This window comes from Lagenorhynchus albirostris, chromosome 9, assembly GCF_949774975.1.
Source record: "Lagenorhynchus albirostris chromosome 9, mLagAlb1.1, whole genome shotgun sequence".
NCBI lineage: Eukaryota > Metazoa > Chordata > Mammalia > Artiodactyla > Delphinidae > Lagenorhynchus > Lagenorhynchus albirostris.
The window spans coordinates 9,341,403-9,412,637 of NC_083103.1; the positions used below are offsets into that span (position 1 = coordinate 9,341,403).

At 48.7% G+C, this 71,235-nt stretch overlaps 2 protein-coding genes across 7 annotated transcripts; both read right to left on the minus strand.

Moving 5' to 3' along the window:
• Positions 1-459: 459 nt before the first annotated feature.
• Positions 460-27,725, minus strand: INCENP (inner centromere protein). Of its 6 annotated transcripts, XM_060158970.1 has the most exons (20): positions 27,623-27,723; positions 26,232-26,440; positions 24,366-24,516; positions 23,859-23,972; positions 22,619-23,045; positions 22,249-22,366; positions 18,036-18,087; positions 17,142-17,199; positions 16,948-17,065; positions 15,827-15,878; positions 15,263-15,380; positions 15,062-15,193; positions 7,977-8,086; positions 7,787-7,907; positions 7,290-7,412; positions 5,863-5,993; positions 4,166-4,244; positions 3,880-3,987; positions 2,484-2,634; positions 460-991 (listed from the first exon to the last, which is right to left on the minus strand). In XM_060158970.1, exons 2-20 carry the CDS (start codon positions 26,233-26,235, stop codon positions 777-779), a joined length of 2,382 nt encoding a protein of 793 aa, XP_060014953.1. In that variant the 5' UTR covers positions 26,236-26,440; positions 27,623-27,723; the 3' UTR covers positions 460-776. The 6 variants fall into 6 exon arrangements, with proteins under 6 accessions (XP_060014953.1, XP_060014949.1, XP_060014947.1 ...); XM_060158966.1 differs by having other exon boundaries at positions 22,249-23,042; XM_060158964.1 differs by having other exon boundaries at positions 22,249-23,045.
• A 27,021-nt stretch (positions 27,726-54,746) lies between these two features.
• LOC132526122 (spindle and kinetochore-associated protein 2-like) lies at positions 54,747-55,357 on the minus strand. The gene is given in 1 exon segment (XM_060159976.1): positions 54,747-55,357. A coding segment is annotated over 1 exon segment (393 nt). The 3' UTR covers positions 54,747-54,964.
• Positions 55,358-71,235: the final 15,878 nt, after the last annotated feature.

The window sequence follows — 71,235 nt, forward strand, 5'->3', positions numbered from 1 at the left end:
CGGCCCCTTCCTAACCCAGATCTCCTGCTTCAGCAGCACGTCCACGTTCTCAAGTCCTTTCACCATCCGTGCAGCAAGGGTGGGTGGAGCCTGAGGCGTGGAGGGGCTGAGGGCCTCTCTTAAGCGGCAGAGCTGTGTCAAGAGCCCAGTTCCCCTGACCTCAACTCCAGGTCTTACCCACTGAATGAGCCCCCCTCTACAGGCAGGGCGCTCCCCAGAAAAACAGGAAGTAGCGTCACCTGCCCCAACATGAAAGTAACTGAAGTGTTTCTCAGGGTTGTCCTGTGGGTTGTCCACCCACTCTGTCGGCATCTCTGGGGGTGGGACCCAGGTGGCCTTGGCGCACATCCCAGGAGAAAAAGCAGGTCCTATTCCTCCAGCCCATCCAGCGGCCCGAGACGGGGCCAGGGTCCGGGGCTTTCTGCAGAGGAGCGCAGTCTTCATGATACTCACAGCAGGCATGAAGGAACAGACTTTATTAATCTAGCTCTCAAACACTAGAGGCTAAAATTCAGTTGAACTCTAACAATCTATTTACAGAGTGCTGTCAGCAGACCAGGCAAGGCTGGCCCTGGGTCTTCCCCGAACACCCAACAAGCTTAGCCTCCCAACAGGCCCGAGCCGCCTTCCCCCTGTAGCCCACAGAGGACGTCTATATACACTTGACCGAACCCTCAGCGACAGGATACGAGGCAGGACGGCACCAGACCAACAGAAACACAGACATACAGACACAGATGAAGGCTGAGGCTGCCCAGCAGGCCCGAGGGCCTGGCTCAGTGCTTCTTCAGGCTGTAGGCCAGGCTGCCAGGGACCCTGGTGCCCTGCAGGGGCGGCGAGTTCCACACGGCGGAGCTGGTGCGCTTATGGTAGCGGGGCTTGCTCTTCTTGAAGATGTCCTCCAAGTCCAGTGGCAGAATGGTTCCGAAGAGATCCAGAAGGTTCGGGGGGTGGTAGTACTGGTGGATGATGGCCTGGCTAAGCTGGGTGCCTGCAGGAGGACACCAAGGGCTGGGTCACTACCCTGGGGCTCCCCCTGCCCCCCACAAAGAGCCCTCGGCGCCCTCTCCACCTCAGCATTCCTTCACCTCCTGTCAAATCAGCTCCTCTCAGGGCCCTCCTCCAGCCGCCCCCCCCAACCAAACACGGATAACCTCTCACTGCGCGCTCCTACAGCTGCTCTCCAGCGACTCATGTGAGCCAGGCGCGCGGCTGAGGTCACTGCATGACCCCCTCATCCCCACAGCCACCTCGGAGGCAGGCCCTCTACCCGCCCCGGTTTACAAGGGTGAGATCTGCCCAGAGGCACACAGCTAGAGACTGGCAGAGCCGGGATTTGAAGACAAGTCCAGCTGCAGAACCAAAGCATCTGATGCCATCCTCGACAGCCTTGGTTGGCTACTCATCTCATCAGCACCACAGCCCCACGATGCCTGGTGCAGGCTGACACTGCCGGTGGCTCAGAGCCCGGCCAGCGAGGCTGAGGAGGACCCCCGGGGGGTTGGGAAGCAGAATGTGTGCCCAGCACTTGCCCTGCACCAGGCCTTCCTACGCTAACTCACTTCATCCTCGATAGCCCTTCTCAGCTGGGTGCTCTAAGCACCCCCATTCCACAGATGGGAAAACGGAGTGAGAGTTTAAGTAGGCTGGTAAAGGTCAAGGGCTCCCCGGCCACGCTGACCCCTGCCCGCTGCCACCTCCGGAATGACTGGACGTTAAGGAGACGAAGTCGGATTCCAGTTACTGTGGGGTTCAGATGAGGTGAAACTCACAAAGCAAGCTCTCTTCCGTACAGCGCCGATCCCCTCCAGGGTTCTGGCCCTTCCTCCGGGGAGTGAGACTGCAGCCCGCCCCGCCCCCAGCTCGGCCAACTCTGTAAGGCAGCCGCTGCATGCGCTGGCCCTGCTCACTCCCCGCAGGCCTTGCACCCAGGCCTGAGGTGGCACCTTCACACTTACCCACACTCCTGTTTAGAGGCCTGTAAGCTCAGCGTCCCATCCTGCTGGGCCTCAAGTACCCCCATCCCCGTCTCCAACTCCTCCCCCAGCTGGCTGGAAGCCCTTGCTCCAGCTCTGTGCGCTGCTGAAACCCCGCTACTCTTAGCTCTATTCCCACCCCCAGGCAGCATATTTGGGTCCCTGTGGCCTGCTGGGTGGGACTCCAAAGGGGCAGCCAGATAGAGTCTGAGGTGGAACACCCAGCACCACGCCTGCCAGCAGCCAGCCGAAATCTAATGTATCTGTTGAGAATGGAACCGCCCAACGTCCAGGTCTGGTCCTCAGATGAGCCCGCTGGCCACAGGGTGCCCACCCTTCCCCAGGCGCGTCCCGAGGCCCGATGCAGACTTGTCGGCCAACGACTCAAGCTGCCAGCCCATGGGTACAACGGGCTCCTGACCCCCGCAGCCGCTGAGCCACCCCCTCCAGGGCTCGAAGTCACAAGTGGGGACCCGGCTCCCCTGGGGAGCTCCGGGCCCTGCACACCTCTGGCCCAGTTGGGGATGGGCTTCCGGGGATGGGCCTCGTCATCGGTGGAGTCATCGCTGTTCAGATCCATCCCGTAGTTATCCGGGTTGATCTTGGGGGGCGCCCTGTGTCCCTGTGGGGTCATCTGATACGAGGTACAAGCTGGAGACTGGAAAAGATGAACAAGGCCTTCAGCTGCCTGCCCTGCAGGCTGGTGCCTCCCACCACTGAGGAGCATGGGGCTCTGGCCACCTCCCCTCATTTCACGGGAAAAAAGAGAAAGGTTCAGGGGTCGCTTTTTAATTTAAAAAAAAAAAAAATCACACCATATACATGACTCCATGTCTTCCTTTTTCATGTGAAAGTATGTTGTAAACATCCTTCTAGGTTAGTGTGTCAGTGTGTGTCCTGTGACCCGCAGCAGGGCAGTTCACTGGGAACCCCAGGATTTGTAATTTAACCATGTGGTTCAGCTAACTTCCAAGTTTTCAACATCTTAAACGGTGTTGCAATGAAAACCTTATATTACATTTTGTTTGTAACAGCATTAATAGCCTAAATGCTTGTCATTAGGGACTGGTTAAAGACCTTCTGGTACCACTAACTGGAACACAGCGGTCAAAAGTAAGAGATTTACAAGCGGTGAAACAGACAAACGTCTAGGATACATTAAATGACAGGAAAAAAATGAGAAAAAATCAAACTGCTAAATGGTATGTGTTGTGGACTAAATGTATTCCCCCCCAGTTCCCATGTTAAATCCTAACCCACGATGTGATGGTATTTGGAGGTGGGGCCTTCGGGAGGTACTCAGGTCATGAGGGCAGAGCCCTCATGAACGGGATTAGTTCCCTTAGAAAAGAGAGCTCCCTCTCCCCTTTGGCCGTGTGAGGACACAGCGAGAAGACGGCCGTCTGTGAACCAGAGGAGGGCTCTCATCAGACACTGGATCTGCCAGCGCCTTGACCCCTGGACTTCCCAGCGTGTCTGTCGTTTAAGCCACCCAGTCTAGGGTAATTTGTTGTAGCAGCACGAACAGACTACGACAGTATGGGTAGTCTGTGCCCATTTAAAACTATGCATATGTGTGTGTGAGAGAAAGTGTGTGTATAAAATGTATTTATACGTAAAGTATAGAAAGATAGACACCAGACTTAGACTTTCCCTCTGGGGGTACATTTCTTTTGCTTTATATTCTTTTATAAAGTTTAGTTTCTTTTTTTTTTTTTTTACAACAAATTCTACTTTCAGAATAAGGAAGAAGATATATTTCAAATATAGTAAAAAAACAACTGGGCCAACTGTATGCTTCCACTTTCTTATGGTCCTAATACATACAGCCTGTGCCTCCGGCTACCGGGAAGAGAATAATGAGAGCCAGGGGGCCCTCTCCACCCTGATGCCCGGGCCTCACCTGCACGTCCACGGTCACGTTCAGGCTTTTGCTGGCCGCCGCGGCCTCCCTGGCTTTCTTCTCCTGCTCCTCCTGCAGCCGCTGCTCAGCCAGGCGCTGCTGTTCTTCCTGGGACCCCGGTGGAGGGCGGGATGTCACAGACCGCGTGTGCATTCTCCCCTCCCCCCAACCAACGCCGCGCAGCGAGGCAGGCAGGGCGGCTCCTGCACCAGGGCCCTGGACCAGGCCTCCCAGCCCAAAGCTCAGGGCAGACCCCGTGGGAGCCACAGGCCCGGCTCCCCTTTACCTTTTTCTTCTTCTCCTCCAGCTCCCTCTGCAGCCGCTCCTTCTGTAGCCGCAGGGCCTTCTCCCTCTCCTGCAGCTCCCTGAGGACCGAGCAAGAGCCTGTCAGGGTAGGAAGCCGAGGCCCGGCCCCGTTCCACCCTTGTCAGGGAAGCCAGGGCCCTGGCACACGCCGCAGAGGAGGGAATGGCAGGACGGGCACGCCAGCGAAGAGCCAGCAGCTGTGCTGGCGCCCAAGGGGCTAGGAGCGCTCAGCTGAGGGTCCAGGAGCACTCAGCCCCGAGGCCCGCCAGCTGGGCCCCGCGCCTCCACACCACTCAGACCTCCGTGCCTCAGTCTTGCCTGCTGTGCAATGGGGAACAGAACACCTTTCCTCCAGAGCTGCCACGAGAACAAAATGAGGGCATCTGAGCTACCGCCACTCGTCCTGACCCACAGGCCAACACCCGGCCCCAAGCCTGACACGAAGCAGGGAGGGGCCGTTCACGGCTCAGAGCCACCTGCACTTACTCGCTCATGACCCTGAACAAGTCACGGAACCTCTCTGGACCTGTGTCCCCCTCCGGGAAGTAGAGCAGCTGGTACCCATGCTGCAGGTGTCTTCAGGTGAGGATTAAACAAGGAAAGGTGTGGAAAGCGTGTGGCTCGGTACCCGCCCAAGCTGCCAAACGTTATGACCGTCGCCACCCCCTGAAGCCCCTGGCGCTGCCCGACACACATCCAATTCTAAAGCTACATCAGCTGCCGCCCTCTGTCCCCCTCCCAGACTCCTGTCTCTGATTCTGCCCACAGGACCAGGGACCCCTTTGTGCCAAAAAACACGATGGCCCTGACGCAGTCAGCCCTCCGGTTGTGACCCACCTCCTTCTCCACTGGGCCTGTAGCCACCCACAAAGACACGGAAAAAAGTGCTGCCTGGTGTTTCCCAGTGGGTGGAAGCAGGAGAGAGGCCAGGCCTGGGCCTGGGCCCACCCGAGTCTACACGCACACGGGGGAGTCTGCATCTGCACACAGGCGTAGGATCCCACATGTCTCCTGGCCAGTGGTGACGGAGGCTTACCCTCCTCGGCATCCCCAGGACTCAGCACAACCTGGCACAGGGACTGGCCTTGGATAAACGCTTGTGGAACTAAACGTGGAATTCTCGCCTATCGCAGAGACCACTGCCTCTGCGAGGGCTCATCTGCCACGGTCCCCAGTTGCGGGGAGGCGGGACAGTCTGGAAATGTTGGTGGGGGGGCAGCCCGAGTCATCACCAGCCCTGAGGAGCACGCGCAGTGGGCACAAGCCAGGGGTGCCGAAGGCCCTGCAATGAATCACAGCACGTGGTGGCCTGACTCTGCCACCAAAGGCCCTCAGTGGCTGCTGAGAAATGCTGGTCGTCCTGCGGCCCCACCGCCCCCTTATGTCAGCTGAGAAAAGAATGAACCAAAGGGCTCAGCTCATCCGGTTGGAAGCAGAACAGAGACACAATCCCGAGCGACCCTGCCCATTACTCCTTGAATCTTCAGCAGCCAACACACCACGTCTGGAGCCAGGAAGAAAGCCTGTCCTTCTTTTCCAAACTCCCGAGTGAAGGCGGGAGCTGCCTCTGGGTGACGGCTACATCTGTGTGTCAGCCACACGCGCACAGGAGGACGGCTGATGTGACAGCGAGGCGCCACAGAGTCACCTGGGCGCCGGGCCTCCGCGACGCCTCACCTCTCGGCCTGCAGCCGCTCCAGCTCGTGCTGCTCCGCCAGCCTCTTGGCCTCGGCCGCCTTCCGCAGCCGCTCCTGCTCTTCCTCCCTCCTCCTCTGCAGCAGCTCCTGGTGGCGCCTCTCCTCCTCCTCCTGTGACCAGAGAGCAAGGTCAGGGTTCGCAGGCCAGCCCGGGCTGGAGAGGCAAGAGCGGGTCTGGGAGGGAGGAAGGGGGGGTGGGGGGAGGAGCAGCTGGCCGGAGGGCCTGTCCTTCCCAGAAGCTCCTCTCGCATCAAGAACAGCAGGGGCCGACTTCCCTGGTGGCGCAGTGGTTGAGAATCCATCTGCCAATGCAGGGGACACGGGTTCGAGCCCTGGTCCGGGAAGATCCCACATGCGCGGAGCAACTAAAGCCTGTGCAGCACAACTACTGAGCCTGCGAGCCACAACTACTGAGCCCACAGCCACAACTACTGAGGCTGTGTGCCACAACTGCTGAAGCCCATGCACCTAGACCCCGTGCTCCGCAACAAGAGAAGCCACCGCAATGAGAAGCCCGTGCACTGCAATGAAGAGTAGCCCCCGCTCGCCGCAACTAGAGAAAGCCCGCGTGCAGCAACGAAGACCCAACGCAGCCAAAAATTTAGAGAAATAAATATAAATAAATAAATTAAAAAAAATAACAGCAGGGGCTGAGCTCAGGGACACCCCATACGAGGCTCCACCCACAAGGACCACGGCAACCGGCCTGAGGCGCGTCTTGCGACAACTTCTTTTGCTGCAGCGGCAGATTTAGTAGTTAAGGGTACAGACTGGACGAAGCCAAACTCGTGAGCTGGGTGACATGAGGCGAGTCACAGAAGGCTTCCGGCCTCGGTTTTACCCTCATTGATAAAATGGGGACAACAGTCACGCCCACGCCTCCTAAGACTTTGAGTTTATACACATGACGCACTTAGAACAGTGCCTGGCACAATGTAAATACTCCATAAATCTTAGCCATTAGTCTTATGACCCCCTAATGCCAGATCTGTGTTCCCTAGAGTCGGAAGACCGACAGTTCCCAGGAAGAGGTGGGCCCGTCATCTTAGAGGCAGAACGTTTAATCCTCGCAACAACCCTATCGAGTAGATATCACTGCTACCTGAAGGAACCAAAGCACAGAGAGGTCAAATAACCCACCCAGGGTCACACAGCTAATAGATGGCAGAACTGAGATTGGAAGTCTGGCTCCAGAGTCCGCGCACTTAACCCTCAAACTGCTGCCTCTACAAAAAACACAGGGCGGGTCCCCGTCCCCGTCCCCACCTCCATGGCCTTCGTGAAACCTCCTTGTGAGCTCAAGGCAGCAAGGCCCACCAAGATCAACCCGACGCAGGGGCTGAGCCCAGCGGCCCAGGGGCGCGGAGGCAGTGCCGGCCTCCTGCCGCGTGAGCCCGGCGTGCGTACCTGCTGCAGCCACCTGAGCCTCCGCGCCTCGTCCTCCTGCCTCCTGCGCGCCTCCACCTCCCCCATCTTCTTGGCCGCCGCCTTCTTCTTGGCCTTCTCCTCGGCCAGCCGCTCCTCCTTGGCCTGCGGAGCCCACCCACAGACGCCCATTGGAGCAGCCCCCCGCCACTCAGCCGTACAGGGTGGGGCCCAGTACGCAGCAGGGCAGATACTCCATGTGTCTGGGGCCCCGGCTAGCTCCCCACAGCCCGGGGGAGGGGGTACCCGGGACTCAGACCTGCCAGGAGCACAGGGCTGTGCTCGGTCCCGGGCAGACCTTCCACCCTCCACGTGGCTCAGAACAGACCCCACGGACGGCCATGGGAGGGATACAGGGCATCAAACCCGCAACTTCCCGACGGGTCCAGTCCTAACCCTCGGGCCACCCAGTGTGACGGGCCTGGGTCCCGCCAGGGCACAGCCCGCGGAAGCTGCTACCCACAGCCCGAGGCCTGCACCTTCTCCGTCTTCTCGTCGATCTGAGCAAACTTCTGCTCGATCTGCTTCTTCTTCTCCTCCTTCATCTGCTCCACCCGTTCCCGGGCCTGCAGCACCTTACGGAGGCGCTCCTCACGCTTCCTGCGGGCACAGGGTGGTCACGGGGGCCCAGCAAGGCCGGGGGAGCCGGAGAGGGGGGCGGGCACTTACAGCTTCACCTCCTCCAGCCGGCGCCGCTTGTCCTCCTCCACCTTCTGCCTGCGGAGCTGCTCGGCCTCCTCCTTCCGCCGCAGGTTCTCCAGGCGCTGCCGCTCCTTCGCCTGGGGGGGTGGCGGTGGGGGAGTGAGGGCAGCCCCGCGCTGGGCCAGGACGACCCCAAAGGCCTCCCAAGGGCCTGAGTCACGAGTGCCCTCACCTGAGCCCTGCCAAGGTGTGGGCAACACAAAAGTAAGGCTCAAGACTGGATGATTCAGATTGATCTGCTGAACCAACTAGTACTTTTCTGGTTTTTTTTTTTTTTTTTTTTTTTTGCAGTACGCGGGCCTCTCACTGTTGTGGCCTCTCCCGTTGCGGAGCACAGGCTCCGGACGCGCAGGCTCAGCGGCCATGGCTCACGGGCCCAGCCGCTCCGCGGCATGTGGGATCTTCCCGGACCAGGGCACGAACCCGCGTTCCCTGCATCGGCAGGCGGACTCTCAACCACTGCGCCACCAGGGAAGCCCCCAACTAGTACTTTTAAAAAGTTGTTTTTGAAATTATTATATAGCCACATCACAAGAAGTTTGGAAAATAAAGGAAAAAAATGCCATCCCTAATCTACTTCACCAGCCTATAGTAACCTCTGTTAGCGGAGGTTATAACTATATAAAAAGTTATATTTGATAAAAGAGTTAAGAATGAGGGACTTCCCTGGTGGTGCAGTGGCTGAGAATCTGCCTGCCAATGCAGGGGACACGGGTTCAAGCCCTGGTCCGGGAAGATCCCACACGCCGCAGAGCGGCTGGGCCCGTTCGCCACAACTACCGAGCCTGCCCTCTAGAGCCTGCGAGCCACAACTACTGACCCCGCATGCCTAAAGCCTGTGCTCTGCAACAAGAGGAGCCATCGCAATGAGAAGCCCACGCACCGCAAGGAAGAGTAGCCCCTGCTCGCCACAAGTAGAAAATGCCCGCATGCAACGACAAAGATCCAACGCAGCCAAAAGTAATAATAAGAAGAAAAAAAGAACCAGATTGGGAAGGGACAGAAAGGCAGCTTTGAAAGTTATGGTTAATGTTCTATTTAAGGGGATGGATGGGTACACATGTGTTAATTTTTTATTATTATGCTTTATAACTTTTACGAGTGTATACACACACACACACACACACACACACACACAGTGTATCGACTCTTTCCTAACAGCTGAAAAAAAAAGAAAATACTGTCAAATGCTAACAGAGGTTACTATATAGGCTGGTGACACTGATTAGGGATGGCATTTTTTCCCCTTCATTTTCCAAACTTCTTGTAATACGGCTACATACAAATTTCAAAAACAACTTTTTAAAAGTCCTAGTTGCTTCAGCAGATCGATGCTGGTACCCTCCTCCTCCACAGGCCCAGAAAGCCCCAGGGGCATGGCCATAGCAGTAGGCAACCAGCAGGACAGGTGGGGCCTCCAAGCCCTCCCTGGCCAAGGACGAGACTGGTGCTTTACCAGTAACGGTCAGGGGATAAGGGTAGAGGCTGGGACCTGGACTAGAGGCCGGGACCTGGACTAGAGGCCCACCCCTCACCCCAGCCTGGCTCCCATTAGACACCACCTCTGGGCTAAGCCACCCATCGGCCTTACTGTCCATTTCTCCTTGGCCACTGACCTTGACTACAGATTTCCCACCTAGAAATCTGGCCCCGAGGTAATACCATCCTAAAGACGGAGAGAAGGGCTCCGGTTCTGGGTGAGATGGAGTAGACACTCCCATCTGTCTCTCCCACTACATGTGGTGTATAACCTAACAGAATGCACGGAGCAGTTATTTGAGGCCTCTGCAAGGTAAACAGCCGCAGGCAGACTGGGGAAGGAGACCAAGCTTTGAAGCGTCACCGAACCAGCAATGAGCTGAATGCTTTTTTTTTCCCTCCAGCACTAACTCAGTGAAGCCTGAGACCCCAAAGAGATCACCGAGGTGCTGACAGAACTCCGGGAAGAGCCCTCTGGTTCTGACTCAAAACGCTATGGTTTTTTCCCTCTTCTCTACCTTCTCTCATGCTCTGGCCCACAAGCAATCCTGTGGCAACGGGGACAGCAGCAGTTACTGGAACCTGCAGAGTCAAAACTCAAGGAGGAGAACCTTCCATGCCACACTACGGAGCTGTGATCCCAAAATGCTGGGAAACACTGTTGCCTTTCTTTCTGTCTCCCAGCCGGAGGCCCTCCACGTGGTTAGGGGAGCACACAGCAGAGCAGAAGAACTAAGGCCCCAGCTTCCTGGCTGGGGGGCAGAAAGGGGGAGCCCCAGAGAAGAGGAAAGTACTGGATAGATTGAGAAAGTAATACCATAAGGTTTTTATGAACTCCCGGGCGCAACACCAAACTGGAGATGTTTGGATTTGACCCGAACTATCACACCTGAAACTTTAAGAACTAAACCCACAGGCCACCTGCCAGATCCCAGACGGACCGCTGACTGGCACACCCACGACAGATCCAAAGAGCACGGTAAAGGCTTTGAAATCTGAATGGACGTTGGAACCACAGGCCACAGAAAGCAGGTTGGAACCACAGCCAGAACCAGTGGGTTACTGCCAAAGCAAACTATCAACAGTCTCCATAAGATTTAAACAAGACCCAGAGTCTCCTAACATCATATTCAAAATGTGCAGGTTGCAATCCAGAATTACTAAGCATACAACGACCAGGAAAATCTCAACTCCCACGGGAAAAGGCAATCAACAGACACCAATGCCAAGATGTCCGGTTGGAATTCTCTGACAAAAATGCCCCAACAAATAATCACAGCACTCTTAAGACAACTGGAAAAACAGAAAATCTCAGCAACTAGAAGATCTAAAGAAGAAGCAAATGGCGATTTGGAACTAAAAATACAATAACTGAAAAAAAAAAATTCAGTGGACAGATCCAAGAGCAGAATGGAGAAAACATGAAGATAAATCAAAATTTAGCCAATCTAAACACAGAGAGAAAATATACGGAAGAAAAATTAACAGAGCCTGAGGGAACTGTGAGATGACAACAAAAGTTCTATGAGGACTTCCCTGGTGGCCTAGTGGTTAGGATTCTGGGCTTTCACTGCGGTGGCCTGGGTTTAATCCCTGGTTGGGGAAGATCCCGCAAGCCATGTGGTGTGGAAAAAAAAAAAAAAAGTCTATGAAATACTCAAAAAAACCCCAAAACCTTGAAGAAATAATGGCTGAAGATGTCCAGCTTTGCTGAAAGATATAAATCTACAGATTCAAGAAGGTCATCAAAACCCAAACAGGATAAACCCAAGGAAACCCATGTCCAGCCACAAAAGAATCAAACTGCTAAAAACTTAATATTAAAACAAAGGAAAAAAAAATCTGAAAAGCAGGCACCAGAAGAAAAAAGACACATTATCTATCAGGGAGCAATGATTTGAATGACTGGGGATTTCTCATCAGAAAGTTTGGAGGCCAGACGGAAGGAGCACATTTTAAGATTGCTAAAAGGAAAGAACTGTTAATCCGGAACTCTACCTATATTCAGTGAAAATATCCTTCAGAAATGAAGGGAAATAAACTTTCTCAAATAAAGGAAAACTAAAGAATTTGTTGCCAGCAGACTTCTCAAAGAATTGCTAAAGGAAGTTTTTCAGACAGAAGAGAAATAATACCAGAAAGAAAGGTGAAGCTTCAAGAATGAAGAACAGAAATGACAAATATCTGGGTAAATATCAAGACTTCTTTTCCTCTTGAGTTTCTTTAAAATGTTTGACAGTTGAAAGCAAAAATTATTCTGCTGGAGTCATCGATGTATGGAGATGGAATATGTAAGACAAGGATCACACACAGTGGGAAGTCAAGGCATCTATAGGTGGTAAGGTTTCTACATTCCAATTCAACTGATAAGATACTGATGCTTGGGCTTCCCTGGTGGCACAGTGGTTGAGAGTCCACCTGCCGATGCAGGGGACACGGGTTCGTGCCCCGGTCCGGGAAGATCCCACATGCCGCGGAGCAGCTAGGCCCGTGAGCCATGGCCGCTGAACCTGCGCGTCTGGAGCCTGTGCTCCGCAATGGGAGAGGCCACAACAGTGAGAGGCCCGCGTGATGCAAAAAAAAAAAAAAAAAAAAAAGATACTGATGCTAAAGTAATTGTGAAAGTTAAGTATGTAATACCTGAAAACAACCATTAAAAACCCTAAAAATGATATAGTCCTAATCGCAAGAGACAAATTAAAATGGAATACTAAAAAACATCAAAGGACCCCAAAAAAGGCAAGAAAGGGGAGACAGAAGAAAAAAACAAAGGCAACAGCCAATAATAATGAAACAGTAGACATAAATTGAAACATACCACTAAATATATCAAATAAGACACTGTTAGATTTTAAAAAGAAACAAAACCACCACCCTGACTCAACTATATGCTGTCTACAGGAAACTGAATTCAAATGTAATGACTGAGTTCAGAAGCGTTATGCTGAGTAAGCCAATCTCAAGGTCACCTGTCATATGATTACACTCATGTGACATTCTCAAAAAGACAAAACTACAGTGATGAAGAACACGCGGTAGGGGTGGGGGAGGGAGTCTTGTGGGGTGATGGAACCGCTCTGCATCCCAACTGCTGTAGTGGTTACATAAACCTATGCTTTCACAAAGGATAGATTTCACTGAATGATAATTTTTAACATAAATTTTACTGTAAAATGTTTTTTAATATATAATTTTTTTTTTTAAAGATGGAAAGAGAAATGGAGAGAGATGATCATGAGTCATAGAAGCCAAGCTGGGGTAGGAAGCCAGGCTGGAGGAGGATGCTGGCCTTTGGGAGGACCCCTCAGGGAGGGAGCAGGTGGCCTTGTGCTCTCCAACCACACGGACCCAGGGAAACCCAGCAAGAGGCCACACCGCCCGCTGGCCTATGAGGAAAGCACCTGGGAAACAAAGGCCACGTGGCACCCAGAGCGGTCGCCACCCTCTCGTCCTGCCCCCAGATTCCTACTCTCAGCAGGGCTCAGCAAAACAGGCTTTTGTCCTGAAGCTTGACTATTAGGATTTCCCAGCCCAGGTCAGAGAATTTATCCTGTTGCACTGTGAATTTTATAGAAGAAAACAAGAGTTTCTTAGGTCGTAGAATCCGTGCTTCCTCTCTGCCCCAAACTTGGAAGGTGGGCTGCTCCCCAGGGGCCACCATCAAGCCCAAAGCGGAGGGTGGGAGGGATCCAAAAGCTTGTGCAGCCCCTTCTGCCTCCAGGGGTCTCCAATGAGCAGCCTCTCTGCCACCCATCAAACAACCACTTCATGCCGATCCCCGTGCTGGGTGCTTGACACACACTACTGCTCCCTGGTTCATCCAACCTCCCTGAATGAACCTGTCTCCACACTTTGTAGCCAAGGAAATTTAGGCCCAAAGGTTAGGAAACCAGTCCAATGCCACAGCGACCTATCTAGGTAGGTCCCCTGGCCTCCTGAGGACTGTCCCACCCGCGCAGATGTCGCATGCAGGGACCTGGGCTCCCCAAAGCAGGAAAGGGCAGCTTCCTGAACCTCTTGGTCATTCCTGCAAGGCCCCGATCAGTCTGGGTGGGGCACAGGTAGTTCCTTGTAGGAGGAAAAAGTCCAAGGCTGGTTCACTGCTGTGGGCCCAGGTGCCTAGTAGGGCCCTGGCACAAAGACAGGTACATAAGAACCACACAGCCTGCTTGCTGGCATGTTGGATGACGCCAGGGCCCTGTCCACCCAGATGGGACCAGCCTTCTTGCAGGAGAGGCCAGTTCAGGACCTGCCTGTCCAGCTGCTGGGCAGCCTCTTGATCTGTCAAGCTCCACGGCAGTGCTCCTGGGGCCCTAAGACCCCTGGCTGGAGGCAGAAGCCCTCCAGGTAGGTGGCCTTCAAAGTGCCAGTGGACACTAAAGGACTCGGGGGATGCAACCTTGCAGCTGCTCGGGAGACCCTGGGAGCTGGGACTGCGGGCCGAGCAGGTCCCAGGCCCCCATGGCTCCTTGCACGCAGCCGGTGGTCCAGCTCAGCTCTGGGGTATCTGAGAAGAGAACAGCTTCTGTGGCCTTCTTTCTGGAGGATGGCACTGACAGTTCCACCGTTACCCAGCAGACCCAGATCTCCTTTCCCCACTGCCCCACCCCTCAAGGCAGCAGCTTAGGTCTGCGATCCTGTAAATCTCGGTGGCCTGGGGTCAGAGATGCCTTGTCTATTCTCTTTGCAGCCCCAGACCCTGAGGGCAAGCCCGGCACCGGGGAGGTGGGAGGGACGTGGCTGGGGGGGAACACTGCAAGATGTGGCCCTGGTGACCCATCGCAGGTCACACCCCCTCTGCTTCCTCCTGCCTGGGGACCACACCCCCTCTCATCCTCCTGGGCAGGCTCTGCAGAGGGAGGACATCGGCTCCAGAACTGCAGGGCCGGCGGGCCAGCCAGCCAGCAGCTCTAGCTCACCTCCCACCTCCCGGCCCCCTTAACGCTCCCACTGATGATGTTAGTGCTTCTACAAGTGCTGTCAGTTTTGCAGGGACAGGGCTACGGCGGGTAAGTGCTGGGTGGAGCTAGGTTACAGGACAGGGAAAGGCTTTACTTACAACAAAGCTGCTCTGTGGAGAGGAGACAAGGAAAAAGCAAGAGTTAATGTCAGGTGGAGGGCATTCTGGAAAGCAGGCCGCCCTCCTGAAGACGCCAGTGAGTCTGCTTGGGGCCTGCGCCCTCTCCCAGCGCCACCACTCCTCTCACGTCACCCAGGCCTCATCCCCAAGTCAGCGTCCACGTGAGTCCCTCACCTTAACTACTCAGGCCACCGGGAGGGAACGGGGGCGGTGCCTGGGGATGGATGGCCACGGTGGTGGCCAGCCAGGCCAATTCTGCCACTTCCCAGCCCCGGATCCCAGACCCGGGAGGTCACCCTGAGCCGGCCGAGCCTCTAGGCTGCAGTGCAGAGCCCAAGGAGTCAGGACAGTCCTCAGATGTCGAGGTAGCCCAGGGCCACAGAGGCTCAAGCTGGTTCTTGACCAGTGCCAGGTCACACCCGCCTCGGCCCAGGCCCCTGCTGCTCCCAGCAGCCTGGGGACATGCTGCAGCCTTCAGCCAGGCCGCCCTCACCTTGGGGTCCACGCGCAGGGGAGTGTTGCGCTTCATAAAGGATTTCACGCTGCTGTGAGGGGTCGAGGTCGGGGTCATGAGCGTCTGGTTCCTCTGCACGGTGTGCAGGAAGGTCCGGAGGGGCCGCACCACCTGCAGAGGGACCAGGGTCAGAGCCCGTGGGCGGGGCAGGGGGCGGAGGGAGGGCAGACGCACACTCACCTTGCTGGCGGGACAGGGCGGGGAAGGGGTCTTGCTCCTGGGGGGCTGCAGCTCTTCATCCTCCAGCTGCTGCTCTTCATCCAGCTCACTCACGGCCTGCTTATAGCTGCGCTTCCTCCTGCCGGCGTGCGGGCGCAGCAGTGTCACAGGGCCCGCCCTCGTGTCCCCCCCAGCGCCCCCTGTCACGCCCCAGAAAAGGTCCCCCTTGCAAATGGAACTGGGCCCAGCCCCCGGGACTCCAGATTGAAAGGCACTGCAGAGGTGGGGTCTCCCTGACCAACCCTCTGCCGCCCAGTCAGAGGAAGGGGAGTGACCAGTCCAAGGTCACACAGCCAGGACACAGGAGGATGGGGGTCTGGGATCCCGTGGCCCACCCCCAGGCCAGGCTCCTCCCACAGCCTGAAGCCACCTCTGTTATTAAGTGAGAGCGCCAGTCCCCACCCCTGCTGAGAGGACACGGAGGTCCCTGACCACACGCCCACCCTTCCCGAGGGAGGACTCAAGGTTCGTGCCCCTCTGGGCCCCTCAAAATGGTCGCCTGCACACGCCTCCCCGCATGCGAACCTGACACTCTGAGGCGGCTCCTTGGGGCCATCTGCTTGGTCAGTCTTGGCCTCTGTGGAGAAAGCGGTTTCAGGGGGGCGATCGGGAGAGCACGGAGGGGTCAGGGGAACGCGCCCACCAGCAGTGGCCGTGGCAGGGGCGAGGCTCTCTTCCTGGCAGACCCCAGGGTAGCCAGGAGCAGAAGCATCAGGCTTAGCACTGCCCGGCCGTGACCCCTCTGTGGACGCGCAGAGCTGGCCCGCGGCCCGCGGCCCGCAGATCCCTCGCCCCCAGGCCTGGCCTCTGGGGCTAGAACAGCAGGACAGTCCCATCGAGGTGGCCCTCACCACATCCCACCCACCTCTAACACTGAGAGGCGGGGGCAGAAACCTACACAAGCTGCAAGCTCTAACAGGCCCCTTGAGCGGCTTCGAAATCCCCCTCCTCCCGGCCCTTGCAGCTGGGGCGGCACGGGGGCGGGGCCTCCTGAGCAGGGTCAACACGTGGGGTGCGGGTCTGTACGTTTCAATTCGCCGCCAGGAGGAAGTGCCGATCTCTCCCCCGGCTCTCCAACACTCTTTACTCCAAAGGGTCCCGGCAGCCCCTGGGGCCTATGGGGCTGGCATGGCCATTGTGCTAACCCCGTCCAGCAGCTGGGGGAGCCGTGTGCAAGCTCTCACGGCTACGGTGCTCCTCCCACCAGGGAGATGCAGGCCAGGCCCCAGAGCCCACAGCTCTCACGCCCTTTAGCCAGGAGACCCACAGAGGAGAGAAGTGAGCCAGCGACAGAGACAGAACACGAGGCCAGGTGTTCACACCCCAGGACACAGTTCCTCCTGTCCCCCCCGGAGTGAGGCTCCAGGCCTTGACCTGGCACGTTCACAGTTAACGCCCCAATTCAGGTCCCACCCCCAGCTTCCTGCACCAACCAGCCATGGCCACCCAGTGGCACTCAGCAGTGGCTCCAGCCAAAAGGTGGGAGATGAAACGTGCAGACTCGAAGGAGATCGCTGCACCCTGGGTCTCACTTTCCCTCGGCCTATCAGCCCAGAAAACCGGGCTTGCCTCTCCTCCAAGAGAAAGTCAGGCCGAGGCTACCACGGCCTGCGTGGCCCTGACGGTCTGTAGGTCAGAAGACTCACCCGGCCGCCCTTCAGAGGGCGTTCCCTGGCCGCCGGCTGCAGGCTGCGAGCCGGGCGTGCTAAGGGCGATCTTGGTGGTACTGCGGAGCTGCAAGGCGCTGCCACTGTTCTTGGGGACCTAAGGGAAGAGCCATGGCTTTAGGGGTCTGCACATGGGACTCACAGGCCCCCCCTCCCTGGCCTGCCCATCTCACCTCCGGCTCAGCTGCCTCCTCTGGCTCAGCTTCCTTGCTGGGCTCCTCCGCCGTGGGGCTGGAAGCAGAGCAGGGGGGACTGTGGGAGCCGCCCAGCCCAAGCCTCCCCGCAGAAGCCCCTCCTCTACGCCCTGGGGTAGCGACCTAGGAGGGACGGGAGGATGGGCAGCCGGAGCCAGTGGCCCCGTGGTTTAAGTCTGCGGCCTGGGCAGACGAGCAGTGCCGGCTTCTGAATTTGGCTTCGCTTGTATTCCACCAGGGCCTTGATTCGGGAGGTCGGCCCTTTCCCAGCTCCGTCTCGACCCTTTGGGCCTGAATGAACCACTTCTCTTTTGAGGCCCGTTCTCCATTCACCGCTGGCAAAGTCATCGGTCTCCCCGTCCCAAGCACTGCCCCTCTGCTCCAGAGCAGGGAGGCGTGGTGGTGGTGGAATAGTTTTAGTGACGGCAGGACGTGGCTTCCAGGAAAAGGAGCGCTGGCTCAAAGCAGTGCTGGGGTGTAAGCCTGGAGCAGGAAGCACCCCACCAACCCCCATGCCACCCACCCCAGTCTGAACTGGCTCCTCACGGCTGCACTGGCTCATCCACAGGCCTCTGGATTTGACAAAGCAATGAAGCCCAGGCCCCAGGGTAAGGCTTGGAGGGGTCAAGGCGAGGCCAGGACTGACAAGCGATGTTGACAAGCAATTCGGGAAGACCTGACACCTGGGTGGCACTGCCTGGTAAGACTGGGGCAGGGGCAGGGGGCAGCGGGGGGCAGCCCAGGGGCAGTCCCTGCGATGAGGGAAGGCTCGAGCACAGGAAACGCCTCCACCTGTGGGGCTCACCTAGAAAGGGCCCCCCGTGTGCCCTGCCCAGCCCTGGGAAGGTCCCCAAGCCCTGGAACTGAACTCACCTCACTTTCTGGGGCACCTCGACATTCAGGAGCCTCTCCAGGTAACTGTGGCCTGACAGGAAAACAAAGGAACAAGAGATGCCCTCAGAATCAGCCAGGTGCCCCTCCAAGAGGTCCAGGGAACCAGGCTCTGATGGGGGCTCCACCACTTCTCATCTGCAGCCAGACCCTCTCCACCTGCAGACTCCTCCTTTCACTAGACATAGACCCTCTCGACCCCGTAGACCTCTCCCCCTTCCCTGGGTGCAGATCCCTGCCGTCAGCACTCCCTCGACTCCTAACACCCTCAACAGAGCTGCTGGCTTGAAGTCTCCTGCTACCCCCTAGAGGGTAACATGCCCATCTGAGGGCGCGTCTTGGCTCCTTCACTGGGCTGGGAGTATCCTAGGAAAAGGGACAATGGCCAGCTCCGAGCCTCCAACTCCCAGCCCAGGCCAACACAAAGCAGCTTATTCATTCAACAAACATATGTCGAGGGTCTATACCATGCACAGGCCCTGGGGACCCAATGGAGAGCAAACCAGACTGGACCACGACCTGGTCTAGATAATCAGCAGATAATCCTGTAACCGACATGTGACATGATGGAAACGAGCAGAGAACTTGAAAAGCCTATAATGGGAAGCCGAGCTGGTCTGGAGGCTGGGACGTAAAGGATAAGAAGGTAAGAAGGTCGCAAAGGAGGAAGGGGAGGGAGGAGGATGTCCTGGACAGTGGTTCTCAAAGTGTTCTCTGGGGTTCTTGAAGTCGAGTGCCCAAGAGGACGCTTTTGGGGGACCCACGAGGTCCTAACTATTTCCACCATAACACCAAAATGTTATCTTCCCTTTTCATGGTGTTGAGATTTGCCCTGAGAGAGTGAAAGCAATGGAGGTAAAGTACGAAGCCTGGGTACCAAACTGCACCCCACACTCGGGACGGAAACGTCTGGTTTCACTTAAGAATGTCCTTGGTGAAGGAATGAAAACTATTAATTTTATTAAATCTAAACTTAAGTACATGTCTTTCTAATTACACTATGTGATAAAGTAGGAAGTATGCAAAAATGCCCTTGGGCTGCATAGCCAAGTCTCTGAAAAGCACGGGGGTCTGAGGTCTCAGCTGAACTGGCCCCTTTTTTAACGTAATGCTGTTTTTAAGTCAAAGAACAACTGACAAACTATGGCTAATCAAGCTTGGGTATTTGGCAGACATTTTCTTAAAAATGAACAAAGGGGGCTTCCCTGGTGGCGCAGTGGTTGGGAGTCCGCCTGCCGATGCAGGGGACGCGGGTTCGTGCCCCGGTCCGGGAAGATCCCACATGCCGCAGAGCGGCTGGGCCCGTGAGCCATGGCCGCTGAGCCTGCGCGTCCGGAGCCTGTGCTCCGCAATGGGGGAGGCCACAGCAGTGAGAGGCCCGCGTACCGCAAAAAAAAAAAAAAAAAGAACAAAGGGAGTCTGTCCCTTCAAATAAAACGAACAGTATTTGTTGCCAAGAATAAAAAACTGAGCCCACAAAAAAGCCAAAAATAGAATTTTGGACCTTGTATCCACCACCATGAACTTCATAGCTTCCCAATACCTAAAGATGTTTCTGATGAGACCAGAAAGCAAATGTGCTCCTTTAAAAAAATACATAATGAAGTGTGTCGACATCTGGAAGATGTGCGTAACGCCACATATTTGTGAGTACGCACAAATTATCTGGAAAAAAAAAGAATATGCGCCATTATCTGAAAAGGCTTTTGAAGTACTCTGCCCTCTTCCAACTACGTATCTGTGTAAGGCCAGATTTTCTTCACATACTTGAACCCAAACAACACAATGCAACAGAGTGAATGCAGAACCCAGCTGTCTTCTTTTAAGCCACACATGGATGGGATCTGCAAACTGCAGAATAACGCCAGTCTCCTCATCACATTTTTGTTTGGAAAACAGTTATTTTTTCTTAAAAAAAAAAAAACCAACAAAAATAAACACAACTAACCTTAACAGGTAATTGGCTTGTTACTTTTATATTAAAGTATTAAATAATACTTTTAATATCAAAACAGTAAGTAGTATTAATATAAAAAATAAAATATTAATGAATATTAAGAATTTTTTAATCCTTCAAGTTAATTTCTAATACAGTAACTGTCAATAGATAGCGTCCTCATAATCAAAAGCTCTTTGGGGTCCCCAATAATTTTGAAGTCTGGAAGCAGGGGCTGAGGCCAAAAGTTGAGAGGTGCCAGTCTAGGCAGAAGGAACAGCATCTGCAAAGGCCATGAGGCAGGAAAGAGCAGGCTTTGCTGGGCACAGAAGAAGCCTGGCTCGGCTGGAGCATCTGGGCCACAGGTGCGTGGCCAGAGGTTTAAGGCTGAGGGAGCCGAGGCCGGAAGCAGGGACCTTCCTGGGGTGAGGCAGGCAGGCCTAGAGGTGTGGGAGGAACAGCTCCCACCTGAGGGGTCTGTAGCCAAGAGACAGCTCACATCCCCTGCCTCCCATCCCAGCTCAGGGCTCGCTGATGAGGGGGCAGAAGGGTGAGAAGATGCCCATGTGACCACACAACTATTCCACCAGCGCAAAGACTGCTCTGGAATGTTAAGTACCATCTGCATGCCATTCAGGCTTCAGAACAGGTCTGGGGGCAGGGAGGAGGCCTGGAAGGGGGTCGAGGGGCACCACACTGGCTCCAGAGGCTCCCCCGAGGCCCCAGGCCTGTTATGGGCGTCACTGGAGGTCCTCTCTCCCCGGCTCACCTCCCCGCTCCCCTGCTGCAGGTGCTTCCTTCCCCTCCCACAGTAACAAGTTACACTCAAATCCTGATATCAAGGGCTGCTTCTGGGGTAACCCAAACTAAAATCCAACCTCTGAGTTGCCCACCCAGCCAAGCCCCAGGGCCTGGGTGTCAGGAAGGCCTCCAGGAAGCCCCCTCTCCCCTCCCTGCTCCACACCCTTGAGCGCCCCGGAGGGTCACCCAGGCCACACCTCCACTGAGCTTCAGGGACCCAGGCCGTCTGCAGTTTTATCATCCAGTTTTGTTTTGATTTAGATGGACTGAGCTGTACCATAGCCAAGCACTAAGATGGGTCCTCTACCCACATTCAAGGCAGGTGTTCTTACCATTTAACACATGGGGAAACTGAGGTTCGGAGAAGGGTGTGCCCCAGGCCCCCCAGGCTCTGTGTGACTCCAAGGCTTAACCACTGTGTTTGACTGTCTTCCTTCCACCGGACTGGGTCAAAGGCGAATCAAATCAGAAGCCCACCCGTGTGCAGGGCAGGGGGCCGAGCAAACGGACTGGCTTAAGAAGAGCTTCTGGATGTCTGACCAGAAGCATGGCGAGGGCCTCTAGGGTCTCTCCCCAAAGCTCCCTCTAGAGTTCCAGGCTTGCCCGCCCCCTTGGGCCCCTGCCCAGGATCAGATTCACACCTGAGGAAATCTCGAAGGCAGGGCAGAATCACTGGGGCCCTTCTGAGAATCCAGAAATGAACAGTGTGCCAGGCCGCATGTCCGCACAGGCCCCCGACTGTGTGTCCTTGAGCCCCAGGCCCTGGAGCAAACCCTTCCCCAGGCGGGGAAGAAACCGGGCCCAGGGAGGTGCCCTCACCTGCCTGACAAGCCCGCCCTGTGGCTTTCCACCTGGCCTCCTCAGCAAGCGGCCACCATGCCAGAAGGGACGAAACGTGGGGCTCTTCCCGATTTACAGACTTGGTAAGCCTCAGTTTAAATGTACAGCTGGGGCCAGACCGAACAGTTACGTTAACAGGAGGCGGCCCACAAACATGGTGAATCTAAGCGAGCCTCCACAGGAAGGAAGGGGAACACGCGGGCCCTGGGGAAGAGGCCCGGGTTCAAGCTCAGCATGGCATTAACCGCAGGGACACTGCGGCCAACGGCCCCGGACCTCAGTTTCCTCATTTGTAAAACAAGAGCGTGGGACCAGATCTGCCCTGTCCAACGTGGTAGCCACTAGGTACGTGCGGCAACTTAAATCTGAACTATGTAAAATGTAATAAAACTAAAAATTCAGTTCCTCGATCAAACGAGCCACATTCTGAGGGCTCAACAGCCATTCGTGGCTAGCTAGTGGCTACAGTATAGGACGGCACAGATCTGCAACACTTACGCCACCGCAGAAAGTTCTGTGGACAGCTCCTTGCTAAATGGTCCCCAGAGCCCCTCTGGCTGAGCCAGGCATGAAGGACCACCCTCCGCAGCCTTGCCCAGAGCTGAGCCCCAGACTCACAGATGATGCGGGCGGAGGCGGCCGGCTCTTTGGTGGCCTTCCTGGCAATCCTTCTGCTTGATCTTCGGACGGCGCTCTCCTCTTTGGAAACCAGGGAGTAATTCTGGGCCAGCGAGACCTGGGGACCCGGGGAGGACGGGGCGATCAGGCTGCGCCGCACTGACCTGCGGTCCACACGGGAGCCCGTGGGTGTGGAGAAGTTATCCGGCAGGATGGGAGCCAGCACCCGCTCCCGCCACGGGGAGGCCGGAGAGCTGGGCGAGTCCTGCGGGCCTGGGGAGGTCGCGGCAATCCTGAGCTTGGAGGCGGACCTTCCTGCTCCAACCCCTCGGCCCTTGGGGTCCTGGGGTGTAGTTATCAAGGAGCTCACGGTGACAGACTCCAGTCTCCCGGCCTCCGGCTTCTGGGGTGTAGAGTCCTCCTCCGAGGTCAAGGTGATCTGGGAGGCCAGAGCAGCGGCCGGAGCCGGGGTAGGGGGTGGAGCCTGGGCAGACTGGAGCTGGCTGAGGTGCTGCTCAGCGCTCCGGCGCTCGCTGATGCCAATCTCCACCATGGGGACCAGCTGGCACTGGGCCGGGCTCTCCTTGGGCTTCTCGGTCAGCACCGGGGGAGACTCAGGGGTGGGCGAAGGCGTGGCTGCCGTGGAGGTTGCTGCAGCTGCGGCCGCAGCACGGGTCACCCGCCGCAGGACGGAGCCGTTCTCCCCCACCACTGTGGCCAGCTTCTCCACCTTGTCCTTGCTGCGGAGGCGCCGGAAGCTCTGATGGCTGCTCCGCGTCTTTCTGCGGGACAACCTGCTGGAGGAGGTGGAGCAGAAGCTGAGATGACCCAGCAGGGCGGGGAGGCTCCCCAAAATTCCAGCTGCAGGCACCGGCCTCCCCCGGAGCCGCCAGCTCAAGTGGAGTCTGAAGCGGAGGGCCAGGAGGCAGAAGAGCGGGGTTCTGGTCCAGGCTCTGCTGCCTCTAGCCGCGACACCCCGGCTGCCCCTCTCTGGGCCTCAGTCTCCCTATCTGTAAATTGGGATGATGCCTGTCCTCTCAGAACCACTGGGAAGATTAACTTCCCCTAAACCTCCCACTGACCGGGGTCACACTGGGCCAAACACCTTGCTGGAGGCATTGCTCATGCTGTCGCCTAAACCACCAGACAGCCCTGAGAGGCAGGGACCATTATCCTCACTTTAGACTCCAGAAACTTGAGGCTTAGAGATGTGGAAAATTAACCCAGGGACATACAGTTGCTAAGGGGCAGAGCTGGGGTGTGCACCCAAGACCACCTGACCCCCAAGACCCAGCCTCTTTCCCCTGGTACTTTGCAGCCCATGGTCGTTACCAGGGTAGTTATAACCAGCACAGCAACAGGGGGTTAGGGAACAGCGCCCGGTCTACACCTCTGGTCACTCTCCCCCAAGCAGAAGGTCAGGTTCTCTTGCTTCTCCTACCTCTGGAAGGAGAGGCCCAGATCAAACACCATCCCCACCTCCAACACACACAAGCTCTGGACTCCACGGCCTCGGGTCACGCTTCATTTCCCCTGGGCGGCTCCTCATGTCAGTTAATACCTGCGAATCAAGCTCTCCACGTGGGCCCCAAGCCTCCGGCCCCTCCTACCTTCTCCGGACGGGGTCTCTGTTTTCATCCTGAACATAAGAAATCCGCCTCTTTTTCCGTCGGTTCTTCTGAGAAGGTGTTTTGGGCATCAGCTCGGGCTCCTTGCTGAATTCTCTGTTTGGTACAAAGAGGGTGATGTTCGAGGCTGCCTGGAAACCATGGGTCCCCCTTCCCCACCCAGCCCGACCCTTGCCCCCTTCCTGGCAGTGCCTGGTCAAGCTGGGGTGACCAGCACCAAGCGAGCTCTCCAAGGCTGCACGTGAGTCACCGCAGGCACTCAGGGCTCCGCCCGCCGCCCCCCCCAGACATGGCAGGGGAGCAAGGTTGCCAGGAAGCCCCACCCTCTGAGGTGCAGCCCAGCACTTCTCCCCCTGCTTCCCATCACCCTAGCCCTGAGCATCCCGCGCACTCAGCAAGGACCGCTGGCAGCCTGTCTGTTCTGCCTGTCAGGTGGGGAAGCGGCCCCCGCTGGGGCCTCAGGCAGCCCCGGGTCCGTCCCTCCCGCACCTGGTGAACATGCGCTCGGCCTCCTCCTCGATCTCCTCCAGCCACACCATGTCCTTATTGTCCACGTTGCAGACAAACTCCATGAGCTTCTGGTCACAGAGCTCCAGCAGGTGAATGGGCCCTGGGGCTGTCGTCCCCATGGTGGCTCTGCCTGGAGAAAGCAGAGATAAGAGGCATGAGGGCTGGAATCTTCACACTCTTCAATGCCGCCCCATCCCCACCCCACACAGCACGTTGTCCCCAGAAGCCCACAATGACCAGCCAATTGTGGTGTCAATGGCCCTCCTTACAAATGGCTATCTCTGGGGCTTAAAATGACAGGGCACGGCCAACTGCCTTCCTGGATCAGGAGAAACTGTGGTCCCACCAGGTAGGACCCCTTGACCTGCCCAAAGGCCTGCTCTTACCCTCCTAAGAGCTCCTCTCCTACTGTCGGAGGGTGAGTTACCCACGAGCTGACCCCAGGCATCAGGCCAGAGAACATCAAATCCAACTGCCTCTTCGGGAGGCCAGTGGCTGGAAGGGGTTCTGCGCCCCAAAGTAGTGGGTAAGAAAGCTGGGTCTACAGACAGGCTCTTCTCTAAGGGGCTCCTACAACCCTCTCCCTTGAGCTGAAATGCCCTTGAGACGCATGAGGGAGCACGAGGGGAGCGGATAAGCAATGTCTTGTTTTTAGGAAAACTTGTCTAGAAATATCAGGCAGTGGAAAATACAAAATTAGTTTTCTCTTAATTTCCTTTAAAAAAATTTTTATTGAAGTATAGTTGATTTACCATGCTGTGTTAGTTTCAGGTGTATGGCAAAGTGATTCAGTTATACATATATATTTATTGTTTTTAAGATTCTTTTTTATTACAGGTTATTACAAGATATTGAGCACAGTTCCCTGTGCTATACAGTAGGTTATCTATTTTATATATAGCAGTGTGTGTATCTTAATCCCAAACTCCTAATTTATCCCTTCCCCCTCTTCCCCCTTGGTAACTATATTTGTTCTATGTCTTCACTTAATTTCTTAAAAAACTAGGAACTCAAAAAAGCAAACAAATAAACAAACAAAAACAAAAAAACAACCGGCAACTCAGATATTCTCCTCAAAACTCAGTTATAAAATCATCACCAAAGCCCCAGGCAAGGAAGAAGTGTTCTATTCTGGTCAAAGCAGGGGCTCAATAAATATCCCGACTGGTAGAGTGAATGAAAGAACAAATAAATGGGTGACAGTCGTTAGCCACAATAACAGACTGCATGTCTTATGCCATGGCAGTAACCCACCACCCTGATCTACAACTTCAAAACCCAGAACCACGCATAGCTCAGCCTCCCACCTGAGATGGGAACTCCTGGAAGGAGGGGCTCAGTCACCCCTTACAGAGCTTAATGCCAGGTCCTGTTGCAGCCTCATAGGACCTCCTGGGGGCTGATTTCCAGGGCACACGAGCCTTTGTTCCTTGAGCAAGCTCTGCCCTCTGTCTGGAACCTTCTGTCTCCTATTTTGTGCAGCTCATTCCTCAGCACTTGGCTCTCAGCAACTCAGGGAGGACCTGACCACCAGCTACCATCCTATCCATCAATTTCAATTCTCCGCCTGGCACTTGGGTGACTGTATCTGTTTGCTTGCTGCCTGTCTCTGACCACTAAGCGTTTGTTCCCTGAGGACTAGCCTTTGTCTGTCTTGCTCGCAGCTTTGAAAGCCCAGAGTATGGCACAGTGCCTGGCACAAAAGGGATACTTGTTAAATGAATTCATCCATCTATCAACTCTAGACCTAGAAATAAACATTCTACAGGTACTCCCACCCCAACACATACACACGTACAGGGACACCAAATGAACTCATTCTACACAGGTTAGGGCATGCCTTACTCATCCAGAGGCCTACTCCTAGATGCCAAAGGCAGCGCTCATCGGGGCTGGGCCAATCGGGCAGGACTGCAGAGGCTTTGGGCAGGGACAGCTCTGCAGCCAGCCAGTCACCGACACAGCCTCTCAGCTGCCATCCTTCTGGATCCCCCCCAGTCCCTCTGTCCCAGAGCTCAGTCAGCCCTGGCTAAGGGCAGGAACCCAGTTTGAGGCTAGGAAAGAGAAAAATGTTAAAGGAAGACAAAACACTTTGTTGCTATGGAAATCAACAACTTGCTCTTTTTTTTAAAGTATTTGTTCAAAATGGCAAAATGGGCGAAAGCTTCTTTCACAAAGTGCAAAAAGGTGTTTGGGCTTCTTCCATGAGGAAGTTTGTTTTCAGTAGCCTCAGCCTGGGTATTTAAAAAGGGTCATTGTCATTAGATCAGAGGTGACCCTGTGAAAGGAGGGATCAGTGTAAGAATGAGGGTCCTGGGAAAAGCAGCAAAAATCTCTTCAGCCCCTGCAAGAACCTGGGCACAAACCCAGAGCACCCTACATCCCACCAAGGGCGAAGGGTGCTTGTTCATTTTCATCTCCCAATACTTCTCTCACATCATATACCAGACGAGGGCCCCACGGCCCTCCTTCACAATACCTGTTCTTTTGAGGGTGCAGGAAGTCGGGCACCTAACTGTGACCTCGCCTCAGCAAAGAAGGGTCACAACAGTTGCTTTCTTTAAAGAGTCCTACTCCGTGCTTGGACGGAGCATCATCTCATTTAATTCTCACCACAACCTCAAGGAGACCCTCGTGCAGATGAGCAAATTGAGGCAAAGAGAAGTTAAGTCAAGGGCAAGGCCTGGATGTAAATTGTGCTCTTAACCACAAGCTGTGCCGCCTACTCCATTTCAACCTCGGGAAGGCAGGGGCCAAGTTCTGGCTCTGGGCGCCCCAGAGAAGGCCACTGTCAGTGAACGTGCTTGGGAAATGACAAGATCAGGGGTAGCAGTGGACTCCAGAAATGGTCACTTTAAAATGTTGCTCAGCCGATGGGGGAGGTGTTGAGCGAGAGTTAACTGTACAGAAATGCCATCTGGCATAATTCCGTCACACAACCCGGTCGGTGTGCGCTTCCTGCGCGTCCAGATCAACAAAGGGCCTCCTGGGCACAAAAGAAGGTGCTAGGCACCGGGAGGGGGAAGGGACGGGGTTATTCTCTAGGATGGAGGGTGGGGGTCATCTCTGGCCCCAGGACCAAGGCAGGTCACCTCGTCACTTGGAAGAGGTGATCCATCCACTGCCAGGCCGCAACGGGGGGTAGAGAGGGTCACGCCCCCGGTCCGGGGCTGGAGGAAGGGGTAACAAATCGCTAACTATCCCCCCACCCCCGCCCGCCGCCCGCGCGCACTCACTCGACTGCACCGCGTCTCCTAAGTGCTGCTCCGATCCAAGTCCGACGACCTTCCCAGCACAAATCTCAGCCCGCCCAAGTCCCACCGCTCCCGGCCTCCAAAGCTCGCGGCTGCAAGGAAGCAACGGGGCGGTGCAGCGCGGGCCAAACCTACGATTTTCAAAACTGAAGGCTCGACCAATCCCCGGCAAGTTTGTCAGTGCGGCTGCAGAAACCTAAGCCAATCAAGTAAAAGGAAGCACCAGTCCGGCCATCTATTGGCTACTTGGATTGGCAATCTGCGGGACTACGAGGCGGGGAAAGGAAGCTTTGAAACTTTAACCCGAACAGCTTCCGGGAACGGCGGCGCGCGGCCTAGAGAGTAAGTCGCCCGCGGTGGGGGTTGCGCGCGCAGGACCTCGCACGCCGGAACTACACGTCCCAGCGTGCACTGCGAGTGCCCTAGGGGACGTGGGAAGTGCGTGGGGCCTTAAGTCGTGGACCTGGAGGTCGTGCTCTTTCTGGGAGTCTTATGCTTTGCCATTGCCATTACTTCACCCAATTTGTCCTCTATACGAGACTCTGCCACTTTTGAGAAATAATACTTGCTATAGACTTGATAATGTTTCTTAATGATTTCAACTTAAAATTACAAACTGAAACAGCACTTACATGCAAAATTTATGATACAGTGAAATCATTTCGATGACAATTAACAATGTTTGAGTCACAGGTAAAGCCAAGTTGCTTATATGCTTCCCACGCTGTCAAATGTTAAAACAAGAATCCAGATCTCTGTTCCCACACAAATTTGCAGCAGGTATATTTTCCAAGCTCAAACTGCAGTTCCAGCATAGTTTTTCAGACTTTGATGCAAATGCAAAGGAAATTTCCATTATTTCAAAATCCATTTAACTGTGTGATCCATGAGTTTCCACCTAATCTCCAGTTGGGAGTGATTAATCTGCAATGTGATGACCTGCTAAAAGACAAATATCAAGAGAAGAATATAACAGATTCTACAAATGTCTTCCTGCTGATGAATATGATTGATTGAAAGCATCTGCTCAGGGGCGGATATCAGCATCTGGCAGTACATATCTGTGTGAAAAGACATTTCAAAAAGGAAGTGGGTAAAAATCTCACTGTAGATCTGCATTAACAGATGAACATCGCAATCGAGTTTTAATGATAGGGAACACTAACTGAGCCACAATTAAGAAAATATTATCCTCCACGCCTCACCCTTATCCCCAAAATAGAATTCTATTGTTATTAGTAGGCATATACCTTTAAAAATTATATTCAATTATTATTACTATATTTTGAATTACATCAATTTTTAAAACTGTAGATATTTTTTTCCTCTCTTGTTAGGTGAGTACCTACGTAATATCCGAGATTTTGCCTCTTGGCCCACAAAAGCTGAAAGTATTTACTGTCTAGACTTTATAGAAGTTTGCTTATCCCTACGCAAGGACAACATTTCTGGAACTAAACACGGGTATCCCGTTAGGAACGTGCAACTCAGTCCAGGGGACACGTGACCGCAGCTCCTAGCCACGCAATGATACTTTGCCCACCGGGCAGCTGCCAACGAGAGGCTGCTGGACTGGAGTTAAAGCCCAGCGGGGCAGACAGCGCACGCGCAGCCGACTCTCCCGCAGGCACGTCAGCGCAGGCGCAGGTGGTGAGAAGCCGCTGATTGGGAGCCTGACTGCTGAGGTGCCAAGAGCACGTTCCAGGCGCTCTAGTTTCCAGGCAGTTTAGTTTCCAGGCTGTTTGTGCCGGAGGATCCGGCGACCAGCGAAGGACGGGCTACCCTTGATGGGTCTTCATGCTGCGGGTGGTGGATGGACCTGGGGGCAGGCCCTGGCTTCTTGGACACCTCAGATTATTCTGAATGAGGGTTTCTTTTTCTTTTCTCTCCCTCCCAACCTCCCTCCCTCTCTCCCTTCCTTCTTTCCAACATTTTAATTGTGAAATATAGCACACATCTAGAAAAAGGCACAAAACTGAGATATACAGCTTATTAGTGTGTCAAAATCATTCCTTAAAAACCACCTCCCACGTCAAGAAATAGAGCTTGGCCAGCTTCCCAGAAACCCCCCTGCTCCCTCCCCCAAAGTAAAACCTTTAAAAAAGTATGGTAATCATTGTATTGTATTGCTTGTACAGTAGTCTCCCTTTATCCATGGTTTCACTTTCCGTGTTTCAATTACTGGGGTCAAATGCAGTCTAAAAATATTACATGGAAAATTCCAGAAGTAAATAATTCATAAGTTTTAAATTGTGCTGTGTTCAGAGTGGGGTGTTGAAATCTCACACCACCTGCTCTATCCAGCTGGTGACAAGAATCAACCCTTGTCCTGTGTATCCCACCCATTAGTCACTTACTGTCTTGGTTAGAGGATCAACTGTCGAGGTATCGCAGTGCTTGTGTTCAAGTGACCCTTATTTTACTTAATAATGGCCCCAAAGAGTAGTGATGCGAGCAATTCGGATATGACAAAGAGAAGCCATAAAGTGCTTCCTTTAAGTGAAAGGTGAAAGTTCTCAATTTAATAAGGAAAAAAAATCGTATACTAAGATTACTAAGATCTATGGTAAGAATGAATCTTCTATCTGTGAAGTTGTGAAGAAGGAAAAAGGAACTCGTGCTAGTTTTGCTGTCACACCTCAAAGTGCAAATGTTACAGCCACAGTGCCCAATAACTGCTTAGTTAGGTTGGAAAAAGCATTAAATTTGTACAACAAGATATTTTGAGAGACCACATTCACATAGCTTTTATTACAGTATATTGTTATAATTGTTCTATTTTATTATTGTCAGTCTCTTACGGTGCCTAATTTATAAATTAAACTTTATCATAGGTATGTATGTATAGGAAAAAACTTGGTATCTATAGAGTTTGGTACTGTCTGAGGTTTTAGGCATCCACTGGGGATCTTGGAAGGTATCCCCCATGGATAAGGGGGACTACCGTATAGATTTACCACCCAAAAACATGCATCTCTCAACATTATAGTTTTGTTTGTGTTTAAAAAAAATGAAGTGTTACACAGTTTGCTCTTGTGTCTGGCATCTTTTGCTCAATGTTATGTGAGATTCATCCATGCTGTTGTTCGTGGCTCTAGTTCCTTCATTCTTATTGCTGCTGTATAAAAGTACAATTTATGAGTATTTTGCAATTTTGATTCATTCTACTGATGATGGATATTTGGGATACGGATTTTTCCCCCCAAATTTCTGCTGTTATGAATAGCGCTGCTATAAATCTTTTAACACTCTCAACAGCTCTTGGGAAAAAAAATAGCATTATCCCTTTTTAGGGTTGAGGAGAACCATCTCAGAAAGGTTAAGTCATTTCCTCAAGACTATGACACTAGTGAGTGGGAGAGTCAGATTTTAACTGCAGACTCTGCCTCCTGAGAAGCTTCCAGAATCTTTCTGTGTAGAAGTTACTAGAGGAGTGTGGAAGTTAGCAGCACCTCTCAGGGAGGACCTCTGATCAGCTACCAGTGCCAGGGGCTAGCCCTCCTTGTTCTTTTGTTTTAACCAACTTTATTGAGGTATAATTATATATGACTATATTTTATTTTTTAATTTTATTATTTATTGAGGTATAGTTGATTTACAATGTTGTGTTAGTTTCTGGTGTACAGCAAAGTGATTCAGTTATACATATACATTCTTTTTTGTACTCTTTTCCATTATTGTTTATTACAGGATACTGAATATAGTTCCCTGTGCTATACAGTAGGACCTTGTTTATATGACTATATTTTAAATGTCCAGCTCAGTGAGTTTGGGCAAATGTAGGCACCTGTGATCAAAATAAGCACACTTCCAGCCCCTCAGAAATGTCCCCCCTGCCGCTTTGTACTGCAAAATGGGCTTTGTGTCTCACTCCTTCCATTCAGCTTTATATTTTGGGGAATCCCCCATATTGTGGGTCTCAGTATTTGGTTCTCTTTTTATTGCTGAATAATATTAAGTTGTGTAAATATACCACAACGTGTCTATTCATTCATCATTTTGGCTGTTTCCAGTGTGGGGCTATTATGAAGAAAGCTGCTATGAACATTCATAGAGAACTCTTTGTGGATTTACATTTACGTTTGTCTTGTGTAAATATGTAGGAGTCGAATTGCTGAGGTGTATAGCTAACGTATGTGTAACTTTATAAGATACAGTTTTCCAAAGTTGTTGCGCCCTTTCACACTTCCACAAGCAGTCGATGCATATTCCACTTGCTCCCCATCTTCCCTACTTCGTAGAAGACCCCACAGTTTTCTGACCCTGCTCTGAAATTCCAGTCGCTCCAGCTGCCCCTAGGTCTGATACCTGCCTGTTCAGCTCAGCGGGGCTCCAGCTGGCTGCACCCCAAGGAGACAGAGGCTGAGTGGTCCTGGGGCTCAACCCCAGGTGTGCCACTTCTCTCCGGGACTACAGTCTGCCTTCTCCTGTGGTCTAACACCTAAAAAGAGTTGCTTATATTTTTGACTCCAGCTTTACTGCTGTTTACCATAGCAGGGCTTATTCTGTACTAGTTCCTCCGTCATAGCTGGACGCCGAAGTCCTCCATGCTGTGTTTTTTTTCGGGGGGGGGGGGGCTATATATTAAAGTCTCAAAGAATCAGTCTTTTTTGTTGTTGCTCTCTGATCCTGATGGCTGAGAAACTCATTTATAGGAAATAAGAAATATGCAGACCAAAACTTATTGAAAGAGTACCTCTCAATCAACGTGCAGTGAAGAATAAATATCACCAAACGAAATCCTTGTGTAAGTGTTATCTGTGCAGTCTCCCTCCTAGCAGGGCACTGAGTGAAATCACAATCAGAAGCTCTTTTATTGAGGATTTAGTATGAGGAATCGGGGTCTTGGGTAGCCAGTTTTAGTCTGGAGGTTAATCGAGTGCGTTCTCTTTCTAAGGTACAGCAGAAGCCACGTTGTAACCTGAAGGTTGTCCTGCTAATGCAATCAGCACGGGAAATTAGACGAATGGTTAATGGCAGCCAGCTATGGCAGCCTGAGGCATCCAGCTTATAACAGGGAGAGCCTTGCTGGCGGGTTCAGAAATACAGAAGGTCCGCCATACTCCCTGAATACATACCTCAATTAAATAGAGTTGGGAGACCAGCAGGGGGAGCTCTCACACCCTGCAGCAACAGCGGAGCCCAACAGAAAGAAGGAAAGACTCCTCTTTCCTGGCAAGGACTCAGCCAATGAAAAGCCACGGACCCTTTGTTTACACTAGCCCTCCCAACTTCCTTTCCTTCCCTATAAAGATGATCTCTTTTCCCTTGCTGTGTGGGGACTTGCGCAGAGCTCACCATCGAGGCCGACCCTAAATTGCAATTCTCTGCTATCCCGAATAAACACATCCTAGCTGGAAAAATATCTGGCAGTCTATTTGTTTCAGGTCAACAGAGAGAACCTTTCCTTTGGAACAGGAAATGCTTAAAGTTGGTGACTAAAACTCATCCTTCCTTGGATAGGAAGCGTACAGCCCTGGAATGGGAAGCATTGGCCACTTATGTTCCTTTTGCTTTGCTTGGGGGACTTTGCTTGTCTCCGCTCTGATCCCTTATGAGTGGTCTTAGAGTTGAGCTCACAGACGGCAGCCCCATTTTCCTCATTTAAGGTTTGTAAGGCCCTCCTCTCTGTAGCTTCAAGGATGGAAGGTAGTCGAGCACACTAATCCTTTGTTGTGTTCTAAGGTGACACCTCTCTTCTACTACAGAATATTCTATTACAGAATATCTCATCTGGGCTGCCCTGCCTTGTTTGTGCCCTAGGGCAGGGGCCCCCAACCCCCGGGCCATGGACTGGTACTGGTCCTTGGCCTCTTGGGAACCAGGCTGCACAGCAGGAGGTGAGCAGAGGGTGAGCAGGCGAAGCTTCATCTGTATTTACGGCCGCTCCCCATCGCTCGCATTACCGTCTGAGCTCCGCCTCCTGTCAGCATTATGGTGAGTTGTATAATTATTTCATTATATATTACAATGTAATAATAATAGAAATAAAGCACACAATAAATGTAATGTGCTTGAATTATCCTGAAACAACCCCCCCTGCCCCCTTTCTGTGGAAGAATTGTCTTCCACAAAACCAGTCCCTGGTGCCAAAAAGGTTGGGGACCGCTCCCCTAGGGGTATAGCACTCTTTTCTGCCCCTGGCTGAAGGAGATACTGTATAAGGAATTCCTATTCAGAATGAGTGGTTGAACTGTGTTGCTTCCAATGAATGATTCTGAAATTCTAAATACACACACCCTTTTCACGTTTTGAAATTTCACAGTCATTGGCTACTTTGGAGAAAAGGCAACTTCGTTTGGTTCTGCAAAACTCAAAGTCTGTTTGACAAATGGAAGGTGTTTGACAGAGAAAGCTGCAAAATCTGTTGTGCTAGTGATGCCATAACAAAGTACCACAAACTGAGTGGCTTAAATGACAGAAATTTATTGTCTCACCATTCTAGAGGCCAGAAGTTCAAGATGGTGTCCACAAGGTTGGTTCCTTCCGAGGGCTTTGAGGGACAATCTGTTCCCTGCTGCTCTCCTAGTGCCGGGTGGTTTGCCGGGCATCCTGGCACACCCCATCTCTGTCTTCATGTTCCATGACCTCCTCCCTCTGTGCTAGCCTTATTAGGTCACGTGGCTGTGTCTGAGGCATCCTCCTGCTGCCGATGTTCCAGTGGGAGGCCGACTGACATGGGGTGGGATCTTTCTTTTCCTGCCACAGGTAATGAATAGTAGTTCCTCTGCTCTCAGGACGTCGACAGAAATAGGTGGAGTCCGCGCAGCCTAATGAAGCAGCTGTGTGATGTAGGGGCATGGGCCCTGGACTTGGGACAAAACGCCCTGGGCCCCACTGTGTGACTTCAAGTGTCAACATCCCCATCTGCAAAGTAAAGGAAGTAAAACAGGCAGCTTTTTAAGGTCCCTCCAGTATTAACGATTCTTGCAGCTGCTGGGGAATCGAGTGGTAGTCTCTGAATCTAGAGACGAGCCCCATGCTGTGTGTCTGCTAGAAGCCGGGGGACTGTCTGCATTGGATCCACTGCCCTTTGAGCAGGATGCCTCATTTACAGAAGTCAGTTAATGAAAAAAAAAAAGAGGGCTTCCCTGGTGGCGCAGTGGTTGAGAATCTGCCTGCCAATGCAAGGGACACGGGTTCGAATCCTGGTCTGGGAGGATCCCACATGCCGCGGAGCAACTGGGCCCGAGCCACAACTACTGAGCCTGCGCGTCTGGAGCCTGTGCTCTGCAACAAGAGAGGCCGCGACAGTGAGAGGCCCGCGCACCGCGATGAAGAGTGGCCCCCGCTTGCTGCAACTAGAGAGAGCCCACGCACAGAAACAAAGACCCAACACAGCCAAAAATAAATAAATAATTTTTTTTTAAAAAGAGAGGGGATGGGGTAGGAATCTCTTCTTAATTTCCCCCTCACTATCAAACCACACTAGAATAACAACTTATAAGTCGGCCATTTAAGGCAATAAGAAAAACTGAGTGTTTCTCAGTTTTTTGTTTCACTGAGTGTTTTGCTGCTTTCTGCAATCAGTCTGAATTTCCCCAGACTTGACCCTTTACCCACGAGGAACCCTCTGTTTTTCTTAACATGTTGAACTTGGAGATCACAAACTTGTTAAGTCACAGAATTTCAGACCCAGAAGGGGCTCTTTACAGTCGAGGAAACTGACCAGAGTGATAAGTGGCTGGTTAAAGGTCATATCACAATTTAGTGGTAGGGCCAGCACTAGAAGCCACCGAAATCAGTTTTCTCAGCTATATGAGAGGTGATCTCTGAAGTTCTAAAGCTTTAGGCTTAAGAGGCTGATGTATTGGTCTTCATTATCTGGCCAGTGATCTTTGCTCCCGCATGATGGTTCTAACTAATCATTAATTTTGCTTGGTAGGTTGACTCTTTTTAAAAATAACTTTATTTTTAAGTGAATTTTTAGGTTCACAGCAGAATTGAGTGGAAGATACAGAGATTTCCCATATACCTCCTGCCCCACACATGCATAGCCTTCCCAGTTGTCAACATCCCCTGCCAGACGGCACATTTGTTACAACTGATGAACCTGCATTGACACATCATTATCACCCAAAGTCTGTACCTTACATTAGAGCTCATTCTAGTTGTTGTACGTTCTATGGATTTAGATAAAATTATAATGGTATGTATCTGCCATTATAGAATCAAACAGAGCACTAAGAATCCTCTGTCTTTCCCTATTCATTCCTCCCTGCCAGCCACTGGTATTTTTTACCATCTTCAAAGTTTTGCCTTTACCAGAATGTCATATAGTTGGAATCCCAGAATACGTAGCCTTTTCAGATTGGCTTCTTACACTTAGTAATATGCATTTAAGTTTCTCCCATGTCTTTCCATGCCCTGATAGCTCATTTCTTTTTACTGCTGAATAATATTCCATTGTCTGATGGACCACAGTTTATGTATCTATTCACCTACTGAAGGACACTTTGGTTGCTTTCAAGTTGGTTGACTTTTTGAGTGTCCAGAGACAGATTATTCAAAACTTTCCTCATCAGAATGAAATTCAATTAAGTCTCATTAAGTCCATTATCTCAAGTTAAATCTCTGATTAAATCTATTAAAGTGATGGTTCTCTGGACTTTTGGATTTCACAAAGGTGTAAAATTAACAAAAATGTTTGCGCAGCTACACTGTGTTAATTTTACTGAGTAAATATGCATGTTTTTATCTGAAACCTACAATTTATTATTATCCTACTACTATAAAAGACATTTTAACTCAAAAAATAAAGGAGTACACAATTTCAGAATACATCACTGCCGGATAAATAAGTTCCTCTTTGAAAAACTCTTGCATATTTTTCTCATTTTGCACAAATCAGTAGAATCCTTGTCACCCACCAAACCCAGCCTACACATCAGCCTTGGAAACCACTGCTTTAAGGAACTAGCCAACGTGACCAAAATTCCTCTACAAAAGAGTTCTTCTGCCTCTGAATGGCTCCCTTCAAGAGATCTTGGAGGCTGAAGACATCTCCAAGCTGCAAGAGAAAACAGTGAGGGTGGGAAAGTAGGTCTTCTAAAGCTGAACTTGCAAGGAACTTCCCGGGAGAAGATTTGTAACTTCGGTTTCTATATGGTAAAACATTCCTGAGACTTAAACTGCACTAGAAGTTGAATGGGGGTGGGGGGTGGGAAAAAGAGAAAATGTTTCCTTCTGTGAATGTAAACTTGCTGGACCAGTTAGAAGTAGGTTAAATCCTAGTCCGATGGTATAGACAGCTGCTGTGTGGGCCCTCACACTCAAGAGTCAGCAGATGCAGAGAAGGTGGTTAAGGGACAGGTAATCATCCCAAAGAGAAATCAGAATTCCTGCTTTTGTTTACTCAGTGGCTCTTTGGCAAACGATCTAATCCCAGTCCACAGTTTTAAAGGACAGGGACTTCCCTGGTGGTCCAGTTGTTGGGACTCTGCACTTCCACTGCATGGGGCGCGGGTTCAGTCCCTGGTCAGGGAACTGGGATCCCTCTTGCAGCACAGCACGGCCAAAAAAAAAAAAAAAAGGACATCATACAATTATTAGCAATATTCGCTCAGATAATGCTGGGTCTTCTTTTTTTTTTTTAATATTTATTTATTTTGGCTGCACCAGGTCTTAGTTGCGGCACACGGGATCTTTTAGTTGAGGCATACGTGCGGGATCTAGTTCCCCGATCAGGGATCGAAACCGGGCCCCCTGCATTGGGAGCGTGGAGTCTTAGCCACTGGACCACCAGGGAAGTCCTGGCTCTTCTTTTTAAACAATGTTCCATGGTTAACAAACCGTGTTCTTCACAGCAATTGGTGCCCTTCACTTTATCTGTCTCTTAAATTATATTGTCTGAGAAAAGATATACTTTAAAAAACAAAACAAAACAACAACAACAAAAAACAACCTTCATCCTTTTGTGGGATTTCCTGGGTATATACAAGTCAGAGTATAATTCCCAACATTCCTTTAGGTCGTAAGACTGTACCTATGTTCTGCTTTACCAATAATGCCCCATTTTGCTCTCTCTCATATACTCTGCCTCTCTTTTTCAAAGAGACAGGTAAAAATCAATCTAAGATTCTTCCCAGATGGTAGGGGCATTCAGGATGCTCCCTAGGCACTGTGTGCTCCTGGAAAAAGTAGGAGCCCAGGGGATTTCTCCCCACAGGAAAATAGGAAACCATAACCACTGGAATGGAGAGGGGTTCTTGCCATGACATCTCTCCAGAACTTGAAGTTGCGCCTGAAGATCTCATTTCCTCGGAAAAACTGAGCAAGGGGGAGAAGGTGAAATAAGAAGACAAATTGTTGAGGATTATAGTCTCTGCTACACTGTGAAGCTCTGGTGGGTCAGTGCATTTTTGCCCAAAGATAAGCACAGATTACTAGTAAAGACTTTTTCACCAGGTAGGCTCTGAGGCTCTTAGGAATGTTCTAGAATCCTTCAGGAGAATGGTATGGATAGTTCTACTGTCCCTGCAACCCGGCCTTTTGTCACCTTGAGAGCTGTGATGTTTTGCTTGCTTGTTTTTGTTTTTTTTTTAACTGGATATGAACCGGGGACTGAGAGCTGTGATGTTTCACCACTAGATTATGTTTGACCACTAGATTTTTAAATAATTAAAATAAATTTTAAGATAAACTGTAAAGTAAATGAAAATATTTAAAAATAATATATCCTCATTATAAGAACTTTGAGACAAACAGAAATAGAAAGTGATCACTGTAATCTCCCCGTCTGATCACACCATGGCTGTATTTCTTCCTATGACTCCTGGGTATTTTTTAGGTGCAGCTGTAATGGCATCCTAACTATCGCGTATTCTTCTGTTACTTGGTGTGTGTGTGCGTGTGTGTGTGTGTGTGTGTGTGTGTGTGTGTGTGTGTGTGTTACCACGTCACCACTTCATGAGTCTCACTGGCTGTGAAATTCCTTCTTGTGGGTGGCACGTTTTAGTTAAATATCTCCTTGTTGAGCTTGTGGACAGTATGGCTTTTGTTTTTGTTGTTAATCACCAGAAATCTATGAAAGTGTTCATTCTGCCAGGCCCTTGCCTATGTTAGCCACTGTTTTGTTCAAAATCTTTATTAATTGAATGAAAATAGCAGCTCATGTTTAATACATATTTCTTTGATTACCGGTGAAGTTGAACACTTTCCCATATTCTTTTGTTTGCACCTTGTGGGTTTTTTAAAATTAATTAATTTATTTTATTTATTTTTGGCTGCATTGGGTCTTCATTGCTGTGCGCAGGCTTTCTCTGGTTGTGGTGAGTGGGGGCTACTCTTCCTTGAGGTGCACGGGCTTCTCATTGTGGTGGCTTTTCTTGTTGCGGAGCACGGGCTCTAGGTGCGTGGGCTTCAGTAGTCGTGGCACGCAGGCTCAGTAGTTGTGGCTCATGGGCTTAGTTGCCCTGCAGCATGTGGGATCTTCCTGGAGCAGGGCTCGAATCCGTGTCCCCTGCATTGACAGGCGGATTCTTAACCACTGTGCCGCCAGGGAAGCCCCCACCTTGTGTTTTGGTGACATCCTGGTTAAGTCCTTCAGGCAGAACCAATTAGAAGGATAATTCCCATTGATAATCTTTTAGAGATTAGCAGTAAACGTTCAAAGGGGGAGCATTCCATAGAGAGTGAGAGTGAGAGGGCTAAAATACATGATAGTAATTATCAAATATTCTACTTTAAATACAATTATAAATAGATGAAATGTTATTTTAAAATGAAAGACTAGTAAGTCAGAGAAAGACAAATATCATAGGATATCACTTATATGTGGAATATAAAAAAATGATACAAATGAACTTATTTACAAAACAGAAACAGACTCACAGACTTAGAAAACAAACTTATGGTTACCAAAGGGGAAAGGTGGGAGTAGGGATAAATTAAGAGTTTGGGATTAACATATACACACTACTATATATAAAATAGATAATCAACAAGGACCTACTGTATAGCATAGGGAACTCTACTCAATATTCTGTAATAACCTAAATGGGAAAAGAATCTGAAAAAGAATGGATATATGTATATGTATAGCTGAATCACTTTGCAGTACACCTGAAACTAACACAACATTGTAAATCAACTATACTCTAATATAAAATAAATATTAGGGACTTCCCTGGTGGCGCAGTGGTTAAAACTCTGTGCTCCCAATGCAGGGGGCCTGGGTTCGATCCCTGGTTGGGGAACTAGATCCCACATGCCTGCCACAACTAAGAGTTCTCATGCCACAACTAAAGAGCCCGCATGCCACAATAATGGAGCCCGCCTGCTGCAACTAAGACCTGGTGCAACCAAATAAATAAATGAATATTTTAAAAATAAATAAATAAAATAAAATAAAAATTAAATTAAAAAATAAAATAAAATGAAAGACAGAAACACCTCCCCCTCTTTGTCTCAGAGTAGTTTTAATTTGGTTCAGCACATATACTAGACGTTCAATGCATCTCCATGTGAATTGAACTAGTTGGTTTTTTGTCTACTTCCTCTCATGGTCAGTGAAGACCAGAAAGCAGTTACATACAATGCTATTAACTGAGGGCCCCTCTGAATAAAAGATTCACATATTCAAAGATTCCAAAAGGGGACTTCCCTGGTGGCACAGTGGTTAAGAATCCACCTGCCAATGCAGGGGGCCCGGGTTCGATCCCTGGTCCAGGAAGATCCCACGTATGCACCACATGTGCACCACAACTACTGAGCCCGCGCACCTAGAGCCCGTGCTCCGCAACAAGAGAAGCCACTGCAATGAGAAGCCCGTGCACCGCAACGAAGAGTAGCCCCCGCTCGCAGCAATTAGAGAAAGCCTGTGTGCAGCAATGAAGACCCAAAACAGCCAAAAATAAATAAATTAATTTAAAAAAAAAAGATTCCAAAGGTATAATCCTAGGTCCTTTTCTGCTGCTGTTGAATGTCCTTCGTCTGGTTTGAAGGCTGTCTGACTGGCCTTACCCTCAGATTTCTGACATCACTCTTCTGCCACATTGTCACCTTTGTTTCACCTTTTCACTTTATCAGCACCATAAATTCTTTCTCAGATAATGGATGTTTGTTTTATATTACTAACTGACATCTACTGGTACTGCCTGTGTCAGGCATGGGGCTGAGTACTTTTCAGGCATTACTCATTTAATCTTTACAACACCCTATATGGTAGTTACTAGTATTATTCCCAGTTTACAAATGTGGGCAGAGTCTCAAAGAGATGAGCCAACTTGCTCTGGACCCAGAGGAGGTGCCTGGGGAGTGGCCGGGATTTGAACTCAGGTGCTGATTCTAGAGCTACTAAAACATGTCACCTCAAACCTGCAGTTTAACCCCAAAGGTCCTGAAAAAGTACTGTACTCTGAAATCTCATGCCATATGGCTGAACACTTGTACATAGTAGATGCTCATTAAAATCCTTGCTGAGGGGCTTCTCTGGTGGTGCAGTGGTTAAGAATCCACCTGCCAATGCAGGGGACATGGGTTTGAGCCCTGGTCCAGGAAGATCACACATGCTGCGGAGCAACTAAGCCCGTGCGCCACAACTAATGAGCCTGCACTCTAGAGCCCGTGAGCCACAACTACTGAAGCCCACGTGCCTAGAGCCCCTGCAACAAGAGAAGCCACCGCAGTAAGAAGCCCGCACACCGCAACGAAGAGTAGCCCCTGCTCTCAGCAACTAGAGAAAACCTGCGTGCAGCAGCGAAGACCCAATACAGCCAAAAATTAAATAAATGAATAAATAAATTTATTTTTAAAAATCCTTGCTGAGTAAAAAGAGGATCTACCTGTTTAAAAGATTTTATGTCTCCAAACGAGGTAGTTTCTCTGCCTCTCTACAAACTATAAACTCATCGTTGAGGATTCATAGGAATATTCCTTGGGGCTGCAGTGGACTAGAGCATCTGAGTCTTTGGAATGACCTGAATGAGAAGAGAACAGAATTTTTGACCTGAGAAACTCTTTAGTACAGCATGGAGTGGACTATAGAAGGGCATGAATAACAGGACCACTCTTTAGTACACATCATCATAAGTTGTGGATAAACTGTGTAGTGGGAATATAACCAAGGGTAGGATACTTAACATCCCTCAACTTTCAAAGACAAAATTTTGTCCTGTTTTCTAGGTGAAATGATGTTCACGTTGTAGCCTCCGAATTGCTTCGCTGTTTGGACCTGACACATCTGGGTCTGTCTGTGGGTAATGTGGCCTCTCAGGACATTTTTATACACTTGGCAAAGGGACCACCTTTTCAAGCTTGGACCTTAAAATCCCAGTGAGATCTTCCTAACAAACGGGCTCCAAGGTAAGGACATACCCCTTTTCCCTAACAAAGTCCAGACTGCAGTGTTGGTAACCTCCTGCCAAACTCAAACAGGACCTCAGCATCCTGGGGTGCCCTAGAACCACTTCATTTATCTCTTTGGACAAACTAAACCTGCTCAGTTTAAAACGCAGTGAAGCTCACCACTGTCCTTTGTTTTGGAGAGTCTTATTTTTGCATAAGTAGTCCATCCTATACAGGCTGCTAACTACTGTGTATTCCCCTTGCCCCTATGACTGCTGGTGTAAATAAACTGCGTCTCCCCATTGGTAAACAAGGATAATAAACAAAATTTAAAAAAATGAAAAACAAAAACTAAACGTGCTCAGTTTAAAGTCTTTGTCAGATTATTTTATTAGACTAATTTCATCTGAAATAAACTCATATTCTAATTACTGATTTTGTTGACTGCCTTAGTATTACATCTTTTCAGTGTTTCTTGTTTGTTTGTTTGTTTTTGCGGGACGCGGGCCTCTCACTGTTGTGGCCTCTCCCGTTGCGGAGCACAGGCTCCGGACGCGCAGGCTCGGCGGCCATGGCTCACGGGCCCAGCCGCTCTGCGGCACGTGGGATCTTCCCAGACCGGGGCACGAACCCATGTCCCCTGCATCGGCAGGCGGACTCTCAACCACTGCGCCACCAGGAAAGCCCCTCCGTGTTTTATAATACTGGTTTATGGACCATGTTCAGAGTTTGTGTGTTTCTCTTTGTCTCTCTCCTTCTGTGCTCACCCCTCCCAGTTTTATGCTTTTGCATTTGCCTCCCTCCCATCCTTAAGGCTCTAGTCCAGAACTGGCTCTTATTATGACAATTGGGCTGCCCCACTGAGCGATTAAGGATGACACAGATCCAGGCACTGAGCCAGCAGGCAGCCTGGCTCACTCCCTGGACTGCAGGCTGAATCCTGGTCGACCCACGTCCCTGGACTTGCAGCTTGTTATCCACCTTAGCCCAGGCAGGTTTCAGCAACAATTTAGTTCAGCCCCGAGCCTAGCCTGGCCCAGCCCACAACTTTAAGCAGGGATCCAGCTCCATCCCCCATCTAATTTGAGACTTTTAGTTCCCATGACCCCCCCCCACCAGGAATGAAACTTGGGGCTCCCACTGAATGTCTGGGCCTGGAGCTCTTCAGCCCACTTACTGCAGTGCATTTTCATCCTGCTTCTCATCTGTGGTTCTGAGCCCTCTGTATGCAGAATAATGGCCCGTAGAGGTGTCCACATTCTAATTCCAGGAACCTGTGAGTATGCTACCTTACATGGCAAAGGGGAGTTTGCAGATGGGATTGAGTTCAGCATCTTGACATGGGGAGATTGTCTTGAATTCTGCCAGTGGGTTGATGTGATCACAGGGGTTCCTTATAACGAAAAGGGGGAGACAGGAGAGTCAGAGAAGATGTGACGATGGAAACAGCAGAGGTCAGAGAAAGAGATTTGAAGATGCTACACTGCTGGCTTTGAAGATGAAGGATGGGGCCAGAGCCAAGGGATGCAGGCAACCTCTAGAGGCTGCAAGGGAACAGATTTTCCCCGCGAGTCTTCAGAGTGAACGTAGGCCTGATGACACCTTGATTTTGAGCTCACTGAGACCTAATGTGCACTTCTGACCTCCAAAACTGTAAGATGAATTTGTGTTGTTTTACACCACAAAGTTTTCAGTAATTTGTTACAGCAGTAATAGGAAACTATCTTTGTTTTTCTGATGTTGCTGCTCTGTTTTCTTTTTGATTATTTTAAACCTCCCCCTCCTTTTCTGTGTGTGGAGCTGAGAAAGACTGTCAACCGTGCATTTGCCCCCAAGCGGACCCTTTCTCTAGAAATAAGTGGTGACCATTTATTAAAGTGGGAACACAGATTGGTAGTGACAGGAGTGTGTAGAATGCTAGCTAGTGTACTTTCAGCATTTTTTTAAAGTACTTTAAAAAAAGTTTTTTCTAAATTACACATATACCATGTATGCACCTATAAACCTAACATTGTACGGCCATAGATGAATTGCCGGACTGTTTTTGAAATAGCTGTAACCTGATAGTGCAAGTACTGGACAAAAAATAATTGAAATCTGAGATATCTTTTTATCCCTGCCATCTAGTCCCTGTGAATTAAAGAAATAACTCACCTTCTCTAAGACTTCCCTTTTCACTGTCTGCCTCTTTCAGAGTTTGTGGGAGTAATAACAATATTTAAAGGCTTTTAAGCAATTAGAATTGTTTTCTTGTTATCAGATTGGTGATGCTTCTATAAGAAAACCATTGTATACGTTATCTATCGCTGCAAAACAAACTACCCCAAAGCTTAGTGACTTAAAACAAAACAAAACAAATATTTATTATCTCACATCATCTCACATCATTTTTGTGGGTCAGGATTTCAAGAGCAGCTTGTCTGGGTAGATCTGGCCCCAAGTCTCTCATGAGGTTGTGGTCATGGTGTCGGATATGGTGCAGTTGATCTGAAGTTTGATTAAGGCCGAGGTTCTACTCCCAGAGTGACTCGCTCACATGGGTGACAAGTTAGTGCTAACTATTGGCAGGAAGTCATGGCTCATCTCAAGGATCTCCCCATAGGGCTGCTGAGTGTGTTTACCACCTGGCAGCTGGCTTCCCACAGGGCAAGCAGTTCAAGAGAGAGCAATGCAGAAACCACAGGGCCTTTTATGACCTAGTTCAGAAGTCACGTAGTATCGTGTCCACACAGCCAACTGGCTACACAGGTCAGCCCTGCTCAGCATGGAGTGGACTATAGAAGGGCATGAATAACAGGACCACTGGGGGGCTATCTTAGAGGCTGCCTACCAGGACCAAGGAGAAGGTTCTATCTAGTCTTCAGCCTTAAAGCCTTCCTTATCTCATAAATCCCTAGAGAGGCAGAGTAGGAAGGAAATTCCAAGGTTAGTCCAAACATCTAGCTCACAGGAATCACATCTTTGAAATCATATCACCTAAAACTCTCTACTGATAATTTAAAACTGAGTTGCCTAAGCCTTGTCTCATTTGCATTAGAGCCTCCCGTATCCCCCAGGAGCAGAAACCCTGCCCTGTGCTTCCGAAGCTCTTAGGACATCTCGCCTGCTCCTTGGCACAGAGTCAGGAATACATACATTTTTGTAAACTTGACAAATTGTCAACGGGCATTTGAAGAGTAACACATTGGTTAATATCCAGCCCCCCTCCCCCCCCCACCCCGCCCTCTTAATTTGATGTTTCTGTGTGTTTTGAAAGCTGGGGCTTATGGGAGTGGCTGACTCCATAAGAATTTTAGGAGAAGTCAGTTGTAGGGTGAATCTCTCCATGCTGAGGTTGAATTTGGAGTCCAAATAGGAGCCAAATGGGGGTATATACAGAACCGTAAATGTTGCCAGCGTCCTTGTCCAGGGATGCTAGTGAACGAAGCACATTGGACAGAAGCAATATGTGTAAACAGAGAGACAGGATGTCAAAGGTGGTGGAGACACAGCTGCACCTGCTGTGTGATTCTTCGCCAAGTCCCCAAATCACCTAAACTTTCTGGGTGTGGCTTCCTTATTATTTAATTGGGATAATAATGCCCACGTGTTTTCAAAGATGTGAAGCAACTGGACCTCTCTACTGGAAGGACCGTAAATAGTTATAATCACTTTACAGAGCGCTGGCAATATCCAGTATAGCTAACGATGTAATACCCACCCCATGAGAGACACCCCAGCAATTCTATTCTTGGTCTGACCTTGGAGCAGAAGTTCTCAGCCCTGATTGCATGTTAGAACCACCTGGGGGAGTTGGGGTTTTTTTAAGTGCTAATGTCTCAGCTCTACCCTCAGGGATTAAGATTTCATCAGTTCTGGGATGAGGCCCAGAAAATGGTTTTTTACAAAGCTCCCAAGGCTATTCTAATGCGCACTCTGGCAGAGAGAAACTCACACAGACAAAGAGACATCCACCTGGCACCAAATATACACGTAAAACCAAGGGGGATTAAGCATCTAAATGTAAAAAGTCAATCTTTAAAATTCTTTTAAAAAGGTAAAAACTACCACATGACCTTGGGATATGGAAGGATCTCATGAGATTCAAAATGCATACACCATAAAAGGTAATACATTTGCCTTTGATGTGTAAAAATCTTGTGTTTGAAAAGATGCCATAAACAAAGAGAACAGATAAGCCACAGGCTGAAAGAAGTAATTTGAGAATCAGATAACCAAACAAAAGATTAGTATTCAGAGTATAAGAGAATTCAATCGTGTTAGTAAGAAAAAGGTGAATTATCTATAAATGCTCCAACCAAAAGACACAGGCTGGATGAATGGATAAAAAAACAAGACCCATATATGTGCTGTCTACAAGAGACCCACTTCAGACCTAGGGACACATACAGACTGAAAGTGAGGGTATGGAAAAAGATATTCCATGCAAATGGAATCAAAAGAAAGCTGGAGTAGCAATACTCATATCAGATAAAATAGACTTTAAAATAAAGAATGTTACAAGAGACAAGGAAGGATACTACATAATGATCAAGGGATCAATCCAAGAAGAAGATATAACAATTATAAATATATATGCACCCAACATAGGAGCACCTCAATACATAAGGCAACTGCTAACAGCTATAAAAGAGGAAATCGACAGTAACACAATAACAGTGGGGGACTTTAACACCTCACTTACACCAATGGACAGATCATCCAAAATGAAAATAAATAAGGAAACAAGAGCTTTAAATGATACAATAGACCAGATAGATTTAATTGATATTTATAGGACATTCCATCCAAAAACAGCAGATTACACTTTCTCCTCAAGTGCACATGGAACATTCTCCAGGATAGATCACATCTTGGGTTGCAAAGCAAGCCTCAGTAAGTTTAAGAAAACTGAAATCATATCAAGCGTCTTTTCTGACCACAACGCTATGAGATTAGAAATCAATTACAGGGAAAAAAAACCGTAAAAAACACAAATACATGGAGGCTAAACAATACGTTACTAAATAACCAAGAGATCACTGAAGAAATCAAAGAGGAAATCAAAGAAATACCTAGAGACAAATTACAATGAAAACACAACAATCCAAAACCTAGGGATGCAGCAAAAGCAGTTCTAAGAGGGAAGTTTATAGCAATACAACCCTACCTCAAGAAACAAGAAAAATCTCAAATAAACAATCTAACCTTACACCTAAAGGAACTAGAGAAAGAAGAACAAACAAAACCCAAAGTTAATAGAAGGAAAGAAATCATAAAGATCAGAGCAGAAATAAATGAAACAGAAACAAAGACAACAATAGCAAAGATCAATAAAACTAAAAGCTGGTTCTTTGAGAAGATGAAAACAATTGATAAACCATTAGCCAGACTCATCAAGAAAAAGGGGGAGAGGAATCAAATCAATAAAATTAGAAATGAAAAAGGAGAAGCTATAACAGACACCGCAGAAATGCAAAGCATCCTAAGAGACTACTACAAGCAACTCTATGCCAATAAAATGGACAACCTGGGCTTCCCTGGTGGCGCAGTGGTTGAGAGTCCACCTGCCAATGCAGGGGACACGGGTTCGTGCCCCGGTCTAGGAAGATCCCACATGCCACGGAGCAGCTGGGCCCGTGAGCCATGGCTGCTGAGCCTGCGTGTCCAGAGCCTGTGCTTCGCAACAGAAGAGGCCACAACAGTGAGAGGGCCGCGTACCGCAAAAAAAAAAAAAAAAAAAAAAAAAAGGACAACCTGGAAGAAATGGAAAAATTCTTACAAAGGTATAACCTTCCACGACTGAACCAGGAAGAAATAGAAAATATGAACAGACCAATCAAAAGTAATGATATTGAAACTGTGATTAAAAATCTTCCCACAAACAAAAGTCCAGGACCGGATGGCCTCACAGGTGAATACCATCAAACATTTAGAGAAGAGCTAACACCCATCCTTCTCAAACTCTTACAAAAAATTGCAGAGGAAGGAACACTCCCAAACTCATTCTGTGAGGCCACCATCACCCTGATACCAAAACCAGACAAAGATACTACAAAAAAAGAAAATTAAAGACCAATATCACTGATGAATATAGATGCAAAAATCCTCAAAAAAATACCAGCAAACAAAATCCAGCAACACATTAAAAGGATCATACACCATGATCAAATGGGATTTATCCCAGGGATGCAAAGATTCTTCAATATCCGCAAATCAATCAGTGTGATACACCATATTAACAAATTGAAGAAGAAAAACCATATGATCATCTCAATAGATGCAGAAAAAGCTTTTGACAAAATTCAACACCCATTGATGATAAAAACTCTCCAGAAAGTGGGCATAGAGGGAACCTACCTCAACATAATAAAGGCTATATACAACAAACCCACAGCAAACATCATTCTCAATGGTGAAAAACTGAAAGATTTCCTCTAAGATCAGGAACAAGACAAGGATGTCCACTCTCACCACTATTATTCAACATAGGTTTGGAAGTCCTAGCCATGGCAATCAGAGAAGAAAAAGAAATAAAAGGAATACAAATTGGAAAAGAAGAAGTAAAACTGTCACTGTTTGCAAATGACATGATACTATACATAGATAATCCTAAAGATGCCACCAGAAAACTACGAGAGCTAATCAATGAATTTGGTAAAGTTGCAGGATACAAAATCAATGCACAGAAATTTCTTGCATTCCTATACTAATGATGAAAAATCTGAAAGAGAAATTAAGGAAACACTCCCATTTACCATTGCAACAAAAAGAATAAAATACCTAGGAATAAACTTACCTAGGGAGACAAAAGACCTGTATGCAGAAAACTATAAGACACTGATGAAAGAAATTAAAGATGATACAAACGGATGGAGAGATATACCATGTTCTTGGATTGGAAGAATCAATATCATGAAAATGCCTATACTACCCAAAGCAATCTACAGATTCAGTGCAATCCCTATCAAATTATCAATGGCATATTTTACAGAACTGGAACCAAAAAATCTTAAAATTTGTATCGAGACACAAAAGACCCCGAATAGCCAGAGCAGTCTTGAGGGAAAAAAATGGAGCTGGAGGAATCAGACTCCCTGACTTTGGACTATACTACAAAGCTACAGTAATCAAGACAATATGGTACTGGCACAAAAACAGAAATATAGATCAACGGAACAGTATAGAAAGCCCAGAGGTAAACCCACACACCTATGGTCAACTAATCTATGACAAAAGAGGCAAGGATATACAATGGAGAAAAGACAGTCTCTTCAATAAATGGCAGTGGGAAAACTGGACAGCTATATGTAAAAGAATGAAATTAGAACACTCCCAAACACCATACACCAAAATAAACTCAAAATGGATTAGAGACCTAAATGTAAGAAGGGACACTATAAAACTCTTAGAGGAAAACATAGGAAGAACACTCTTTGACATAAATCACAGCAAGATCTTTTTTGATCCACCTCCTAGAGTAATGGAAATAAAAACAAAAATAAACAAATGGGACCTAATGAAACTTAAAAGCTTTTGCAACGCAAAGGAAACTACAAAGAAGACAAAAAGACAACCCTCAGAATGGGAGAAAATACTTGCAAACGAATCAACGGACAAAGGATTAATCTCCAAATTATATAAACAGCTCATTATTAAAAAAAACAAACAACCCAATCCAAAAATGGGCAGAAGACCTAAATAGACATTTCTCCAAAGAAGACATACAGATGGCCAAGAAGCACATGAAAAGCTGCTCAACATCACTAATCATTAGAGAAATGCAAATCAAAACTACAATGAGGTATCACCTCACACCAGTTAGAATGGGCATCATCAGAAAATCTACAAACAACAAATGCTGGAGAGGGTGTGGAGAAAAGGGAACCCTCTTGCACTGTTGGTGGGAATGTAAATTGATACAGCCACTATGGAGAACAGTATGGAGGTTCCTTAAAAAACTAAAAATAGAATTACCGTATGACCCAGCAATCCCACTACTGGGCATATGCCCAGAGAAAACCACAATTCAAAAAGACACATGCACCCCAATGTTCATTGCAGCACTATTTACAATAGCCAGGTCATGGAAGCAACCTAAATGCCCATCGACAGACGAATGGATAAAGAAGTTGTGGTACGTATATACAATGGAATATTACTCAGCCATAAAAAGAAATGAAATTGGGTCATTTGTAGAGACATGGATGGATCTAGAGACTGTCATAAAGAGTGAAGTAAGTCAGAAAGAGAAAAACAAATATTGTATATTAACGCATATATGTGGAACCTAGAAAAATGGTACAGATGAACCAGTTTGCAGGGCAGAAATTGAGACACAGATGTAGAGAACAAACGTATGGACACCAAGGGGGGAAAGTGGTGGTGGGGTGATGAATTGGGAGATTGGGATTGACACGTATACACTGATGTGTATGGATAACTAATAAGAACCTGCTGTATAAAAAAATAAAATAAAATTCAAAAATTCAAAAAAAAACAGAAAAAGAAAAAGATGAATTATCTAATTACCATCACTTTTTGTAAGGAGATTAGGTAAATAAAATGGGCAGAATTATATAGGGAACTTTTCAGCAGTAAAAAAAATGAATCAACTATGTATTAACATATATACACATTTACATATGTGCATACATACATATGTATTAACATAAATAACTCTTAAGACAATGTTGATCAATAAAATCAAGACCTTCAGAATGATACCATATGATGCCAATTTCCTGAAAAAAATTGAAACACACAAGTCAACACTATATGTGTTCATTAATAAAGACTGTACAAGTATAAATACACACATGGGTCTGAAAAACACTATCCTGAGTTTTATTTTTACCTCTAAGCAGAAAGGGAAATAGGATTGGGATTTCAAATAAATCTATAATATTTTAGGTGTTCAATTGAATCATAAATACATGAATGTCTATTGTATCATTATCTATGCTTTTTTGTGTGCTTAAAAATATTATAGGGACTTCCTTTGTGGCGCAGTGGTTACGAATCCGCCTGCTAATGCAGGGGACACGGGTTTGTTCCCACATGCCACAGAGCAACTAAGCCCGTGTGCCATAACTACTGAGCCCGCGTGCTGCAACTACTGAAGCCCACGCACCTAGAGCCCGTGCTCCACAAGAGAAGCCACCACAACAAAGAGTAGCCCCCCACTCGCCACAGCTAGAGAAAGCCCACGTGCAGCAACAAAGACCCAACGCAGCCAAAAATAAATAAATAAATTAATTAAAATATTATAAAAATTATTGAAAAATCTAAAATTAGTTATAGCGTCTTTGGGGGCTAATCCTCTAGAACCACAACAGACTTTTTGGTGTGAAATCTTGATCCGATTATCCTGGTTTTGTAAATTGTCACTTTAAAAAGAAAGCTCGTGACCCTGTAAGAGAAACGAAGGCAGAAAGTCTTTAGTTCATAGAGTAAATATTGGGGTTTTAGCTTCCTATACGAGGCGCCGTTTGGGGGCGCCAGAGGACAGCACAAGCCAGCCGATCCCAGGTTCTCCCAGGGGAACAGAACGCCGGGTTCACCTGTTCCACACTGGTTAATAATCAAACATCTGGTGGGTTCTTACCTCCCGAAGTGTCTTGTGATGACGGTAGCACGTGCTGTCTTTAACGCCCTGGACTTGATATAGTAAGGGTTTGCGGAGCCCCTGAAATGCAGCTTATTTTTGACCAGAGCACTTAGAACTTTGCAAGCTGAGTCAGGTGGCAATGGTCCTTCCATTGCATAGGGTTATGGAAAATTAATCTGGCTGAAACTCTGTACTTTCTGACACCCCCAGGATCCTCTTGAGCAGGAAATGAGGCTGCTTGATGAACGTGCTTTTTTCACCTCTTGAGGAATTGCCATATATTAAAAATAATTTAAAAGAAAAAATGGATGATCGAGGTTGTTACCCAATATTACAAAGAAAATTGCGTGTAGATAGGTTGATGCCTGGTGAAAATGGAGTGTGAACGGCTTTCCTTACCTAATCGGAGGGTCTTCTGAGAGGTCCTGTTAAAATCATCCAGCCAAGTTAGGAGGAATTCTTCCCATTTTATAGCAAATGAAGAGAAAAGATCACCAAGAAGTCCCCTCCTCTGGGTCCCCTAGACCAGTGCTGTCCATTAGAACGTTCGTGATGATGGAAATGTTCACATTTATGATGTACAATGAAGGAGCCACTAGCCATGTGTAGCTTCAGCATGCTGAACTATGGCTAGAATGAAGAATAAAATTTTACATTTTATTTAATTTTAGTTCTTTTCAATTTAAGTGACCACATGTGGCTGGTGGCTACTGAATTGGACAGTGCAAGTCTAGATATTTTTAAATGTTTATTTTTGTGTTGTACCACTAATATATGCACTAAAGAAAATGAGATGCATGTTAAATTCAAATTTGGGTGTATATACTTCTAAAGTTTTCCCTACTGATGTCAAATGTACTTATAGAGACACACGTTTTTCTTTTCAAAAGTGGGATCATACTTAACATATTGCTTTTAATGTTTTAAAAAAGTAATACACAGGGAACATCTCCCCATACCAGAGCTTTATATAATTTTTAATACCTGGAGTATCCTCTGTTGAGTGATAATAATGGACAGTTATTATTCTAAGCACATTGCCCGCATTATCTCGTGTGATCCTCAAAACCGCATGAGGTAGGTATCATTCCATTTTACAGATGAATTCTCTGAAATACATAAAGATTAACGTGTACTTTGCAAAACTCAAGCAGAGGCAGTGGGAGAGTCAGGGTTTCAAGGCTCCCAACCAGGTGGGCCGACTTCAGAGCCTGCTGCTGAATCGCTCTGGTTTAAATAAAGTTTTTTATTTAATCAATTAATTAATTAATTAATTTATTTATTTATTATGTATAGGATGGATAAACAACAAGGTCCTACTGTATAGCACAGGGAACTATATTCAATATCCTCTGATAAACCATAATAGAAAAGAATATAAAAAAGAATGTGTGTGTGTATATATATATATATCTGACTCGCTTTGCTGTACAGCAGAAATTAACATAACATTGTAAATCAACTATAGTTCAGTTTTAAAAAGAAAACCCATTTCAGCTCCTTACACTAGTAAGATGGTAAAGGTAATTAGTTAACTTCCTGCTGGGCTAGTCTCTTAACTAGTTTGCTAATTTACCCATAGGATTTCTCCTCTACGGGAGTATCTAGAGGACTCCCTTAAGTTTCTCCCCAGAGGGTTATAAAAACGCAACCATTTAGAAAATAGAGATGCACTGTCCTAATCCTCTATAAATCCTTAAACTATAGAAGAAGCTGTTACTGATTGACACACGTAACTCAGGGGAGCCCAGTCTTGGGGATGGGGAAACATGAGTTCACCATAGGTGGCCTTTGTTTGTTTGTTTTAATCGTAGAGACTTCTCTTAAGTCAGCTGTTAAAGACCAAGGTCTCTTTGCAAACCAGGCCACTCAGACGCCCTCAGCTCCGCCCTCCCTCCCCCCGCCCCCTGCCTCCGCGCAGGCCTCTGCAGGGCGTCCACCTCCTCCAGGGTTTCAGTTGAAGGCATCAGCCCTCTTGTCCTTCAGCCAACCCTTCTGTAACTGATGTCCCTGTGGACGAGAGGGAGCGAAGCTTCAGGTTCATGTCAAAAATATTTTAACCCTTGCTCCACCCAGAAGCCGCCTGCGTAGGGTTGATGGACTATAAGGGCCTCGGTCCTAATTAGGGTCAAGCGGAAGTTACTAATCAGCACCGTGCCCAGGACTTCTAGGCTCAGCTGAAGCAAAATCGAGAGCATGCCGTCACACGCCGCGTGCGCGGGAGCCCACTGGAAAGGAGGAAACGTGAGCCCCCATCAGACACGGGCCTTTAGATGCAGTGACGCTGACTGCCAAGGAACTCCGCGCTCTCTGCTTTGCGCAGAATCTGATGAATACTCAGATTGTTCAGTGCGCAAAACATACACACCCAAGTTCTGGAATTGCAGAGCGGTGATGGTTGCACAGCACTGTGGATATACTTAACGCCACTGAATTGTGCACGAAGTGGTTCAGATGGTAAATTTGACACTGTGTGTGTTTAATCACAATTAAAAACAAAAACCAGAAGCTCAGTTGCTTGCTTCTAGAAGCTGAGCCATCCATTTTATTTTTCATTTAGGATGTTGACTTTTTAAAATCTTTATTTATTTATTTGTTTATTTATTTATTTATTTTTGGCTGCATTGGGTCTTCGTTGCTGTGTGCAGGCTTTCTCTAGTTGTGGCGAGTGGGGGCTACTCTTCGTTGTGGTGCACGGGCTTCTCATTGCAGTGGCTTCTCTTGTTGTGGAGCATGGGTTCTAAGCGCACGGGCTTCAGTAGTTGTGGCACGTGGGCTCAGTAGTTGTGGCTCGTGGGCTCTAGAGCACAGGCTCAGTAGTTGTGGCGCATGGGCCTAGCTGCTCTGTGGCATGTGGGATCTTCCTGGATCAGGATTTGAACCCGTGTCCCCTACATTGGCAGGTGGATTCTCAACCACTGCACCACCAGGGAAGCCCGACATTCTTTTATCTTGAACTATAATTGACACATAACATTAGTTTCAGGTGTACATTGCAAAATGATCACCACATCCATTCTTTCTTTTTTTTTTTTTCTATCCTTTAATTTCCACAGCATGTTCATTCACATTTGACTGACTGATGGTACATAATTTTCTTTCACAATAGGCCAGGACATCTGTGTTATCCTGATTATACAAAAACAGATACAAAATGGTGTTGAGACTTACTTGCCTGAAATTACAAGACTAAGTGTATACGCATATAGTTTTTTAAATCTCTCTATTTCCATTCCATCCCTTTGGCCGAACATTATGAGTACAATATTTGCCCTTCTTCTCGTATTCCCTTCTCTTGTGGCAGGCATCACTGTCCAGTAACCCAAGCCAAATCTCCTTTGTCATCCCCCCCACCAACGGTCATCAAATGCTAACAAGACATCTTCCTAAATCTCTCTGGAATTGATCTCTTCCCCATTAGGGTTCCCTTTTGCAAGTCCATTTCTTCATCATAAGTCTGATATGTGAGCTCTTAATTGCTCGGCCGCAGTTTTCTCTTCTTCAGTCAGTGGTAAGAGCTTCAGGTCTGTTTGCTTTTGTAGTTCTTGTATCAAGGTCATAGTCTTATTGAAAGTAGCACAAATGCGGCTCTTAGTCTCTTTGTGCTCCACAGCGAGTGGTTTAAAGCATGCATGCAGAGTTTGATATCGAGACTTTATTGCTGACAATTCCTTTAAGAGTGTAACTGGATTTTTCTTGCCTGCTGAATCAGGATAATTAGTCTTGATTTCCTATTCCAACCTGTACTGAATGTAATCCGGATCAGAGTCAGCTTTCTGGAACATCAGTTCCAGCTTATCGACCTCTGCCTCCGTGTTGAATAGTTGACATTCCTCCTCCATTCTTTTTTTTAATTTTAATTTCTTTAAATGAAGTATAGCTGATTTACAATGTTGCATTAGTTTTAGATGTACAGTACAGTGATTCAATTATACATATATATGTATCTATTCTTTTTCAGATTCTTTTCCCTTATAGGTTATTACAAAATATTGAACATAGTTCCCTGTGCTATACAGTAGGTCCTTGTTGGTTATCTATTTTATATATAGTAGTATGTATATGTTAATCCCAAACTCCTAATTAATCCCTTCCCCCCTTTTCCCTTTGATAACCATAAGTTCATTTTCTATGTCTGTAGGCCTATTTCTGTTTTGTAAATAAGTTCATTTGTATCATTTTTTTTAAGATACCACATATAAGCGATTACATATGATATTTATCTTTCACTGTCTGGCTTACTTTGTATGATAATCTCTAGGTCCATCCATGTTGCCGCAAATGGCATTATTGCGTTCTTCTTTATGGCTGAGTAGTATTCCATTGTATATATGTACCACATCTTCTTTATCCATTCATCTGTCAATGGACATTTAGGTTGCTTCCATGTCTTGGCTACTAAGATCCTTTTTTTGGTTGGGGGGGGGCGGGCTGTGCAGCTTGTGGGATCTTAGTGCCCCCAGCAGTGGAAGCGTGGCGTCTTAACCACTGGACCACCAGGAAAGTCCCCTAAGATCCATTCTTTCTTTTTTAAAATTAATTATTTTATTTTATTTTATTTCTGGCTGCACTGGGTCTTCGTTGTGGTGCGCACGCTTCTTATTGCGCTGGCTTCTCTTGTTGCGGAGCATGGGCTCTAGGCATGCAGGCTTCAGTAGTTGTGGCTTGCAGGCTCTAGAGTGCAGGCTCAGTAGTTGTGGTTCACGGGCTTAGCTGCTCCGTGGCATGTGGGATCTTCCCGGACCAGGGCTTGAACCTGTGTCCCTTGCATTGGCAGGTGGATTCTTAACCACTGTGCCACCAGGGAAGTCCTAAGATCCATTCTTGAGTCTCTCCTTTACTTACCCCACATGACCAATCTATCAGGAAAACTTGTCAGCTCTACCTCCAGGAGATTTCCAGCATCTGTCCTCTCCATCTCCGTACCATATCCTGGTCCAACCTACCATTCATACCTTTGATTACGGCAGCAGTAACCTCCTAACCTGTAACTCACCTCCCTAATCGACTCTTGCCCTTCTGCAGCCTGTTTCCCTCTCAGCAGCAAGATCATAACAACTGACAGTGCTCTCCTCACTGAAACCGAATGGATTCCCCTGGTTCTTGGAATAAAAGCCAAGCTCCCTATCCAGCCTCCAGGGTTCACACCATCTGTCACAACCTGCCTCTCCAGCCCCATCTCCTGCCACTTCCTTCTGGTTCACCACGTCCCAGCCCCTTTTTTTCTGCTCCTTGAGGATGCTAAGCTTGCTCCCATATCAGGGCTTTGCTCTTGCTGTTTCCTCTGCCCAGTCTCACACGCTGGCTGTTTCCTAGCAGACCTCAGCTTCATGTCACCTCGGCAGAAAGGCCTTTCCCTTGTAAGTCTGAAGTAGCCACCAAATCTCTCCATCACATGTCCCTGGTGCATTTTCCTTACAGCCTGTATTATTCCCTACTATTTTCTTGTTTATTTGTAATCATGCTCTGTCCATGTCCTCCCCCTAGAATGGAAACTCCACAAAGAGTAGGACCCTGAACGGCTGGGTCCCCAGCATCTAGAATGGCGCCTGGCACGTAGCAGGTGCACAACACGTATGACTGAGTGAATGAGTGAAGACTTAAAGTGTATTTCCCAGACATCGGGAATGTCACCCGTAGTGGGCTGAATGGTGGCACCGAGAAAGATATGTCCGCGCCCCAGAACCTGTGAATGTGACCTTATTTGGAAAAATGGGGCGGGGGGAGAGAGGGAGGGATAAATTAGGAGCCTGGGATTAAAATATACACACTACTAAATATAAAATAGATAACCAACAAGGACCTACTCTATAGCACAGGGAGCTATACTCAATCTCTTGTAATAACCTTTAAGGGAAGAGAATTTTTTTAAAAAAGAGTAAATATATTTATATAATTGAATGTATAATTCAATTATGTGTATGTGTAATTGTATGCAAAATTGAATTACTTTGCTGTACACCTGAAACTAACACAACATTGTAAATCAACTATATTGCAATAAATATTAAAAGAAAAACCGTCTTTGCAGATGTAATTAAGTTGAGGATCTTGTGATTAGAGCGTCCTGGATTCCCCGACTGGGCCCTAAATTCAAGGACAAGTGTCCTTAGAAGACACAGCGGAGACGGCCATGTGCAGACAGAGACAGTGATTGGAGAGATGCTGACACAACCCAAAGATTGCCTGAAGCCACCAGAATCTGGAAGAAGCAAGGAAGGAACCTCACACTTAGAAGCGTTGTAGGGAACGTGGCCCCGCCAACACCTTGACTTCGGTCTTCGGGCCTCCAGGATGGAGAGAGAATACATTTCTGTTGCTTTAAGCCACCGAGTCGGTGGTGATTTGCTACAGCAGCCCTAGGATGCTAGTACCCTCCCCAAATGCACCTTCTTCTGAACTCTTCCGGCCCAAATTAACTGTGTGTTCCCTTTGATGTTAAATTAACCACGTAAAACAGTATGTGATTCTCTCCCACGTGCTTGTCCTTTTTCCCCCACCTGATAACTAAGGGCAGGATGTTATTGTTCTGCTTCTTGGCATTATCCGCAACAGTTTGCTGAGCACTAGGGTGAGAGCAGGCGCTCAGCAAGTCGGTATCGATTGAACGGTGGGGAATATGGAGACACCCACTGCTCAGGCTGGGGTTACAAAGCAAAGACTCTGGCATCATCAGGGATCCAGGGAACTTTGCTGCCTGTGTGAAGCCCTGACTCGATCCAGGTTTGGGTATAATTTTGGCTTTGTCTACGCTGATCGGCCATCCTTCAAACCCAGCCTTTACAACACGGGGAAGATAGCTGGTATTTTATAATAACTATGAATGGAGTATAACCTTTAAGAATTGTCGGGCTTCCCTGGTGGCGCAGTGGTTGAGAATCTGCCTGCTAATGCAGGGGACACGGGTTCGAGCCCTGGTCTGGGAGGATCCCACATGCCGTGGAGCAGCTGGGCCCGTGAGCCACAACTACTGAGCCTGCGCGTCTGGAGCCTGTGCTCCGCAACGGGAGAGGCCCCAACAGGGAGAGGCCCGCGCACCGCGATGAAGAGTGGCCCCCACTTGCCACAACTAGAGAAAGCCCTCGCACAGAAACGAAGATCCAACACAGCAAAAATAAATTAATTAATTAATAAAACTCCTACCCCCAACATCTTAAAAAAAATTGTCAATCACTATATTGTACACCTGTAACTTATATAATATTGTACATCAAGTATACTTCAATCAAAAACACAACAACAGGGCTTCCTTGGTGGTGCAGTGGTTGAGAATCTGCCTGCCAATGCAGGGGACACGGGTTCGAGCCCTGGTCTGGGAAGATCCCACATGCCGCGGAGCAACTGGGCCCATGAGCCACAACTACTGAGCCTGCGCGTCTGGAGCCTGTGCTCCGCAACAAGAGAGGCCGCGACAGGGTGAGGCCTGCGCACCGCGATGAAGAGTGGCCCCCGCTTGCCACAACTAGAGAAAGCCCTCGCACAGAAACGAAGACCCAGTACAGCCAAAAATAAATAAATAAATTTATAAAAAAAAAAACACAACAACAGCATTTAGCTCCTGTTACCTCCGTCCTCCCTGAGCCTGACTACTGTGGAAAACTTGTTCTCTGGCTGGAACTTGTAGGCTTGTCAAAATGACTGAGTTCTCGGAGGGGGACCACCCGGATGGCGGGGGAGTTAATGGCTTTGTTCTTGGTTCTCATTTGCTCCATCTCTGGGCACACACCCAAGTCTGGTGGTCTTCGCTGGGGGCCTCCCCAGGTGAAGGAGGAAGGGACAGTGGGAGAGAAAATCAAAGGGGAAAACATAGCCCACAAGAGAGCAGGAGAAATAGCAGGCCCAAGGGAAAAGCAAGGACTTCAGAGTTGGTTCATCCCTGAAAACTGGTTCTGGACAAAAAGAGACTCAGCTCTGACCTGTGGGCACCAAAGGCACCGGCGGCCGCATTAGGGAGCAGTGGATGTTGGTGTTTTCCTAAGAGGACACCTCTTGTTTTTCTTTCCTTTTTTGACTGTGGGTTTGTCCACTTTGTCGTTTCTGCCCCGGCTTCTCTGGGGATCCCTGTGCTCCTTCACAACAAGGTTCTTCTGACTTTGCTGCCGAGAACGACTTCTATAAATGCTCCGTGGGGTGCCCAGGACCCCCTCCCCGCAGAAGGCAGCAGGGACACCCCCCCATGCCCCCACTCCTCCTGTGCCTATTTGAAGCATGAGGGCAGAGACAGTTGATTTTCCTGCCCTGGGGCATCGGAGGGCAGGTGTGGCCACGTGGACAGCATCCCGGACAGAGATGACGGGAAGTGTCTCTATTTTCCGTTTCTCTGGACTTCCTTTTACGGATTCACCCTTCCCCCCCATTTTCTTTCCAAACTCAGAAAGGAGCAAAACTTACTGTGAAGCAAGAAGTGAAGGTAAAGAGGGGGAAAGAGCAGAGGGAGGGGGAAAGGTGGTGGCCCTGCGGTAACAAGGTGAGGTTTAACCTGATGAGCAAAGTCGGTACAAGCAATTTACGTAAGGAAGAGCTGTTCAGTAAGCATCAGGGGTGCTAAGTACCTTCTAGAGAGTTAAGGCCCGGGTTGGATGCCTTCAGGAGTAGATTTTCTCAACCTTGGGCTATGAAGATTGAAAATGGCCACCGAGGCCACTGAAGAAATGGACTTGAAAGGAAAGAGGCTTCCACCTGTCCCAGCAGGTACAATCTGAGAAGTGAGGAGGGGATGCGTATGATTGGGTCACCTGGACACACGTGCTTTCACATGGACACACACACACACACACACACACACACACACACACTTTGGCTTAGAATGAGTCTGTCTGGGCCGTGACTTGTCTTAGAAAGGTTCTCAGTGGACCATGACCGTGGCAAAGGCACTATGGGACATCAGACACTGCAAGGGTGGCCTTCGTGTGGTGGTACCAGGACTAGCCCTGGGGTACAATTTTAAAAGTTATCTTGTTGGGGCTTCCCTGGTGGTGCAGTGGTTGAGAGTCCGCCTGCCGATGCAGGGGACACGGGTTCGTGCTCCAGTCCGGGAGGATCCCACATGCCGCGGAGCGGCTGGGCCCATGAGCCATGGCCGCTGAGCCTGCGCGTCCGGAGCCTGTGCTCCGCAACGGGAGAGGCCACAACAGTGAGAGGCCCGCGTACCACCAAAAAAAAAAAAAAAAAAAAAAAAAAAAATTATATATATATATATATATATATAAAAAATATGCCTTTAAAAATACATCTTAATAAGTTGAAATATGTGTCTGTTCTCCTTCTTCCTAAGAGGCTTCTCCTCTTCTCTATTTGCTTTGGCATTCGAATGCGTTGCAGACAAATGAGTCAGTTGAGATGAGGTCTTCAATTTGCTGGAGCCAGACATGTGTCAGCCCTACTCTGGGGAAGAAGCAGGAAGGTGCTCATTTCATACCTCGCCTAGGACACCCTGGCTGAAGTAACCTCAAAACATGCCCTGCCTTCCCCAAGGGTCTGTTTTGTTTTATTTAAAAAAATTGTTTTTGAAGTATAGTTGATTTCCAACATTGTATCAATTTCTGCTGATGATAAGGTGATTCAAATCCCTTTGAAAGTGAAAGCACTGGCCAGGGGCTAGTGGTGTTTTTGTGTATTTCTTTCTTACAGACCAGGAGCACAGGAAATGGCTTGTCCTCAGGCCTGGCTGGTGGCTGTACTGGGACCAGAATCCATGTTCTGACCCCCAGCCTGGGGTAAAGGCTGCCCAGCCAAGTGCTTAGTTGGGTCTCATGTCTTGCAACTCCTTCAATTAAAAGCAGTTTAACTGGGACTTCCCTGGTGGTCCAGTGGTGAAGACTCTGCTCTTCCACTGCAGGGGGCACAGGTTTGATCCCTGGTTGGGGAGCTAGGATCCAGCATGCTGTGCGGCTCCACAAAAAAATAAGGGGAAAAAAAAAAAGCAGTTTAACTGTTGCCTAGAAGGAGGAGAGCCTGCCACCGTCTACAGTCAGCGTTGAGGGAAGGACATCTGTCCATCTAAGGGTGGCTGGTGGGAGTAGGTGGAGGTTGGGGCTGAGGTGGGCAAGGGCAGGAGACAGAGAGACTGTCAAGAAGTCATCCTGGCAAGAGATGGTGAGAGGCTGGATTCCAGAAGGAACAGAGCAGAGGGACCAATTTGAGAAATGTTATTTATCTTGTGTTACTTAACTTTCTGTTTTGGAAACAGTCAGGCTGACACACAAATAGAGAGACTAGTATAATGGACCTCCATATAGCCAGCACCCCCCTATTCACCAGTTATCAACATTTTGCATTTGAGAAGTTGTAGAAGGTGAGGTGGAGAGGACTTGGGGATTGATTAGGTGGTGGGGGAGAGAGGATGGTGATGGAGAGCAAAAGAGAAGGAAGAATCCAGAATGATCCTGGGCCTCTGGCTTGGTCAGGTAGACAAGGGAAGAAGCCGAGCCAGTCTGGAGGGAGATGGTAAGCTGGGTGAGCAGAGGCTCTCTGCAGCGCGGGGACTGTGCTCTTTGCAGCCCCCAGCCCCTTACACGGCTACCTACTAAAGGAATAAGCAAAGGACACTGGGTGGCAGGGTCAACCAGGGGCTCTCCTGAGGGCTGAGCCAGGGGGAGCTGGTGGAGTGTTTGCTTTCTTTCCTCTCTACTCCTTAAACCTTGGTTTTACCCCTTGAGAATTTCTTTTTTTTCTTTTTCTTTCTTTATTTTTTTGGAGTATAATTGCTTTACAATGTTGTGTTAGTTTCTGCTGTACAATGAAGTGAATCAGCTATATGTATACCTATATCCCCTCCCTCTTAGACCTCCCTCCCCCCATCCCCCCCATCCCAGAGAATTTCTGAAAATGAAAATAACCACCTAGCCTTTTTCCCAGAAAAAGAGAAGCTTTGCAGATGAACAGAAGGTTGCAAGAGGGTGTTCTGGAAAGAGAACAGTGATGTAACAGGGCTGACGGCTCCACCCTTCAGGGAACTGCCCAGGCTCTGCCCCAGGGGACTCTTCCGGGCATGAGAATTCAGCTCTACCTCGAAGGTGCCCACATTCACCCTCCACTGTGTGTGTCTTGGAATACACTTAGAGTGCACGGCAGAGGGGATAAGAGGTGTCCCATGGTGGGTCACCCTGACCTACGGAGGGTCCGGGATGGGGAGCCAGCCTCTTCTCATGTTCCAGACAGAGCCTGTCTCATTTTAGGTCAGGATGACACTGCCTGGTCCTGATTTGCAGAGGTTCCAACTTGTCCTCCACTGTTTCCAACCAGGGATGTGACCACCCTGGTTGGCTGGTGTTCAAAATTCCTTATCGCCATTCCAGCAATTATGGGCCACACCAAGGGTGCCCTGTGGGTCTGGTTTTATCTGCCCTGAAGTGTCCATGCCTCTGAGACACAGGCCTGAGTCACCTCCTGTGCGTTCATTACCCAGGAAGCCCTTTGGCATTCTGGCCAAGTCCCAGGCTATTGCGGGTTTTTCCCTTGTCTTCTAGCCAAAAAGCAAAACAAACAAATCGCTCCCTCTCTATTAAACTTCTACCAGCCTTCTAGACCCAGCGCAGTCTTCAAAGAGGCGTCTCTTTGCACAGAAATTTCTCCCATGAATTTGAACTCCCCAGATGTGCTGGTCCGAGAGCCCGTGGCACTCTGCCTGGAGCTGTCATCAAGTTGCCATCTGGCAGGTTTCGTGCTGTGTCATCTCCCCAACTGGATTCAGAGCTCCTGGAGGACTTGCTTCTTCCCTTCCCTCCAGCGGCAGCCGTGTAGTGTTCCCCAAGTTGGATTCATTCAGAGGTGGTTCTTCTAGTTTTGGTGAAAATTATTCTGCCCTGAATGTTGAGATGGAAGCCTAAGGTAGCGAAGGTCCCCAGCACCATCTAGGACTTTTGAATTGACTTCCACAGCTGTGACACCTGTAGGGATCTTGAGGGCAGCCCGGGGGGCATGTGCTGCCTTGGGTAGATGTGGTCCCAGGTCAACCTGCTCTGAGAGTCACATTTCGTTTACTAAGACTTTCTATATTTAAGCACTTCAGACTCATTGGACACAAATCTCCTCTTAACACCATCCAAAAAGCAGTGGCTTGGGTTTGGAGGGAGCGAGGAGGGTCATCTGCTTCCTCACGTCCTTCTGCTCTTGTGTTGCTTCTGCTTTTTTTTTTTTTTTTTTCGGTATGCGGGCTTCTCACTGCTGTGGCCTCTCCCGTTGCGGAGCACAGGCTCCGGACGCGCGGGCTCAGCGGCCGTGGCTCACGGGCCCAGCCGCTCCGCGACATGTGGGATCCTCCCGGACCGGGGCACGAACCCGCGTCCCCTGCATCGGCAGGCGGACTCTCAACCACTGCGCCACCAGGGAAGCCCCTTCTTCTTTTTGTAATTGGAGTATAGTTGATTTACAATGTTGTGTTAGTTTCAGGTGTACAGCAAAGTGATTCAATTACACATCTGTACATATATCTATTCTTTTTCAGATTCTTTTCCATTATCGGTTATTACAAGATATAGAATACAGTTCCCTGTGCTCTACAGTAGGTTCTTGTTTCTTGTCCATTCTGTTGAGAATGGAACCAGGGAGAGGAAATTCAAACGTTTCTCTGACTACCCTTGGCAAGCCATCCTCTCTCTGTTTATTTGTAACAGACCCCATCCATTGTTGTGGCTGCTTTTCTGTCCAGCACTGGCCATTCCTTTTTTTTGAGTGTCAACAGCCCGGTGCTGCCTCTCCAGGGGAACTCGATTCTCTGTTCTTCAAAGGGCCCTAAGGGGCCTCCCTGCACAGCCCCCATGGGACCAGCTAAGGCCCAGCCTCTTCCCCCCAGGCCTCACCTAGCTGGGCTCAGCGCTTCTCAAAGCCTCTGGGCTGAAGGGTAGGGTTTGTTTTTCTTTTCTGCCAATGTGTCACGGATCAGTACTTCCATAAAATGCATTAAAAATTACTAGGGGGTGCTTCCCTGGTGGCACAGTGGTTGAGAGTCCGCCTGCCGGTGCAGGGGACAGGGGTTCGAGCCCTGGTCTGGGAAGATCCCAAATGCTGCGAAGCAACTAAGCCCGTGTGCCACAACTACTGAGCCTGCGCTCTACAGCCCACCAGCCACAACTACTGAGCCCATGTGCCACAACTACTGAAGCCTGCGTGCCTAGAGCCCATGCTCCACGACAAGAGAAGCCACCACAATGAGAAGCCCTCGCACCACAACGAAGAGTAGCCTCCGCTCACCACAACTAGAGAAAAGCCCACGTGCAGCAACGAAGACCCAACGCAGCCAAAAATAAACAAGTAAATAAATTTATTTAAAAAATAAAATAAAAATTACTAGGGAAACCACTATTTACAATAGCCAAGGTATGAAAGCAACCTAAGAGTCCATCGATAGATGAATGGATAAAGAAAATGTGGTACATATATATAATGGAATATTACTAAACCATAAAAAAGAATGAAATAATGCCATTTGCAACAACATGGATGGACCTAGAGATTATCATACTAAGTGAAGTAAGTCAGACAGAGAAAGACAAATATATAATATTACTTCTATGTGGAATCTTAAAAATGATACAAATGAATTTATCTACAAAAGAGAAACAGACTCACAGACTTAGAAAACAAATTTATGGTTACCAAAGGGGAAAAGTGGGGGGGAGGGAGAAATTAGGAGGTTGGGATTAACATATGCACACTTCTATATATAAAATAGATAAGCAACAAGGATCTACTGTATATCACAGAAAACTCTACTCAATATTCTGTAATAACCTAAATGGGAAAAGAATCTGAAAAGAATATATATATATATATATATATATATATATAAAATTGAATCACTTTGCTGTACACCTGAAACTAATACAACATTGTAAATCAACTATACTCCAATATAAAATAAAAATTTTTTAAAAATGACTAGGGAAGGGTGGCAGAATATGCCACCCCAAAGTATGCCACTTTGGCATAAGGATTAGTTTGAGCTAAATGCATTTTTTGAAATAAATTTATTTATTTATTTATTTTTGGCTGCGTTGGGTCTTCCTTGCTGCCCACGGGCTTTCCCTAGTTGCGGCGAGCAGGGGCTACTCTTTGTAGGGGTGCACGGGATTCTCATTCCAGTGGCTTCTCTTGTTGTGGAACACGGGCTCTAGGCACACAGGCTTCAGTAGTTGTGGCTCGTGGGCTTTAGAATGCAGGCTCAGTAGTTGTGGCGCACGGGCTTTGTTGCTCCATGCATGTGGGATCTTCCTGGACCAGGGCTCGAACCCGTGTCCCCTGCATTGGCAGGCGGATTCTTAACCACTGCACCACCAGGAAAGTCCCTAAATGCATTTTAAAAACAGCAGGTGCAAGAAGGGTGCTCTGACTCTCCCCTTTTTCTCCCTAAAAGCAGGAGATAAAACCCCAGATGGAAGATGTCTTCCCTACATGTGGAGGAAGGTAACATTCTTATCATCAAGACCAGGGAGTTGAACCCAAGAGAATTCTGTGCAAACAGACCTTGTTGAAATAATTCTCATCTTCCTTTAGCCTCCCTTGTATTTTTGTTACTTTTCTACAATCACCTCTCTTTGTTCAACCTACTAGAAAAACATTTAAGGTTTGTCACTTTCTTTGGGTCTCCATTTCCTTCTGAGGGCTCTTGTGTCACAAAAAACTTGTATTAAATAAATGTGTATGCTTTTCTTCTGTTAATCTATCTTACGTAAATTTAATCCTCAGGCCCAGCCCAAAACCCTAAGGGGAAAGAGGTAAAAATCGCCTTCGCTACACTAAGAAAATGACATTTTGAAAATAAACTCCCAAAATACAAGTCCTGTTTTCATTATTAGACTCAACAGTCAGAAAATTACGCTGTCAAATCACTGTGAAACTGTCTTAAAAATTTCTCTTTACTTCTGCACTTATTTCTTCTTGGACTGGCCACACAGTTCACGGATCAGTTCCTGTCCCTGGAACACAGTGTGTGTAGCCCTGGGCTAACCCATCTTGAAAGAATTTGCTGTGTTTTAAGAAAACGCATTCTTTACTCTACTGTCGTAAGTAATATCCTAACAGTTTATAATTTAAAAAACAGTATTTATTCTTCCCAGTTTTCTCTCCCTCTCCCCCCAGACCAGCTCCGTTTCCTATTTCCTCTTCTCCTCCCTCTATTCTTCTTTTTCTTTCTCCGGAATCCCGATAGCCAACTAGTTGGATGGGTTGACCTTTTCTTCTGAGTTAATTTATCCCTGTGTGTGGCAACTACTCTGGGGGAACAGGCAGTAATGGAGCCAGGAACTCACACTGAATAGAAGCAGTGACTTGGGCCATGGCTGGGGCAGAGGTGGTTGAAACAACCACCAATGCTGTAGGAGAGATAAGAGAAACTAATCAGTTGGTGTGCTCCCGGCTTCCATGTGAGGGAGGTTCCAGCCCTGGGTGCTTCCAGCTTTGCTCCCTATGGCTCAGCGTAGAGGGCCACTTCCTTAATCTTTCAAGGAGTCCACATAGCCCATGGGCTCCAGTCCTTGCTCAGCCGCTTTACCAACCTGTCTTTCTCCCTGTGATGCGGGCTGCAGACTCATCCATGTGGCCCTCAGTTTCCTAACCACCCCAGTCAGGACTGCATCTGTCCTGCCGATGGTGGTTGACGGACACTGGATTCAGCTCCATACTCATTGCTTCCATGTCCACCGGACAGCCTGTGGCAGACAGAACGACAAAAATGAGTCTCGAAGATAAGAGTCCTCTAAAGTTCAGTGAGGAAACAGATTTGGGGCTTATATCACATCTATCATTAACTCAGACGAAGTGGAGCTGCAGATGTCTGGGGGAGGGCGGGGTGGGGGGCAGGGGGTGCGGGGGAAGAGTCACAGCGGGCAGCGTACGTGAACTGTGTTCCCTGGGTTAGAGGAGAGAGGATTGCAGAAATGGACTATGGGATGTGCAGGAGGATGAGAGAGGGGTGGCTGGAGCTGCGGGTGGGAGGCAGATGCCGGAGAAGAACTTGCCTCAGGCAGCTAGGCTCCACCACCCACTACACTCTCACGAGACTCCTGCAGTCACGTCCCTACCTTCTGCTCTCCCTTCCTCTCTTGTCCCCTAAAAATCCATGCTCCGCAGCTAAAGCGATTCTTTTACAAGTAGCTCAGACTTGTCACGGCCTTGCTTCACTCTGTCCACTGGTTTTCTATTACTGGTCGAATAAAATCCAAACTCCCCACCTATCGTCAATGCCCAGTGTGACCCCCTGTTCTGGCCTGTCTGGCACCACCCTTCCTGGCACCCTGTGATGGGCACCAGCTTGACAGCGGCACAGCTCGACACCACCTGGACCAGAGGGGAAGGGGTTGGAGTGGCAGAGCCTTCCAGCCCCAGGGGACCACAGGAATGTCAATTTCTTTGTGCAGCAGGTGCTCATGGGCTCATTTGCTTGAGGAGGTGGGATTTCCATTTTCCACATGCTGAATTTAAGCATTAAATTTAAGCATTAAAGCTGGGCATTATCTGGTGAGGCTAAAGATGTGCGAACCCTATGACCAACCGTTACGCTCCTGCAGAAACGTTTATGCATGTGTACGGGGAGCTCAGAGGGCAGAGATCAAAGCTACAGCCCACGGCCCGATCCTGCCCCAAGTCTGGGTTCGTACAGCTCATGAGCTCAGAACTGGTTTACATTTTTAGGATGACTTTTCCTCTTTTTTCCATATTTTAAAATTCATTTCAAAATAAAGAAGACTATGCAACAGAGACCACATGTGGCCACAAAACCTAAACTATTCCTTTACAGAAAAAATTCGCCAACCCCTGATTATAGGACTGCTCACACAGGATTGTTTGTAATAACAGAAAACCAGAATCATCTAAAGTATCCATCGGCAGTAGATCAATAGATTATAGTTTGGTCACATAATGAATCTTACTCAGTGATGGAAATGAACAGACTGTAGCTCTAGGTAACAATCTGGATGATTCTCACAACCACACTGAGCAAATAAAATAGGACACACAAAAAATACGGACGGATTCCACTCACATCGAGATCAAAAACAACCGAAAGCAAACTAATTTAGGAATGCACACATGCACGGTCAACGATGAAGAAAAGTAAGAATTATTTTTTTAAAGTCGAAACTGTGGTTACCTCTAGGGCTGAGGGAGGAGGTGGTGCTCAGGAAGGGCACATGCAGGTTTCTGGGGTGTGGAGTGGTATTTGATTTCCTTCCCTTGGTGGTGGTTTTGTGGGTTTTCCTTGCATAACTAATCTTAATTTGTGGGTCTATGTCTTATACCTCCATCTCTATGTAAGATTGTATTGGTTAGCTGTTGCTACAGTAATGGTGTGTAACAGACCACCCCAATATTCAGTGGCTGAAGACCACGATCCTTTAATCTCACAGCCCTGGGGGTCAGCGGGGCCAGTGGCTGTGATGCATCTGCAGTCATGGGGCTGCTCTGCTTCTGGCTTTAGGTCAGCACTTTGGCTGGGGCAGCTTTGCTCCATGTGTGTTCGTTGCAGGCCCAGACTCAGGAGGCAGGGGAAGCTCCGTTCACCGCAACGCCCGAGACTCAGATAAGGCATATAGTGTCACTTCTACCCTACTGGCCAAAGGAAGTCAAATGACCGAGCCCAAAATCAAGGGGCGGGGGTGAAGCCCACAGTGAAGCAGAGGGGTGAAGAACTGGAGCCAGGAACGCAAGTATATCTCTCCCAATAAAAGCATTAGTTAGGAGAGAAATCGAAGCTACTTTGGGGCAGCCAGTTAGGAGTCACAGATGCTGATCAGGAGCTCAGAAATCTCTCGAACGCAGACCAAGACTTGACTCGTCCGCATTTAGGTAGCAACCAACGCCCCACAAGTGACTGAGTTGTCTGGGGACATTGTACTGGGTTGAAGCAAGAGCATCACTAATGTGAGTTGGGCTCAAGATAATCCAGTATAGTGGGTTTACACAGGCACCAGCGGAGCGGCAGGAAGAGGGGGCTAAGAAAGGAGAGAGTTTGAAACTGAACAAGGCAAATGGCACTGATGGTGTCGAGTGTGGAACAATGTGCTGGGCTTTTGCTCTTGGGAGATCGCATTAAAGAAAGGAACTTGGCAGCTCTGTAGGGACCAAATCCCATCTGCAATGGGTTGAGGCAATTGGAGAGGATACAGGGCTGTTCTTTCAAGCAGCGTGGCTACCGAGCATAGGTTTTCAACCTCCTCCCCACTCTACCCTACACTAGACTAGTACTTCCCACTGTCATCAGTAGCAGCGCTCACCGCAGGGTGACTTTCAACGGTCCTCACCTTCCTCCAGCCCCGTTTTAAGAAACATTGTTATAAAAACAGGACAGAGAGGTGGTGACTAGGAAAGGATGCTGTACCCAGAGAGGATATCATATTACTGATAAATAGAAGAGCTTGGGTTTCTGCCCTGCCCAAAGGTGAATCCAAGGTCAGCATCCTTGCAGAACTTATTGTCTCTAGGGGAAGTGACCTGTGAACACCTTACAGGAGTTCAAGGCAGGGCAACAGGAGGGATGACTACACTCACCTGCTATCTGCAGTGCTGGCATTGAGGAAGGAGCAAGGAGGGGACAGGCTTACAAAGGAGGAAGCATTTAGGGAGTGGGCTGAGCTGGAAAACAGATGGGGAAGGGTGAGTGGGGGTGGGGAAGGGTGAATGGGGGTAGGGCAACACGTGGAGTGTCTAGGAGGGCAGGGTGTGGAGGGAGAAGCCTGCAGATGGGGCTGGAAACGAAGGTTGGGGCTCTGTATGGAGAACATCAAATGCCAGGGGTATTAGGGCTTACACTCTGCAGGCAATGGAGAGCCACCGTGTTTTTTGTTTTTAATATAAATTTATTTATTTATTTATGTATTTATTTATATTTATTTTTGGCTGCATTGGGTCTTCGTTGCTGCATGCGGGCTTCTCATTGCGGTGGCTTCTCTTGTCGCGGAGCACGGGCTCTAGAGCGCAGGCTCAGTAGTTGTGGCTCGCGGGCTCTAGAGCGCAGGCTCAGTAGTTGCGGCGCATGGGCTTAGTTGCTCCACGGCATGTGGGATCTTCCCGGACCAGGGCTAAAACCTGTGTCCCCTGCATTGGTAGGTGGATTCTTAACCACTGTGCCACCAGGGAAGTCCAAGTGAAGTGTTTAGAAGAGTGTGTGGCATACAGAGTGTGCTCAAAAGTATTAGCTATTATGTAGCCCAAAGGTGGAGGCAATCCGTGTGTCTACCATGGGTGAACCAATGAACAAAATGTGGTCTATACATACAGTGGAATATTATTCAGCCTTAAAAAGGATGGAGGGCTTCCCTGGTGGCGCAGTGGTTGAGAGTCCACCTGCCGATGCAGGGGACACGGATTCGTGCCCCAGTCTGGGAAGATCCCACATGCTGTGGAGCGGCTGGGCCCGTGAGCCATGGCCGCTGAGCCTGCGCGTCCGGAGCCTGTGCTCCGCAACGGGAGAGGCCGCAGCAGTGAGAGGCCCGCGTACCGCAAAAAAAAAAAAAGGATGGAAATTCTGACACATGCAGCAGTGTGGATGAACCTCCATGACATTATGCTAACTGAAACAAGCTGGTCACAAAAGGACAAATACTGTATGAGTCCACTTATGTACGGTACATAGAACAGTCAGATTCATAGAGACAGAAAGTAGAATGGTGGTTGTCAGGGGCTGCGGGGGAGGGGGTATGGGGACTTGTTTAATGGGGACAGAGTTTCAGTTTGGGAAGATGGAAAACCCTCTGAGATGTATGGTGGTGATGGTTTCACAACA

Coding starts and splice junctions, on each gene's coding strand:
- INCENP (XM_060158964.1), bottom strand. Junction 7,413..7,786: donor TCGACGAGAAGACGGAGAAG/GTGCAGGCCTCG, acceptor TGGGCTCCGCAG/GCCAAGGAGGAGCGGCTGGC. Junction 992..2,483: donor CATCCCCAACTGGGCCAGAG/GTGTGCAGGGCC, acceptor GTCCTCCTGCAG/GCACCCAGCTTAGCCAGGCC.